The following is a 62,874-nucleotide window of genomic DNA, read 5'->3' as shown; positions in this document are numbered from 1 at the left end:
GGATTTGGGGGTGAATTGGGGGGTTTGGGGGTGAATTTAAGGGATTTGGGGGTGAATCTGAGGGATTTGGGGGTGAATTTAAGGGATTTGGGGGTGAATCCGAGGGATTCTGAGGTGAATTGGGGGAGGTTGGGGTGAATTTAAGGGATTTGGGGGTGAATCTAAGGGATTTTGAGGTGAATTTGGGGGATTTTGGGGTGAATCTGAGGAGGACTGGGGTGAATGTGGGGGCCATTTTGGGGTAAAATTCAGGGATTTGGGGCGCGCCTGGGGGTAAATTTTGGGGATCGTGAGTTAAATTTGGGGCATTTTGGGGTGTCTGGGGTTTTGGGCTGAATTTGGGGGACTTTGGGGTGAATTTGACAGAGCCCAACAGGGCTTGAGAGAGCCCAACAAAGCCCGGCAGGGCCTGACAGAGCTTGGCAGAGCCAAACAAGGCCTAACAAGGCCCAACAAGGCCCGAGAGAGAGCCTGGCAAAGCCCGACAGAGCCTGACAAAGCCCGACAGAACGGGAAAGAGCTCGACAGGGCCTGACAGAGCCCAACACAGACCGACGGAGCCCAACAAAGCCCGACCGGGCCTGACAGAGCCCGACAGAGCCCAACAAGGCCTAACAAGGCCCAACAAGGCTCGAGAGAGAGCCCGGCAAAGCCCGACATGGCCCGACAGAGCCCGACAGAACGGGAAAGAGCTCGACAGGGCCTGACAGAGCCCGACACAGACTGACAGAGCCCGACAGAGCCTGACAAGGCCTGAGAGAGAGCCTGGCAAAGCCCAACACGGCCCGACAGAGCCCGACACAGACCAACAGGGCCCGACAGAACGGGAAAGAGCTCGACAGGGCTTGGCAGAGCCCAACAAGGCCTGACAAGGCCCAACAAGGCCCGAGAGAGAGCCTGACAAAGCCCGACATGGCCCGACAGAGCCCGACAGAACGGGAAAGAGCTCGACAGGACTTGACAGAGCCCAACACAGACCAACAGGGCCTGACAGAGCTTGACAGAGCCGGACAAAGCCCAACAAGGCCTAACAAGGCCCAACAAGGCCCGAGAGAGAGCCTGGCAAAGCCCGACATGGCCCGACAGAGCCCGACAGAGCCCGACAGAGCCCGACAGAACGGGAAAGAGCTCGACAGGGCTTGGCAGAGCCCAACAAGGCCTGACAAGGCCCAACAAGGCCCGAGAGAGAGCCTGACAAAGCCCGACATGGCCCGACAGAGCCCGACAGAACGGGAAAGAGCTCGACAGGGCCCGACAGAGCCCGACAGAACGGGAAAGAGCTCGACAGGGCCCGACAGAGTCCGACAGAACGGGAAAGAGCTCGACAAGACTTGACAGAGCCCGACACAGACCGACAGAGCCCGACATGGCCCGACAGAGCCCGACAGAACGGGAAAGAGCTCGACAAGACTTGACAGAGCCCGACACAGACCGACAGAGCCCGACAGAGCCCGACATGGCCCGATAGAGCCCCACAAAGCCCGACATGGCCCGACAGAGCCCGACAGAACGGGAAAGAGCTCAACAGGGCTTGACAGAGCCCAACACAGACCGACAGAGCCTGACAAATACCGACAGAGCCAGACAGAGCCCGACAAGGCCTGAGAGAGAGCCCAGCAAAGCCCGACAGAGCCCGACAGAGCCCGACAAGGCCTACCAAGGCCCAACAAGGCCCGAGAGAGAGCCTGGCAAAGCCCGACATGGCCCGACAGAGCCCGACAGAACGGGAAAGAGCTCGACAGGGCTTGGCAGAGCCCAACAAGGCCTGACAAGGCCCAACAAGGCCCGAGAGAGAGCCTGACAAAGCCCGACATGGCCCGACAGAGCCCGACAAAGCCTGACAGAGCCCGACAGAACGGGAAAGAGCTCGACAGGACTTGACAGAGCCCGACACAGACCGACAGAGCCCGACGGAGCCTGACATGGCCCGACAGAGCCTGACAAAGCCCGACATGGCCTGACAGAGCCCGACAGAACGGGGAAAGAGCTCGACAGGGCTTGGCAGAGCCCGACAGAGCCCGACAGGGCCCTACAGAGCACGACAGGGCCCGACAAAACCCTGTCCCACTCCGTTCTCTCTGTTGCGCTCGGTCGGGCCCTGTCGGCGATGTTGGGCGCTTTGGGGCCCTGTCGGTCTTTGTCAGGCCCTGTCGGGTTCTCTCGGGCTCTGTCAGGCCCTGTCGGGCTTTGTTGGGCTCTGTCTGGCTTTTCCAGGCCCAGTCGGGCCATTTCAGGCCGGTCGGGCTCTGCCAAGCTCTTTCAGGCCCTGTCAGGCTCTGTCGGGATCCGTCAGGCTCTGTCGTGCCCTGTTGGGCTGTGTCGGGCTTTGTCAGGCCCTCTTGGTCTCTGTCGGGATCTGTCAGGCTCCGTTGGTTCCTGCTGGGCTGCGTCGGGCTTTGTCGTGCCCTGTTGGGCTGTGTCGGGCTTTGTCAGGACTTCTTGGGCTCTATCGTGCCCTGTTGGGCTCTGTCGGGCCCTGTCGGGATCTGTCAGGCCCTGTTGGGCCCTGTCGGGATCTGTCGGGCTCTGTGGGGCCCTGTTGGGATCTGTCAGGCCCTGTTGGGCCCTGTCGGGATCTGTCGGGCTCTGTGGGGCCCTGTTGGGATCTGTCAGGCCCTGTTGGGCCCTGTCGGGATCTGTCGGTCTGTGTCGGGCTTTGTCAGGCCCTGTCGAGCTCTTTCCCGTTCTGTCGGGCTCTGTCGGGCCCTCTTGTGCTCTGTTGGGCTCCGTCGGTCTGTGTCGGGCTCTGTCAGGCCCTGTCGAGCTCTTTCCCGTTCTGTCGGGCTCTGTCGGGCTCTGTCGGGCCATGTCGGGCTTTGCCAGGCTCTGTCGGGCCATGTCGGGCTTTGCCGGGCTCTCTCTCGGGCCTTGTTGGGCCTTGTTAGGCCTTGTTGGGCTCTGTTGGGCCCTGTCGTGCCCTGTCAGGCTCTGTCGTGCTCTGTCGGGCCCTGTCGGGCCCTGTCAGGATCTGTCGGGCTCTGTCAGTCTGTATCGGGCTCTGTCAAGCCCTGTCGAGCTCTTTCCCGTTCTGTCAGGCTCTGTCGGGCCATGTCGGGCTTTGTCAGGCCATGTCGGGCTTTGCCGGGCTCTCTCTCGGGCCTTGTTGGGCCTTGTTAGGCCTTGTTGGGCTCTGTTGTGCCCTGTCGGGCCCTGTCGGGCTCTGTCGGGTCCTGTCAGGATCTGTTGGTCCCTGTCGTGCCCTGTCGTGCCCTGTCGGGCTCTGTAGGACCCTGTCATGCTCTGTCGGGCTCCGTCGGGCCATGTCGGGCTTTGTCAGGCTCTGTCGGGCCATGTCGGGCTTTGCCGGGCTCTCTCTCGGGCCTTGTTGGGCCTTGTTAGGCCTTGTTGGGCTCTGTTGTGCCTTGTCGGGCCCTGTCGTGCTCTGTCGGGCTCCGTCGGTCTGTGTCGGGCTCTGTCAGGCCCTGTCGAGCTCTTTCCCGTTCTGTCGGGCTCTGTCGGGCCATGTCGGGCTTTGCCAGGCTCTCTCTCGGGCCTTGTTGGGCCTTGTTGGGCCTTGTCGGGCTTTGTCGGGCCCTGTCGGGCTGTGTCGTGCCCTGTTGTGCCCCGTCGGGCCCTGTCGTGCTCTGTCGTGCCCCGTCGGGATCTGTTGGTCCCTGTCGGGTTCTCTCGGGCTTTGTTGGTCCCTGTCGGGCTCTGTCGTGATCTCTCAGGCTCTGTCGGGTCCTGTTGGGCTCTTACGGGCCCTGTTGGTGTCTCTAGAAGGTCTCTATAGAGTCTCTATAGGAGTCTCTAGGGTTATAGGGCTCTCTACAGGGATCTCTATAGGCGTTTCTATAGGGGTCTCTATAGGGGTTTTTACAGGGGTCTCTATGGGGTTTCTATAGGGTTCTTTATAGGGCAGGATGGGTCTCTATAGGGGTTTTTACAGGGGTCTCTATGGGGTTTCTATAGGGTTCTCTATAGGGCAGAACAGGTCTCTACAGGGGTTTTTACAGGGATCTCTATATGGTCTCTATAGGGCTCTCTACAGGGTCTCTATAGGGTGTCTATGCGGTCTCTGTAGGGCAGGACGGGTGTCTATGGGGTCTCTATAGGGCAGGAGGGGTCTCTGCAGGGTGTCTATGGGGTCTCTATAGGGCAGGAGGGGTCTCTATGGGGTCTCTATAGGGCAGGAGGGGTGTCTACAGGGTCTCTATGGGGTCCCTATAGGGCAGGAGGGGTCTCTATGGGGTCTCTATAGGGCAGGAGGGGTCTCTGCAGGGTCTCTATGGGGTGTCTATAGGGCAGGAGGGGTCTCTATGTGGTCTCTATAGGGCAGGAGGGGTGTCTACAGGGTCTCTATGGGGTCCCTATAGGGCAGGAGGGGTCTCTATGGGGTCTCTATAGGGCAGGAGGGGTCTCTGCAGGGTCTCTATGGGGTGTCTATAGGGCAGGAGGGGTCTCTATGTGGTCTCTATAGGGCAGGAGGGGTGTCTACAGGGTCTCTATGGGGTCCCTATAGGGCAGGAGGGGTCTCTATGGGGTCTCTATAGGGCAGGAGGGGTCTCTGCAGGGTCTCTATGGGGTGTCTATAGGGCAGGAGGGGGTCTCTATGGGGTCTCTATAGGGCAGGAGGGGTCTCTGCAGGGTCTCTATGGGGTGTCTATAGGGCAGGAGGGGTCTCTGCAGGGTCTCTATGGGGTGTCTATAGGGCAGGAGGGGTCACTACGGGGTCTCTATAGGGCAGGAGGGTTCTCTACAGGGTCTCTATGGGGTGTCTATAGGGCAGGAGGAGTCTCTGTGGGGTCTCTATAGGGCAGGAGGGGTCTCTACAGGGTCTCTATGGGGTGTCTATAGGGCAGGAGGGGTCTCTACGGGGTCCCTATAGGGCAGGAGGGGTCTCTATGGGGTCTCTATAGGGCAGGAGGGGTCTCTATGGGGTCCCTATAGGGCAGGAGGGGTCTCTATGGGGTCCCTATGGGACAGAAGGGGTCTCTATGGGGTCCCTATGGGACAGAAGGGGTCTCTGTGGGGTCCCTATAGGGCAGGAGGGGTCTCTACGGAGTGTCTATAGGGCAGGAGGGGTCTCTATGGGGTGTCTATAGGGTAGGAGGGGTCTCTATGGGGTCTCTGTAGGGCAGGAGGGGGTCTCTACGGGGTCCCTATAGGGCAGGAGAGGTCTCTATGGGGTCCCTATAGGGCAGGAGGGGTCTCTATGGGGTCTCTACGGGGTCCCTATAGGGCAGGAGGGGTCTCTATGGGGTCTCTATGGGGTGTCTATAGGGCAGGAGGGGTCTCTGTAGGGCAGGAGGGGTCTCTATGGGGTCCCTATAGGGCAGGACGGGTCTCTATAGGGTCTCTATGGGGTCCCTATAGGGCAGGAGGGGTCTCTATGGGGTCTCTATAGGGCAGGAGGGGTCTCTACGGGGTCCCTATAGGGCAGGAGGGGTCTCTGCAGGGTCTCTATGGGGTCCCTGTAGGGCAGGAGGGGTCTCTATAGGGTCTCTATGGGGTCTCTATAGGGTAGGAGGGGTCTCTACGGGGTGCCTATAGGGCAGGAGAGGTCTCTGCAGGGTCTCTATGGGGTCTCTATAGGGCAGGAGGGGTCTCTATGGGGTCTCTATGGGGTCTCTATAGGGCAGGAGGGGTCTCTATGGGGTCTCTATGGGGTCCCTATAGGGCAGGAGGGGTCTCTGTGGGGTCTCTATAGGGCAGGAGGGGTCTCTGCAGGGTCTCTATGGGGTCCCTGTAGGGCAGGAGGGGTCTCTATGGGGTCCCTGTAGGGCAGGAGGGGTCTCTATGGGGTCTCTATAGGGCAGGAGGGGTCTCTATGGGGTCTCTATGGGGTCCCTATAGGGCAGGAGGGGTCTCTGTGGGGTCTCTATAGGGCAGGAGGGGTCTCTGCAGGGTCTCTATGGGGTCCCTGTAGGGCAGGAGGGGTCTCTGCAGGGTTTCTATGGGGTCTCTATAGGGCAGGAGGGGTCTCTACGGGGTCCCTATAGGGCAGGAGGGGTCTCTGCAGGGTTTCTATGGGGTCCCTATAGGGCAGGAGGGGTCTCTATAGGGTCCCTATAGGGCAGGAGGGGGTTAAGGCGGCGGCCCCTCCGCGCGCGCTTTAAAAGGGCAACGCGCGGCCCCGCCCCCTGCGGGCCCCACCCGGTCCCGGCGGCGGCGGCGGAGGCGCCGGGGGCAGCCGCTGGGGGGCGCTGCGGGCCCGGGGGGGCCGGGGTGTCCCGGGGGGGCCGGGGTGTCCCCGGCGGGGGGTGTCCCGGGGGGGGGCGTGTCCCGGGGCGCTCCCGGTGTCCCCGGGCTGTCCCGGACTTTTTTCCGGTGTTCCGGGTGCGTCCCGGTGTCCCGGGGGTGTCCCCAGGGGGGCTCCGGTGCCCCCGGTGGGGGGGGGGGGTCGGTAGCAGGGTGTCCCGGGTGGGGGGGCGCCCCTCCCGGCTTTCTCTCGGGGTCTCCTATCCGCGTGTCCCCCCCGTCCCGTTACCGTCCGTTCCGCTCCCCCCCCCCCCGCACTTACCGGCCGCCGCGTCCCCCCGGGGTGGGCGGACGCCGGAGCTTCCCGGTACCACCCGCCCGCGGTCCCCGGCGTCACCGCTCGGTCCCCGGTAGCGCCAGCAGCCGGTGCCCCCCCCACCCCCCCCCCCGCCCCAGGCCCGCGCTGTGTCCGCCCCGCTCGCCGCTCCCCGCCCCTGCCCGGTGGGCGGACGCGGCGGCGGGAGCGGCCCCGGGCCCGGCGATGGCGGCGCCCCCGGGGCGGCGGGAGCGGCTGCGGGCGCTGGCGCTGGGGCGGGGGGCGCTGGGGCTGGAGGCGCTGCTGGATTTACTGGTGGGACTGGTCGGGGGGCTGCGGCCCCGCCTGCTGCTCCGGCCCGGCGGCGCCGGCGACGGGAGCGACGGCGACAAACACGTGCGGGACTTTCTGAGCTGGGGTGAGGGGTGAGCAGCTGGGGGGGCAGCGGGGGGGCGGACAGGGGGACACGGGGTGGGGAGGGGACAGGGGGACATGGGGATGGGAGGGGACAGGGGACACGGGGTGGGGGGGGGACAAGGGGGACAAGGGGACACCGGGATGGGAACGGGACAGGGGGACACCGGGGTGGGGATGGGACAGGGGGACACGGGGATGGGGATGGGACAGGGGGAGACGGGGTGGGGGGGGGACAAGGGGGACAAGGGGACACCGGGATGGGAACGGGACAGGGGGACACCGGGGTAGGATGGGACAGGGGGACACGGGGATGGGGATGGGACAAGGGGACATGGGGATGGAACGGGACAGGGGGACATGGGGATGAGAATGGGGGGGACAAGGGGACACCGGGGTGGGAACGGGACAGGGGGACACCGGGGTGGGGAGGGGACAAGGGAGACAGGGGGATGGGACAAGGGGACAGGGGACACGGGGGTGGGAACGGGACAGGGGGACACCGGGGTAGGGATGGGACAGGGGGACACGGGGATGGGAACGGGACAGGGGGACACCGGGGTGGGGAGGGGACAAGGGAGACAGGGGGATGGGACAGGGGGACAGGGGGACACGGGGTGGGGAGGGGACAGGGGGACACCGGGGTGGGGATGGGACAGGGGGACACGGGGATGCGAATGGGGGGGACAAGGGGACACCGGGGTGGGGGGGGACAGGGGGACAGGGGGAGACCGGGTGGGAACGGGACAGGGGGACACGGGGATGGGAACGGGGGGGACACCGGGGTGGGGAGGGGACAGGGGGACACGGGGGTGGGAACGGGACAGGGGGACATGGGGATGGGAATGGGGGGGACAAGGGGACACCGGGGCGGGGATGGGACAGGGGGACACCGGGATGGGAACGGGACAGGGGGACACGGGGATGGGGACGGGGGGGACAAGGGGACACCGGGGTGGGAACGGGACAGGGGGACACCGGGGTGGGGAGGGGACAGGGGGACAGGGGGACACCGGGGTGGGAATGGGGGGGACAAGGGGACACCGGGGTGGGGACGGGACAGGGGGACAGGGGGACACGGGGATGGGGACGGGGGAGACAGGGGGACACCGGGACCGGGGGGGTTTGAGCGGGGTGTTCGGGACGGGGGTGGGGACCGGGACAGAGAGGGACACGGGGACAGGACCGGGGGGCCGGGATGGGGGAGTCACCGGGACCGGGGGGGTCCGATCCGGGACCGGGGCGGGGGTGATCCCGTACCGGGGGGTCCGATCTGGGACCGGGGCGGGGGGTGATCCGGTACCGGGGGGTCCGATCCGGTACCGGGGGGGGATGATCCGGTACCGGGGGGTCCGATCCGGGACCGGGGGGTCCGATCCGGTACGGGGGGGGGGATGATCCGGTACGGGGGGGTCCGATCCGGTACCCGGGGGGGGGATGATCCGGTACGGGGGGGTCCGATCCGGTACCCGGGGGGGGGATGATCCGGTACCGGGGGGGTCCGATCCGGTACCGGGGCGGGGGTGAGATCCTGTACCGGGGGGTCCGATCCGGTACCGGGGGGGGTCGGACCCCGGGGTGCCGGGGGCTGGGTGGGGGCGGGGGGCCGCGGCTCCGCTCCTTTTCTGGGCACGTCGGGCCCGGCCCCCCCCCGCCGCGGGCGCCGAGCGCTGCGCGGCCATAAATGGGCTGAGGGTGCGCGGCCGCCCCCCCCCGGTACCGAGAGTGTCACCCCCCCCCCCCCCCCGACCCGGGCGGTCACACCCCCGGGCTGTCACCACCACCCCCCACACACTGTCACCCCCCCGGACCCCAACACCCCCATGTCCCCCCCAGACCCCCCAACACCCCCATGTGCCCCCCAGACCCCCCCAACACCCCCATGTCCCCCCCCCAGACCCCCCAACACCCCCATGTGCCCCCACAGACCTCAACACCCCCCATGTCCCCCCCAGACCCCCCCAACCCCCCATGTCCCCCCCAGACCCTCCAACACCCCCATGTGCCCCCCAGACCCCAACACCCCCATCTCCCCCCCAGACCCCCCATGTCCCCCCCAGACCCCCCAACACCCCCATGTGCCCCCCAGACCCCCCAACTCCCCCCATGTGCCCCCACAGACCTCAACATCCCCCATGTCCCCCCCCAGACCCCCCCAACCCCCCCATGTCCCCCCAGACCCCCCAACACCCCCATGTCCCCACCCAGACCCCCCAACCCCCCCCATGTCCCCCCAGACCCCCCAACACCCCCATGTCCCCCCCCAGACCCCCCAACACCCCCATGTCCCCCCAGACCCCCCAACACCCCCATGTCCCCCCCCAGACCCCCCAACTCCCCCATGTGCCCCCCAGACCCCCCCAACACCCCCATGTCCCTACCCAGACCCCCCAACACCCCCCATGTCCCCCCCCAACACCCCCATGTCCCCCCCCAGACCCCCCAACACCCCCATGTCCCCCCCAGACCCCCCAACTCCCCCATGTGCCCCCCAGACCCCCCAACAGCCCCCATGTGTCCCCCCAGGCCCCCCCAACCCCCCCATATCCCCCCCCAGACCCCTCAACACCCCCATGTGCCCCCCGGACCCCCCAACACCCCCACGTCCCCCCCCAGACCCCCCAACCCCCCCATGTCCCCACAGACCCCAACACCCCCCATGTGCCCCCCCAGACCCCCCACTGGGTGCTGCCCCCCCACCCATGGGTGCTGACCCCCCCACCCCGGGTGCTGCCCCCACCCGTGGGTGCTGACCCCCCACCCATCCATGGGTGCTGCCCCCCCCACCCATGGGTGCTGACCCCCCCACCCGTGGGTGCTGACCCCCCACCCATCCATGGGTGCTGCCCCCCCCCCCCCCGGGTGCTGACCCCCCCACCCGTGGGTGCTGCCCCCCCACCTATGGGTGCTGCCCCCCCGCCATGGGTTCTGCCCCCCCACCCATGGGTGCTGCCCCCCCCACCCATGGGTGCTGCCCCCCCACCCATGGGTGTTGCACCCCCCACAATGGGTGCTGACCCCCCCCACCCGTGGGTGCTGACCCCCCACCCATCCATGGGTGCTGACCCCCCCCCCCATGGGTGCTGCCCCCCCACCCATCCATGGGTGCTGACCCCCCCCCCCATGGGTGCTGACCACCCCCCCCCCCGGGTGCTGCCCCCACTCGTGGGTGCTGCCCCCCTCACCCGTGGGTGCTGACCCGCCACCCGTGGGTGCTGCCCCCCCCCCCCATGGGTGCTGCCCCCCCACCCGTGGGTGCTGCCCCCCCCACCTATGGGTGCTGACCCCCCCCCCCCATGGGTGCTGACCCCCCCACCCGTGGGTGCTGACCCCCCCACCCATCCATGGGTGCTGCCCCCCCACCCGTTGGTGCTGACCCCCCACCCATCCATGGGTGCTGCCCCCCCACCCGTGGGTGCTGCCCCCCCACCCATGGGTGCTGACCCCCCCACCCATGGGTGCCCCCCCAGCCGAGCCCGTGGCCTCGCGGGTGCAGGAGCTGCAGCTGCAGCGAAGCGACTTCGAGATCTTGAAGGTGATCGGGCGCGGGGCCTTCAGCGAGGTGAGGGGACACGGGGGGACACGGGGGCGACATCGGGGGTGACATTGCGGGTGACGCCGGGGGTGACGCCGGGGGGGACGCCGCAGGTGGCCGTGGTGCGGATGAAGGAGTCGGGGCAGATTTACGCCATGAAGATCATGAACAAGTGGGACATGCTGCGGCGTGGGGAGGTGAGGGGACCCTGGGGACATTGGGGACACTGGGGACATTGGGGACACTGGGGGCACTGGGGACATTGGGGACATTGGGGTCACTGGGGGCACTGGGGACACTGGGGACACTGGGGACATTGGGGTTCACCGGGGACATTGGGGGACACTGGGGGAGGTGAGGGGACACTGGGGACATTGAGGACACTGGGGACACTGGGGGACATTGGGGGACAGCAGGGGAGGCGAGGGGACACTGGGGGACATTGGGGGACAGCAGGGGAGGCGAGGGGACACTGGGACATTAGGGGACATGGGGGACATCAGGGGACACTGGGGGAGGTGAGGGGACACTGGGGACACTGGGGACACTGGGGGAGGTGAGGGGACATTGGGGACACTGAGGACACTGGGGGAGGTGAGGGGACACTGGGGACCCTGGGGACATTGGAGACACTGGGGGCACTGGGGACAGTGGGGACACTGGGGACATTGGGGTCACTGGGGGCACTGGGGACACCAGGGGCACTGGGGCACATTGGGGTTCACCGGGGACATTGGGGGACACTGGGGGAGGCGAGGGGACACTGCGGACACTGGGGACACTGGGGGAGGTGAGGGGACACTGGGGACATTGAGGACACTGGGGACATTGAGGACACTGGGGACATTGGGGGATACTGGGGGACATTGGGGGACAGCAGGGGAGCCAAGGGGACACTGGGACATTAGGGCGCATGGGGGACATCGGGGGACACTGGGGGAGGTGAGGGGACACTGGGGACACTGGGGGCACTGGGGGCACTGGAGACATTGGGGACATTGGGGACACCGGGGGCACTGGGGGACATTGGGGTTCACCGGGGACATTGGGGTACACTGGGGGAGGCGAGGGGACACTGGGGACACTGGGGGCACTGGGGACATTGGGGACACTGGGGACATTGGGGACATTGGGGTCACTGGGGACATTGGGGACACTGGGGACATTGGGGTCACTGGGGACACTGGGGACATTGGGGTTCACTGGGGACATTGGGGTACACTGGGGGAGGCGAGGGGACACTGGGGACATTGAGGACGCTGGGGACATTGGGGGACACTGGGGGACATTGGGGGACAGCAGGGGAGCCGAGGGGACACTGGGACATTAGGGGACATGGGGGACATCGGGGGACACTGGGGGACGTGAGGGGACACTGGGGACACTGGGGGAGGTGAGGGGACACTGGGGGAGGTGAGGGGACACTGAGGACACTGGGGGCACTGGGGACATTGGGGACACTGGGGACATTGGGGACACCGGGGGCACTGGGGGACATTGGGGTTCACCGGGGACATTGGGGGACACTGGGGGAGGCGAGGGGACACTGGGGACATTGAGGACACTGGGGACATTGGGGGACAGCAGGGGAGGCGAGGGGACACTGGGACATTAGGGGACATGGGGGACATCAGGGGACACTGGGGACATCGGGGGCACTGGGGACACTGGGGGACATTGGGGACACTGGGGACATTGAGGGATACTGGGGGACATTGGGGGACAGCAGGGGAGGTGAGGGGACACTGGGGGCACTAGGGACATTTGGGTCACTGGAGACATTGGGGACACTGGGGACATTGGGGTCACTGGGGGCACTGGGGACACTGGGGACATTGGGGGCACTGGGGACACTGGGGACACTGGGGACATTGGGGACACTGGGGACACTGGGGGCATTGGGGACACTGGGGGAGGTGAGGGGACACTGGGGACATTGGAGGATACTGGGGGACATTGGGGGACACTGGGGGCACTGGGGGACATTGGGGTTCACCGGAGACATCGGGGGACACTGGGGGAGGTGAGGGGACACTGGGGACATCGGGGGACACTGGGGGACATTGGGGGACACTGGGGGACATTGGGGGCACTGGGGACACTGGGGGCATTGGGGACACTGGGGGAGGTGAGGGGACACTGGGGACATTGGGGGGCACTGGGGACACTGGGGGACATTGGGGTTCACTGGGGACATCGGGGGACACTGGGGGAGGTGAGGGGACACTGAGGACACTGGGGACATTGGGGACACTGGGGACATTGGGGTCACTGGGGGCACTGGGGACATTGGGGACATTGGGGGACACTGGGGGAGGTGAGGGGACACTGGGGACACTGGGGACATTGGGGACACTGGGGACACTGGGGACATTGGGGTCACTGGGGGCACTGGGGACATTGGGGACATTGGGGGACACTGGGGAGGTGAGGGGACACTGGGGACATTGGAGGATACTGGGGGACATTGGGGGACACTGGGGGCACTGGGGGACATTGGGGTTCACCGGAGACATCGGGGGACACTGGGGGAGGTGAGGGGACACTGGGGACTCTGGGGGACATTGAGGGACACTGGGGACACTGGGGGACACTCCAGGTGAGCTCAGTGCCGGGGGTGACGCTGGCGGGGGGGGCGGTGACCCCGGTGTCACCCTCGTGCCCGTGTCCCCAGGTGTCCTGTTTTCGGGAGGAGCGGGAGGTGCTGGCGCGGGGGGACCAGCGCTGGATCACCCGCCTGCACTTCGCCTTCCAGGACCCGCAGTGCCTGGTGAGGGGACACCCCCGGGGACACCCCCTTGGGGACATCCCTTCGGGGACACCCCACCCTGGGGGACACCCCGGGGACACCCCTGGGGACACCCCTGGGGACACCCCCTTGGGGACATCCCTTTGGGGACACCCTTGGGGACACCCCTGGGGACACCCCCTTAGGGACATCCCTTTGGGGACACCGCTGGGGACACCCGTGGGGACACCCCCTTGGGGACACCCCCTTGGGGACACCCCTGGGGACACCCCCTTGGAGACACCCCCTTAGGGACATCCCTTTGGGGACACCCCTGGGGACACCCCCTGGGGACATCTCTTTGGGGACACCCCTGGGGACACCCGTGGGGACACCCCCTTGGAGACACCTCCTTGGGGACATCCCTTTGGGGACGCCCCACCCCAGGGGACACCCCTGGGGACACCCCCTTGGAGACACCCCCTTGGGGACATCCCTTTGGGGACACCCCTGGGGATACCCCTGGGGACACCCCCTTGGAGACACGCCCTTGGGGACGTCCCTTTGGGGACACCCCTGGGGACACCCCTGGGGACACCCCCTTGGAGACACCCCCTTGGGGACACCCCTGGGGACACCCTTGGGGACACCCCCTTGGAGACACCCCCTTGGGGACATCCCTTTGGGGACACCCCTGGGGACACCCCTGGGGACACCCCCTTGGAGACACCCCCTTGGGGACACCCCTTTGGGGACATGACACCCCTGGGGACAGCCCTGGGGACACAACCCCTTGGTGAGACCCCCTTGGGGACATCCCTTTGGGGAGACCCCACCCCTGGGGACAGCCCTGGAGCCCCTTGCTGTGCTCATGTCCCCATGTCCCCATGCTGCTCCTGTGTCCCCATCCCTATGTCCCCACGCCACCCCTTTGTCCCCAGCCTGTCTCGATACCATGCCCATGTCCCCATCCCATCCCCGTGTCCCCAGTCATGTCCCCAGCCTGTCCCCATGTCCCCATGCTGCTCCTACGTCCCCATCCCTGCGTCCCCATCCCTGCGTCCCCATCCCTGTGTCCCCATGCCACCCCTGTGTCCCCATCTCTGTGTCCCCATGCCATGCCCATGTCCCCATGCCACCCCCTCTGTCCCCGTCCCATCCCCATGTCCCCAGCCCTGTCCCCAGCCCATGTCCCCATCCCATCCCCTTGTCCCCAGCCGTGTCCCCATCCCATCTCTGTGACACCAGCCACGTCCCCAGCCATCCCTGTCCCCAGGTTGTCCCTGTCCCCAGGCTGTCCCCGTGTCCCCAGGCTGTCCCCATGTCCCCAGCCCATGTCTCCATCCCATCCCCGTGTCCCCAGCCGTGTCCCCAGCCTGTCCCCATGTCCCCAGCCATGTCCCCAGGCTGTCCCCATGTCTCCAGCCATGTCCCTATCCCATCCCTGTGTCCCCAGCCGTGTCCCCAGCCTGTGTCCCCAGCCTGTCCCCATGTCCCCAGCTGTGTCCTCATCCCATCCCCATGTCCCCAGCCCTGTCCCCAGCTCTGTCCCCATCCCATCCCCATGTCCCCAGCCCTGTCCCCAGCCATGTCCCCATCCCATCCCCATGTCCCCAGCCGTATCCCCAGGCTGTCCCCATGTCCCCCAGCCATGTCCCCATCCCATCCCCATGTCCCCAGCCGTGTCCCCATCCCATCCCTGTGACACCAGCCACGTCCCCAGCCATCCCTGTCCCCAGGTTGTCCCCTGTCCCCAGGCTGTCCCCAGCCTTGTCCCCAGCCTGTCCCCATGTTCCCAGCTGTGTCCCCAGCCCTGTCCCCAGCCATGTCCCCTGTCCCCATCCCATGTCCCCACCCATGTCCCCAGCCGTCCCTGTCCCCAGGTTGTCCCCTGTCCCCAGCCACATCCCCATCCCGTCCCCATGTCCCCAGCCATGTCCCCATCCCATCCTCATGTCCCCACCCATGTCCCCAGCTGTCCCTGTCCCCAGGTTGTCCCTTGTCCCCAGCCTGTCCCCAGCCTGTCCCCATGTCCCCAGCCATGTCCCCATCCCATCCCATGTCCCCACCCATGTCCCCAGCCGTCCCTGTCCCCAAGTTGTCCCCTGTCCCCAGCCATGTCCCCATCCCGTCCCCATGTCCCCAGCCATGTCCCCAGCCATGTCCCCATCCCGTCCCCATGTCCCCACCCATGTCCCCAGCTGTCCCTGTCCCCAGGTTGTCCCCTGTCCCCAGCCTGTCCCCAGCCTGTCCCCATGTCCCCAGCCATGTCCCCATCCCATCCCATGTCCCCACCCATGTCCCCAGCCATCCCTGTCCCCAAGTTGTCCCCTGTCCCCAGCCATGTCCCCATCCCGTCCCCATGTCCCCAGCCGTGTCCCCATCCCGTCCCCATGTCCCCAGCCGTGTCCCCAGCTGTCCCTGTCCCCGCAGTACCTGGTCATGGAGTACTACGTGGGGGGGGACCTGCTGACGCTGCTCAGCAAGTTCGGGGACCGGCTGCCGCTGCCCATGGCGCGGTTCTACCTGGCCGAGCTCGTCATGGCCATCGACTCCGTGCACCGCCTGGGCTACGTGCACCGGTGGGACAGGGGACACGGGGGACATGGGGACACAGGGACACGGGGGGACGTGGGGACATGGGAGGACGTGAGGGGACACGGGGAAATGGGGGGAGATGGGGGACATGGGGGGACACGGGGACACATGGGGACACGGGGAAATGGGGGGAGATGGGGACATGGGGGGACATGGGGACACATGGGGACACGGGGAAATGGGGGGAGATGGGGACATGGGGGGACACGGGGACACATGGGGACATGGGAGGACACGGGGACACATGGGGACACGGGGAAATGGGGGGAGATGGGGACATGGGGGGACACGGGGACACATGGGGACACGGGGAAATGGGGGGAGATGGGGACATGGGGGACATGGGGACACATGGGGACATAGGGAAATGGGGGGAGATGGGGACATGGAGGGACACGGGGACACATGGGGACACGGGGAAATGGGGGGAGATGGGGACATGGGGGGACATGGGGACACATGGGGACACAGGGAAATGGGGGGAGATGGGGACATGGGAGGACACGGGGACATGGGGGGACATGGGGACACATGGGGACACGGGGAAATGGGGGGAGATGGGGACATGGGGACATGGGGGGACACGGGGACATGGGGGGACATGGGGGACATGAACTCCGTGCACCACCTGGGCTACGTGCACCGGTGGGACAGGGGACACGAGGGACTTGGGGACACAGGGGGACATGAGGGGACATGGGGACATGGGGGGACATGGGGACACAGGGGGACATGAGGGGACATGGGGGGACATGGGGACACGGGGGACACGTGTGGGACATCAAGTCTGCACCGGTGGGACAGGGACAGGGGGCCGGGGACAGGGACACAGGGCTGGGGACACGGGGGGACATGGTATGGGGTTGGGGACATGCCAGGGGGACACAGGGGACACAGCACCGGGCTGGGGACGCGGGGGCTGGGGACACATGGGGACATGGCGCGGGGCTGGGGACACCCGGGGGGGACACAGGGACAAGGCACGAGGGTGGGGACACACAGAGGGGACAAAGGAGGAATGTGGGGACACAGGAAGGACATGGAGGGACCAGGGGGCACACGGGGGACATGAGGGACATGGGGGGACTCAGGGGGCCTGGGGCCATGGTGGGGGGGACACGAGGTGACAGAGGCCACCCCCCGCCCAGGGACATCAAGCCCGACAACATCCTCCTGGACCGGCAGGGTCACGTCCGCCTTGGGGACTTCGGGTCCTGCCTCAAGCTGGGGCCCGATGGCACCGTGAGTGGGGACAGGGGACAGGGGACAGGGGGACAGGGGCTGGGGGGACACGGGGACAGGGGTGACCTGGAGCTCAACCCGGCTACGAGCACCCAGAGAATCCCCCACACATCCTCGTGTCCCTTGTCTGTCCCTTGTCCCCATGTCTCCGTGTCCCCTGTCCCCATATTCCCCGTCTCCCTGTCCCCCGTCCCACGTCCCTGTCCCCATGTCCCCTGTCCCTGTGTCCCCGTATTCCCCATCCCACATTCCTGTCCCCATGTCCCCCATCTCCATTCCAATGTCCCTCTGTCCCCACGTCCCTGTCCCCATGTCCCCTGTCCCTGTGTCCCCATATTCCCCATCCCACATCCCCGTCCCCATGTCCCCCTGTTCTAATGTCCCTGTGTCCCCCATCCCAGTCCCCATGTCCCCCTGTTCTAATGTCCCTGTGTCCCCCATCCCAGTCCCCATGTCCCCCTGTTCTAATGTCCCTGTGTCCCCCATCCCTGTCCCCATGGCCCCCTGTTCTAATGTCCCTGTGTCCCCCATCCCTGTCCCCATGGCCCCCTGTTCTAATGTCCCTGTGTCCCCCATCCCTGTCCCCATGGCCCCCTGTTCTAATGTCCTTGTGTCCCCCATCCCCATTCCAATGCCCCTCTGTCCCCACGTCCCCGTCCCCATGTCCCTGTCCCTGTGTCCCCTGTCCCCATGTCCCCCATCCCCACTCCAACGCCCCCTCTGTCCCTATGTCCCCTGTTCCAATGTCCCCGTGTCCCCCATCCTCATTCCAATGTCCCTCTGTCCCCATGTCTGTGTGTCCCTCATCCCCATTCGGATGTCCCTCTGTCCCCATGTCCCTGTGTCCCCATGTCCCCTGTTCCAATGTCCCTGTGTCCCCATGTCCCTGTGTCCCCAGGTCCCCTGTTCCAATGTCCCTGTCCCCCTGTCCCTATGTCCCCCATCCCCATTCCAACGCCCCTCTGTCCCCACATCCCCTGTTCCAATGTCCCTCTGTCCCCATGTCTGTGTGTCCCTCATCCCCATTCCAATGTCCCTCCATCCCCATGTCCGTGTCCCCATGTCCCCACGTCCCCTGTTCCAATGTCTCTCTGTCCCCATGTCTCTGTGTCCCTCATCCCCATTCCGATGTCCCTCTGTCCCCATGTCTCTGTGTCCCCAGGTCCCCTGTTCCAATGTCCCTCTGTCCCCATGTCCCTGTGTCCCCAGGTCCCCTGTTCCAATGTCCCTGTCCCTATGTCCCCCATCCCCATTCCAACGCCCCTCTGTCCCCATGTCCCCTGTTCCAATGTCCCCATGTCCCCCATCCCAACGTGCCCCCGTCCCCATCCCCGTGATGTCCCCGTGTCCCCTGTTCCAATGCCCCCGTGTCCCCAGGTGCGCTCGGCGGTGGCCGTGGGGACCCCCGACTACCTGTCCCCCGAGATGCTGCTGGCGGTCGAGGACCCGTCGCGCTCGTACGGCCCCGAGTGCGACTGGTGGGCGCTGGGGGTCCTGGCGTTCGAGATGTTCTTCGGGCACCCGCCCTTCTTCGCCGAGAGCCTCCCCGAGACCTACGCCAAGATCCTGCACTTCCAGGTGGGAACTGGGAGCACTGGGGGGCACTGGGAGGGAGTTGGGGGGCACTGGGGGGCACTGGGAGGGAGTTGGGGGACACTGGGGGGCACTGGGAGGGCACTGGGAGGGAGTTGGGGGGCACTGGGGGGCACTGGGAGGGCACTGGGAGGGAGTTGGGGGGCACTGGGGGGCACTGGGAGGGAGTTGGGGGGCACTGGGGGGCACTGGGAGGGCACTGGGAGGGAGTTGGGGGGCACTGGGGGGCACTGGGAGGGCACTGGGAGGGAGTTGGGGGACACTGGGGGGCACTGGGGGGCACTGGGAGGGAGTTGGGGGGCACTGGGGGGCACTGGGAGGGAGTTGGGGGGCACTGGGGGGCACTGGGGGGCACTGGGAGGGAGTTGGGGGGCACTGGGGGGCACTGGGGGGCACTGGGAGGGAGCTGGGGGTCACTGGGAGGGCACTGGGAGGGAGTTGGGGGACACTGGGGGGCACTGGGGGGCACTGGGAGGGAGTTGGGGGGCACTGGGGGGCACTGGGAGGGAGTTGGGGGACACTGGGGGGCACTGGGAGGGCACTGGGAGGGAGTTGGGAGGTGCTGGGAGGGCACTGAGGGACACCGGGGGATGCTGGAGGGCACTGGGAAGTGCTGGGGGGGCACTGGGAGGTACTGGGAGGAAGGTGGGAGGCACTGGGAGGGCACTGGGAGGTGCTGGGGGGGCACTGGGAGGCACTGGGGGGCACTGGGGGCACTGGGAGGTGCTGGGGGGCACTGGGCGTGCACTGGGGGCACCGGGAAGTGCTGGGGGAGCACTGGGAGGCACTGGGAGGTGCTGGGGGGGCACTGGGGGCACTGGGAGGGCACTGGGAGGCACTGGGAAGTGTTGGGGGGGCACTGGGAGGGCACTGGGAGGCACTGGGAAGTGCTGGGGGGGCACTGGGAGGCACTGGGAAGTGCTGGGGGGGGCACTGGGGGCACTGGGAGGGCACTGGGAAGTGCTGGGGGGGCACTGGGGGCACTGGGAGGTGCTGGGAGGTGCTGGAGGGCACTGGGCGTTCCTGGCCGTTCCTGGGCGCTCCTCGGCGCTACTGGGCCGCCCGCCCCCAGGACCACCTGCACCTCCCGGAGGAAACGGAAGCGGAAGCGGCGGGCGGGGGCGTGGCCAGCGGCGGGGGCGTGGCCCAGGCGGAGGAAGGGGCGTGGCCGCGGGTGCCGGCGGAGGCGCGCGAGCTGGTGCGCGGGCTGCTGTGCGCGCGGGAGGCGCGGCTGGGGCGGGGCGGCGCGCGCGACTTCCGGCGGCTGCCGCTGTTCGCGGGGCTGCGCTGGGCCCGGCTCCGCCGCTCCGCGCCGCCCTTCGCCCCCGCCGCCGCCGGAGCCGCCGACACCTCCAACTTCGACGTGCTGGACGACTGCCTCAGCCAGCCGGTGCGGGACGGACCCCCGGGACCCGCCCCCCGCCCCGGGACCCCATCCCGGGAACCCCCTGAGGACCCCATGCCCGAAACCCCATCCCGGGACCCCCCTGAGGACCCCATCCCCGAAACCCCATCCCGGGACCCCCCCTGGGGACCCCAGCCCGGGATCCCCCCGTGGGAACCCCACCCGGGGACCCCGTCCCGGAGACTCCATCCCGGGAACCCCCTGAGAACCCCATGCCGGGACCCCCCCCTGGGGACCCCATCCCCGAAACCCCATCCCGGGATCCCCATGCCCAAAACCCCATCCCGGGACTCCCCCCTGGGGACCCCATCCCGGGATCCCCATCCCGGGAACCCCCTGAGGACCCCATGCCCGAAACCCCATCCCGGGACGCCCCCCTGGGGACCCCACCCCGGAGACCCCATCCCTGAAACCCCATCCCGGGATCCTCCCGTGGGACCCCCGCCCCGGGACCCCGCCCCGGGAAACCCCCCTGGGGATCCCATCCCGGGATCCTCATCCCCGAAATCCCATCCCGGGACCCCCCCCTGGGGACCCCATCGCAGGATCCCCATCCCGGGAACCCTCCGGGACCCCCCCTCTCATGGAACCCCATCCCGGGATCCCCCCGTGGGACCCCCCACCCGGGGACCCCACCCCGGGATCTCCAGTCACTGACCCCCTCCGGGACCCCCCCTCTCACGGAACCCCATCCCGGGACCCCCCAGGGTCCCCCCTGGCCACCGCGGGGACCCCCAAACCCTCAGCCCCTCCCTGGGACCCCCCCACCCTCAGGACCCCTTTGGGACCCGCTTACTCCCCTTGGAACTCCATCATGGGACCCCGCCCCCCCCCGCCCCGGGACCCCCCTCATGGGACTCACCTAGGACCCCCAAATTCACCGCCCGTGTCTAATGCTGCCCCCCCCTCCAGGAGCCGCTGGGGGAGCCCTGGGACACCCCCGAGCTGGGGCTGCACCTCCCGTTTGTGGGGTACTCGTACACCCGCGGAGACTCCCAGTGAGTGGGGGGGGCCTTGGGGTTGGGGAACTGGGGGCACTGGGGAGATGTGGTGGGGGGGGGGCCCACAGGTGTCCCTTGGTGACCCCCCCCCACCTTGTGTGTGTCCCCCCCACCAGGGAGGAAGAGCCTGAAGAGGAAGATGAGGACGAGGAGTGGGACCAGGACATGGCCATGGAGCTGGAGGGGGACTGGGGGACCCCCCCGGAAATGGGGACCCCCCCGGTCATAGGGACCCCCCCGTACAGGGGGACTCCTCCACCCACGGGGCCCCCCCCATGGTCAGGGACACCCCTACCCATGGGGGCTCCCCCCCAGCAAGCCCCTCCCCAACCTACAGAGACCCCCCCAGCTAGGGGAGCGCCCCCCCAGACTGGGCCCCCCCCATCCCAAGTGACCCCCAATCCCCAGAAAGGGTCCCCCACATCCCAGGGCAACCCCCCAGCCAAGGGGGCTCCCCCGCGGACGCCACCCCCCGGCTGTGCAGCCACCCCGGGCACGGGCCCCCCCCGGGCACCCCCTGAGGTATGTGGGAGGAGGGGGGGGTGGTTTGGGGGGGGTCGGTGCTGGGGAGGGTTCCGGGGGGTTGTCCGGGGTCCCCGTGTCCCAGTCCCGGGGTGGGGATCCCGGTGTCCCAGGGGGGTTTGGTGGGTTCATGGGGAGGGTCCCAGGGGGGGTCCCGGGGGGGTGTCCAGGTCCCCAGGGGTCCCGGTTCCCCGGGGTGGGGGTCCCGGGGTTGTCCAGGTTCCCAGGGGGTGTCCAGGGGTCCCGGTTCCCGGGGGGGTCGCGGGGGGGAGTCCAAGTTTCCAGGGGTCCCACTTCTCGGGGGGATGTCCAGGTCCCCAGGGGTCCCAGTTCCCGGGGGGGTCCCGGGGGGGTGTCCAGGTCCCCGGGGGTCCAGGTCCCTGGGGGGGTGTCCAGGTCCCCAGGGGTCCCCGTTCCTGGGGGGGTCATGGGGGGGTGTCCAGGTCTCCAGGGGTCCCGGTTCTCAGGGGGGTGTCCAGGTCCGCAGGGGTCCCAGGGGGATGTCCAGGTCCCCGGGGGTCCCGCTTCCCCCGTGTCCCGGTGCCCCGGGGGGGTCTCCACGCAGACCCGGTTCCCGCAGGTGCGACCGGCGGCTGCGGATCCCCCGGCGGGGGCGGGGCCTGTGCCCGAGGGGGCGGGGCCTGTGCCCGAGGGGGCGGGGCTGCGCGCGGCCCTGGAGGCGGAGCGACGCGGGCGCGAGGCGCTGGAGCACGAGCTGGGGCTGCTGCGCGCGGCCGGGCAGGGGCTGGCCCGGTACGGGGGGGGGGGGCACCGGGAACGGGGGGGGCACCGGGAAATGGGGGGGGCACCGGGAAACCGGGGGGGACACCGGGAACCGGGGGATCATTTGGAACTGGGAGGGGGTTGCACCGGGAACCAGGGGGGGTCATTGGGAATCAGGGGGGTGGCACCGGGAAACCGGGGGGGGGGCACCGGGAACCAGGGGGGGTCACTGGGAACCGGGAGGGGTCACCGGGGACATGGGGGGGGTCCCCACCTGACTCGTGTCCCCCCCTCCCCCAAAAGGCGCCTGCAGGAGGTCGAGAGCCGCAACCTGGAACTGGAAGCGAAGCTGCGGCGGCTGCAGAGCCCCCCCCCGGGGCCTGGGCCCCCCCCGCATGAAGGCAAGAACCCCCGGGCCCCCCCCAAACCCTCCCCCGGATGGGGGGGAATGGGGCTTCACCCCCTCCCTGAAATGGGAGACACCCCAAAGAAAGGGTGTTTTTGGGGGTGTCCAGCCCTGACCCCCCCCCCTCCCCATTTCCCTTGCAGGAGGCGCGGGGGCCCCCCCCGCCATCACAGCCCCCCCAGAGCCCCGGCCGGACGTAAGGGGGGGTTTGGGTCTGGGGGTGTCGGGTTTTGGGGCGCGGGGGCCGCTGACGCTCTGTGCTCTCTCCGCAGCCCGGCCGCGGGGGCCCCCCCCGGCTTTTCCGCTCCCCCCTGGGGGTGCCCCTGTCCCGGCACCTGCTGCTCTGGGCCCGGGTACGTGCTGGTGCTGTCACCGTCACTGTCACCGTCACCCCCCCGCCGGGCATGGCTGTCCCCACTGCCACCCCCCCGGGCTGGGACACCCCCCCCAGGGCACGGCCACCAGCCCCGGAGGGGACAGTGACAGCTGGGACACCCCTGTACCTGCCACCACCCCCCCCCCGGTGCCACTGTCACACCCCCATGGCTGTGCCACCACTCTGGGAAGTGCCACCGCGCTGTCAGCCCCGCTGGCCCCCCCAGGCTGTCACCTCTGCCACCCCCCAGCTGTGCCGCCCCACATTGTCACCCAAGGCCACATGGAGCCGTGTCCCCCCAACTCCAGGGGGGTGTCCCCAAGGAGGGAGGGACCGCAGGGGGGCTGTGGGGGGCGGGGGGTGACGGTGCCACCGCGCTGACCCCCTCCCTGTCCCCAGGTCCCCCGTCCCGGTGCCACCAAGGACTGTCTGCTGCTCTGCGCCGCCCCCCCCGCCCCCTCGGGGACCCCCCCTTGAGAGGGACCCCCCCCCGCAGAGGGGACCCAGGCGTCCGGGTTCACCAGCACCCCCTGTTCTTGCACTTGAACCCCCCCTTCCCCACCGCGGGGCGGGGGGGGTGACACCCCCACTGTACATAGACCCCCCCCCCCCAGAACCACTAGACACGGGGTGGGGGACCCAGGCATCTGGGCCCCCCCCAGAAACGGGGGGGCTGGGGTGTCACCCTGTCACCCCCATGACCCGCAACGAGGGGCGGCGGGACCCAAACCCCCCCCCCCCCGAAATGGGTGCCCCCCCGGGGCCCCCCCACTAGTAATTTATTTGTAGGGACGCCCCACGTTTGCACTAAGCCCCCCCTTATTTATACCGGCCCCCCCCCCCCCCCCGCCTCCAGCTTCTTGTCCCCCCCCCCGGTTTGTTGTGTGCCCCCCCCCCGGGGAATTGATGACAATAAAGTTGTGTTTCTGCATCGGCCTCTGCACTAGGCGGGGGGGGAAATGGGGACACCCCAAAATGGCCCCGGGTTGGGGGGTGTTGTGTGTCACCCCCCCAACAAGGCCCAGGGAACATGGGGAAGTGTCACCCCTTGTGTCCCCATTGTGTCCCCCCCTGGCGTGTCCCCAACCTGACCCCCCCAGCACCCCATGTGTCCCCCCGTGTCCCCAACCTGTCCCACAGTGTGTCCCCAACCTGACCCCCCCAGCACCCACTGTTCCCCCAGTGTCCTCAACCTGACCCCCCCAGTCCCCCAGCGTGTCCCCCGGTGTCCCCAACCTGTCCCCAGACACATCCGGGCCCCCCCAAAGTGCCAAAAGAGTCTCTTTAGTATAAATAAGGGGCAGCGCCCGGTGGCCCCGCAGGGACATAAAGTGACAAAGGCACAGGTGCCGCCGCCCCCCCCGGGGCCAGGGGACAGCGGGTGGCCGTGGGGACAGCGGGGTGCCCGCGCGGGGGGGCGGGGGGTCAGTAGTACATGGGTGGCACCCGCGGGGTACGTACGGGTGACGGTGACACCGAGGGTGACGCCGGTGACGCTCACACCACGGTGCCGCTGGGGGAGCCGCCGTTCTGCGAGGACAGTCCCTGCGCGGGGGGACATCGGTCAGCGGGGGGGACACACGGACACATCGAGGACAACGGGACCCCTTGAGTCCCCCCGAAACCCCTTCTTGACCCTCCAGGCTGCTGCTGGGACCTCTCGTGTCCCCCCTAACCCCCGTGACCCCCAAACCCCCATACCCCTGTGTGACACCCCCAAGCCCCCCTGTGACACCCCCAAACCCCCCCAGTGACCCCCTCAAGCCCCTCTGTGACCCCCTCAAACCCCCCTGTGACCCCCCTAACCCCCATGACCCCCAACCCCCCGTGTGACACCCCCAAACCCCTGTGACCCCCAAATCCCCTCTGTGACCCCCAAACCCCTCTGCGACCCTCAAACCCCTGTGTGACCCCCCCAAACCCCTGTGACCCCCCCAAACCCCCTCTGTGACCCCCAAACCCCTGTGTGACCCCCCCAAATCCCCGTGTGACCCTCAAACCCCCGTGTGACACCCCCAAACCCCTGTGACCCCCAAACCCCCTCTGTGACCCCCCTAACCCCTGTGACCCCAAACCCCTGTGTGACCCCCCCAAAACCCCCCTGTGACCCCCTCAAACCCCCCCAGTGACCCCCTCAAGCCCCCCTGTGACCCCCAAACCCCCGTGTGACACCCCCAAACCCCTGTGACCCCCAAACCCCCGTGTGACCCCCAAACCCCCGTGTGACACCCCAAAACCCCTGTGACCCCCAAACCCCCTCTGTGACCCCCAAACCCCCGTGTGACCCTCCCAAATCCCCGTGTGACCCCCCTAACCCCTGTGACCCCCAAACCCCCGTGACACCCCCAAACCCCCCCGTGACCCCCTCAAGCCCCTCTGTGACCCCTCAAACCCCCCTGTGACCCCCAAACCCCCCTGTGACACCCCCAAACCCCCTCTGTGACCCCCCTAACCCCTGTGACCCCCAAACCCCTCTGCGACCCTCCCAAACCCCTGTGTGACCCCCAAACCCTCGTGTGTTCCCCCCAAACCCCCCTGTGACACTCTCAAACCCCCGCAGTGATCCCCTCAAACCCCTCTGTGACCCCCTCAAACCCCCGTGTGACCCCCTCAAACCCCTCTGTGACCCCCTCAAACCCCCCTGTGACCCCCCCGTGACTCACGGGGGTCCCTGGCCGTGCCCAGGTGCAGATGAGCCCCTCCTGACACACCGTGACGATACAGGACCCTCAGCCTCCCCAAACCCCCTCTGTGACCCCCAAGCACCCCCGTGATCCCCCAAACCCTCTCCGTGACCCCCCCGTGACTCACGGGGGTCCCCGGCCGTGCCCAGGTGCAGATGAGCCCCTCCTGACACGCCGTGACGATACAATCCTCCAGGAACAGCAGCACCGTCAGCCGCTCGTGCGCGATCTTCTTGCAGACCAGCGGCTCCAGCAGCGGCACCTCGTGCAGCCGGGGACAAAGCGCCGTCCCCAACACCTTGGCCGTGTCCAGGCGGCCCCGTCCCCCGCCGGGGGGTTTGTCCCCGCTGCGGCTGATGTTCCCCAAGCTGTGGTAGCGTTTGTGCTCTTTCTCGGCGCCGCCGGATGGTCCCTTGCGCTCCTGCAAGGTCAAGGTGGCGAAGCGGCCGACGCTCGGGGCCGGGGGCACGTCGGGCGCGGGGCCACGGGCCGAGCTCGTCCCCGCCGGCTGCGGGAGGCTGTTGGAGCGGGACAGCGAGCGCGGTAACCCCGGCGCGGCGGGGACGCCGGCGTCCGCCGAGCCGGTGAGGGTCCGGGCGCGGGAGAGCGGCGGGCGGGGGTACAGAACGTCCTCGGTCAGGTCCCACAGGCAGAACTGGGTGTCCTGCCCGGCCGAGCCGAAGCGGTAGGTGACGGGAGGCGAGCGGCGCGCCAGGGGGTCGCTGGGCTCGTCGTCCCCGTCTTCCTCGCCCCCGCCCAGCTCGGGGGGCTGCGGGCTCTGCGCCGCGCCGGTGAACGGGTCGAAGGCCACGGCGTTGACCCACGACTTGTGCCCGTGGCCCCGCGCCACCACCCGCCCCTCGGCGAACGACCAAACCGTCACCAAGTCGTCCTCGCCCCCCGTCACCACGTAACGGCCGTCGGGGCTCCAGCAGACGCAGAGCAGCCCCCCGAAATAGCTCTTCATCATCCCCTGGAGCAGCATGGAGTCGAAGTGGAAGACGCGCAGACACCCGTCCTGGCTGACGCAGGCGAGCGAGCGCCCGTCCGGCGAGAAGGCGAATTCGTTGAGGGGCCCCTCGCCCACCGCCCACTTGAGCAGGGGGTTGCGGGGGGTCTTGCTCTTGCAGGAGAAGACGCTGAAGCCTTCGCCCTGAGTCAGGAGGGTGTACTGGGGGGGGGCGGCCCCGCAGGGCTGCTCCGCGTCGTACAGGTAGAGGTGGCCGCTGGCGTGGGACGCCAGGAACAGCCGCTCGGTCCCCGGGAGCCACTTGACGAAGGTCACCTTGGTTTTGTCGATCAGGCGCTGCGGGAGGAGGGGGAAAACGGGGTTAAACGGGGAGAAAAAGGGCGTTTCGGGGGGGGAAAGGGGGAGAAAAGGGGGGAAGAGGAGTTAAGGGGGAGGAAAAGAGGGGTTGGGGGTGGAAAGGGGGAGTTAAGGGGGAGCAAAAGGAGGGGGAGCAAAAGGGGGTTGGAGGGGAAATGGGGGTAAATGGGGAGAAAAAGGGGGTTGGCGGTGCAAAGGGGGAGTTAGTTGAAAAGGGGGAGTCAGTTGAAAAAGGGGGAGGCAGTTGAAAAAGGGGGAGGCAGTTGAAAAAGGGGGAGGCAGTTGAAAAAGGGGCTTGGGGGGAAAAGGGAGAGTTAAGGGGGAGAAAAAGGGGGTTTTGGGGGAAATGGAGGATGGAACGGGCCCCCAGCTGCATTTGGGGACACAGAGCAGCAGCCCCAGGGTGTCACCGAGGGGAAAAAGCCAAAAAAGAGGCATTTGGGGCCACAAATCCGCATCCCGGCGCCGCCCCGGGGTGTCGCTGAGGGCAGAGTCCAAAGCGATGCGTTTGGGGACAGAAACGGGCACGTTTGGGGACGGGAGCGGGGGCTGTAGCGCCACCCCTGCGAGGGCACCGAGGACAAAGGGCGGTTTTGGGGCCATTCCCCAGCGAAGGAGACTCCACAGCCTCCCTGGGCAGCCTGGGCCCGGCTCTGGCACCCTCACCGCGAACAAGTTTCTTCTCCTGTTCAAGCGGAACCTCCTGTGTTCCAGTTTGCACCCACTGCCCCTTGGCCTGTCACTGGTTGTCACCCAGAAGAGCCTGGCTCCATCCTCCTGGCACTGCCCCTTGCCATATTGATCCCCATTATGAGTCAGCCCTCAGTCTCCTCTCCTCCAGCTCAGAGCCCCAGCTCCTCAGCCGTTCCCCACACGGGAGCTGCTCCACTCCCTCCAGCATCTTCGTGGCTGCGCTGGGCTCCCAGCAGTTCCCTGTCCTTGCACTGAGGGGCCAGAACTGGACACAATATTCCAGATGCGGCCTCACCAGGGCAGAGCAGAGGGGAGGAGAACAAGGGAGAGACCCCCAAACTGCCTCAGAATGGCAAAAAAATCACCTCAGGGCCCAAAATGGCGCCAGAATCACCTCAGGGCCCAAAATGGCACAAAAATCACCTCAGGGCTCCAAATGGCGCCAGAATCACCTCAGGGTCAAAATGGGACCAGAATCACCTCAGGGCTCAAAGTGGCACCAGAATCATCTCAGGGTCAAAATGGCCCCAAAAATCACCTCAGGGCTCAAAGTGGCACCAAAATCACCTCAGGGTCAAAATGGCCCCAAAAATCACCTCAGGGCTCCAAATGGCGCCAGAATCACCTCAGGGTCAAAATGGCCCCAAAATCACCTCAGGGCCCAAAGTGGCACCAGAATCACCTCAAGGATCAAAACGTCACTAAAATCTCCTCAGGGCCAAAATGTCAGTAAAATCACCTCAGGGCCCAAAATGGCACCAGAATCACCTCAGGGCCCAAAATGTCACTAAAATCACCTCAGGGCCCAAAATGTCACTAAAATCTCCTCAGGGCCAAAATGTCAGTAAAATCACCTCAGGGCTCCAAATGGCGCCAGAATCACCTCAGGGCTCAAAATGTCACTAAAATCACCTCAGGGCCCAAAATGGCCCCAAAATCACCTCAGGGCTCAACATGGCACCAGAATCTCCTCAGGGCCAAAATGTCACTAAAATCACCTCAGGGTCAAGACGGTGCCAGAATCACCTCAGGGTCAAAATGGCCCCGGGGGCACCGAGATGGCCTCAAGTTGTGCCAGGGGAGGTTGAGGTTGGAAATTTGGGGCGATTTCTTCACAAAAAGGGCTGTCGGGTGTTGGAACAGGCTGCCCGGGGCAGCGGGGGAGTCGCCATTGCTGGAGGGGTTTAAAAGGCGTTGAGACGAGGTTTAGGGACGTGGGTTAGTGCTGGAGTTGGGTTACGGTTGGACTCAACGATCCTGAGGGTCTCTCCCAATTGAAACGATTCTAAGATCAGCTCAAAGTGGCGCCAGAGTCACCTCAGGGTCAAAATGGCGCCAGAATCACCTCAGGGTCAAAATGTCACTAAAATCACCTCAGGGCCCAAAATGGCCCCAAAATCACCTCAGGGTCAAAATGGCGCCAGAATCACTTCAGGGTGAAAATGGCGCCAGAGTCACCTCAGGGTCAAAATGTCACTAAAATCACTTAAAGGATCAAAATGGCCCTAGAATAACCTCAGGGCTCAAAGTGGCACCAGAATCACCTCAGGGTCAAAATGGCCCAAAAATCACCTCAGGGCTCAAAATGTCACTAAAATCACCTCAGGGCACAAAATGGCCCCAAAATCACCTCAGGGTCAAAATGGCGCCAGAATCACCTCAGGGCTTAAAATGGCAGCACTAGAATCACCTCAGAGCTCCAAATGTCACTAAAATCTCCTCAGGGCCAAAATGTCACTAAAATCTCCTCAGGGTCAAAATGTCGCTAAAATCACCTCAGGGCCCAAAATGGCGCCAGAATCACCTCAGGGCTCAACATGGCGGCCCCAGGGGAACCAATTTTGGGTTTTTTGGCCTCGATGCAAGACTGTACACTCGCCCTTGTTCTATTCCATGGAGTTTCTCCCCGCCCAACCCTCCAGCCTGCCCAGGTCTCCGGATGGCAGCGCAGCCTCCGGTGTCAGCTGCTCCTCCCAGTCCGGTGTCACCAGCAAACGGGGTGAGTGTCACTCTATCCCCTCACCCAAGTCGTTGATGAATATATTGCACAGCGCTGCTCCCAGCACCGACCCCGAGGGACCCGCTGCACACAGACCTCCTCGTTGAAGAGCTTGCTGGCGTCCTTCCTGACGAGGTCGAGCCGCTGGACCTGCCCGGCCGAGAAGCCCACGAGCAGCGGGATGGTGGCGGCGCCGGCCGAGAACTGGTTGAAGTCGTGACACGTGGGCTGCGTCCCCTTGTAGATGCGCTTGTCGATGGGCTTGTGCAGGTCCAGGGACTGTGGGGACACGGGGACGTCACCCGGGGACACACAGACACACACGCGGGAGCTCCTGGGGGCTCTGGGGTCACCGTTACTGTCCCCAGTGTCACCATGAGCTCCTGGGGGCTCTGGGGTCACTCTTATTGTCCCCAGTGTCACCATCACCGCTGTCCCCATTAGTGATGGATCCTGGGGGCTCTGGAGTCACTGTCCCTGTCCCCAGTGTCACCATGAGCTCCTAGGGGCTCTGGGTCATCATCCCTGTCCCTGTTGTCACTGTCGCCACTGTCCCCGTTAGTGACAGATCCTGGGGGCTCTGGGGTCCCCGTTTCCAGCCCCGGTGTCCCCGCCGCCCCCCCCGCCCGTTCCCGGTTCCCCCGTTACCCGTCGGTTCCCGCGAGCACCGGAACCGGCCCCGCCGTAGAAATAAAGCTCCCGGCCCAGGTTGAAGCAGACGCGGCTGCGCTCCGCCGGGCCCCCCGGTTCCTCGGCGGGCGGCAGCGCCAACCGCACCATGGACAAGCGCACCGGCGGCAGCGCGGCCGGGCCCGGGGCGGCGGCGGCGGCGGAGCCCGGGCCGGCGGCGGGTGGGGAGGGCCCGGGGGCGGCGGCGGGGCCGGCGCGGGGCCGCGGCTCGGGGCCCAGCAGCCGGTAGGAGCCCTCGCGGGTGCGGAACTGGCTCTTGAGCTCCAGCGGCTGCACCGGGAGCGACGCGGGACCCTCGGCCGGTGCCGGGCCCGCCGCCGCCGCCGCCATCTTCCCGCCGGAAGGGCGTCACCGCCCGCCGGAAGCGTCCCGGCGGCCGCCGCCGCTGCCATGGCAACGCGCTGAGTCACGCGTGGCCACGCCCCCTCGGCAGCACTCCATGGAGACCACGCCCATTAGGCCACGCCCCTCGCCAACACCCCACCGAGCCCACGCCCCCGCACCAGCCCGAGGCCACGCCCCCACCCACTGAGGCCACGCCCCCACCCCTTTGAGGCCGCGCCCCACCCCTTGAGGCCACACCCCATCACTTGAGCCCACGCCCCCTTGAGACCACGCCCCCACCCCTTTGAGGCCACACCCCATCACTTCAGCCCACGCCCCCTTGAGACCACGCCCCCACCCCTTTGAGGCCACACCCCCATCACTGGAGGACACGCCCCCACCCACTGAGGCCACGCCCCCCCGCGCCCCCTGCAGGGCGCCCCGACCCCCCCCACCCTGATGGCGGGGCCCCCCCAAAGCAGCCAGGGCCCCAGAGCTGCTCCAACGCCTTTATTGAGCACGCCACCCCGGGGGGGGCACCCACCGCCCCCCCCCCACCCCGCCAGCACCCCAGGGTGTGGGGGGCACCCACCGGCCCCCTCAGCCATCCACCGGCCCTGGGGGGGCATCGGGGACCCCCGCCGGGGGCACCTCGGGGCTTTGGGTGCCGGGGGGGGGCGGCTCTGAGGAGGGGGGGCTGCTGGGGGCTGCGTCGGCTGGGGGGGGCCCCGCTTGGGCGGGCTCCGTGCTGGTGGGGGGGTCCTGGAGACAGAAAGGGGGGGGGGGGGTTACAAATGCCTTCCCCCCCACCAAAAAAAAACCAGGGCGCAAGGGGGGGGTTCATACCTTGGGGGGGGCAGCGGGGGGGTCCAGGGTGGCATCGGGGGGGGACCCGGTCCCCCCTGAGCTCTCCTCATCCTCGGGGACGCTGATGAAGATGGGGGGCGGCTCGAGGTCGGGGGGTGTCTCGGAAGCGGGGGGGCCCGTGCTGGGACCGCCCCCCGGCACTGGGGGTGTCCCCCCCTTCCCCTTCGCCTCCTCCTCGCTCGGCCGCTTCGGGGGCTTCTCCTGGGGGACACGGGGGTGAGGGGGGGACGGACACGGGGGGGACATTGGGGATGTGGGGTTGGGGGGACATAAGGGACATTGGGGGCAGGGGGTTTTGGGGACATTGGGGACATTGCGGGACATTGGGGACGGGGGGGGACACTGCGGGGGGGGCATTGGAGACACAAGGGGGATGCTGGGGACATGGGGGGCCTTGGGCACACGGGGGGGACATTGGGGACATGGGGTGGGGGGGACATGGGGTTGGGGGTACATTGGGGGACTCTGGGGACATGGGGGGACACTGTGGCCATGGTGACCCCCCCAAAACCCCCTGGGGTGGACACCGGGGACATGGGGGGACACTGTGGACACAGTGACCCCCCCAGAGCCCCCTGGGGTGGACACTGGGGACATTGGGGGACACTGTGGCCATGGTGACCCCCCCAAAACCACCTGGGGTGGACACTGGGGACATGGGGACACTGTGGACACGGTGACCCCCCCAAAACCCCCTGGGATGGACACTGGGGACATTGGGGGACACTGTGGACATGGGGTGACACTATGGACAAAGTGACCCCCCCAAAAGCCCCTGGGGTGGACACTGGGGACATTGGGGGACAGTGTGGCCATGATGACCCCCCCAAAACCCCCTGGGGTGGACACTGTGGACATGGGGGGACACTGTGGACATAGTGACCCCCCCAAAGCCCCCTGGGGTGGACACTGGGGACATGGGGAGACACTGTGGACATGGGGTGACACTATGGACAAAGTGACCCCCCCAAAAGCCCCTGGGGTGGACACTGTGGACATGGGGGGACACTGTGGACACAGTGACCCCCCCAAAACCACCTGGGGTGGACATTGGGGACATGGGGACACTGTGGCCATGGTGAGCCCCCAAAACCCCCTGGGGTGGACAATGGGGACATGGGAGGACACTGTGGACACGGTGACCCCCCCAAAACCCCCTGGGGTGGACACTGGGGACATGGGAGGACACTGTGGACACGGTGACCCCCCCAAAGCCCCCTGGGGTGGACAATGGGGACATGGGAGGACACTGTGGACAAGGTGACCCCCCCAAAACCCCCTGGGGTGGACAATGGGGACATGGGAGGACACTGTGGCCATGGTGACCCCCCCAAAAGCCCCTGTACCTCTGTGGGGGGGCCCTCACGGGCGCTGGGCTCATGGCGCACGGTGGCCTCCAGGATGGCCATGGTGGAGAGCGGGATGTGCGCTTGCTGGGGGGGGGGACACCCATGGCGTCACGGGGGGGGGGTCTGGGGGTGCCACATCCCCCCCGCCCCCAGCCGGGGTTTTATTTTGGGGGGGTGGTCACCTGGTGGGGGGTGAGGGCGCGGACGTGGTTGAGAAGCGGCTCCCGCAGCTCCGGGCACTTGTCGAACACGGCGGCGAGTTGCGGGGGGGGCAACTGCAGGACCACCGGGAACGACTGGGGTTTGGTGCGCTGGCAACACTTGATGAAGCCCTCCCACACCTTGGGGTACTTCCACACCTGGGGGGGGCACGGGGGGGTCAGACAGACAGACACAGGGACAGACGGACCCCCCTGGGGACAGACGCCCCCCCCCGCCCAGGGACAGCACTTGATGGACCCCCCCCCCCCCCAAAGCTTGGGGTACATCCACATCTTGGTGGGGGGCACAGGGGGGGTCCCCAGGAATTGGGGGACACCCCGCTGGGGACAGACAGACACAGGGACAGACAGACCCCCCTGGGGACAGACACCGCCCTGGGGACAGCACCGGCAGCACTTGATGGAGCCCCCCCGCCCCAAACCTTGGGGTACATCCACATCTTGGGGGGGGGGCACAGGGGGGGTCCCCAGGAATTGGGGGACACCCCGCTGGGGACAGACAGACACAGACAGACCCCCCTGGGGACAGACACCGCCCTGGGGACAGCACCGGCAGCACTTGATGGAGCCCCCCCCAAAAACCTTGGGGTACATCCACATCTTGGGGGGGGGCACAGGGGGGGTCCCCAGGAATGCGGGGACACCCCGCTGGAGACAGACAGACAGACACAGGGACCACCATGGGGACAGACAGCCAGCGATGGGGACAGCACTGGGGCTTGGTGCGCTGGCAGCGCTTGATGGAGCCCCCCCCCAAACCTTGGGGTACTTCCACATCTAGGGGGGTACAGGGGGGGTCAGACAGAGGGACAGACAGAGGGACAGACAGGCCCCCCTGGGGACAGACAGACACGCGGATGGACAGCCAGCCAGACCTGTTTCACGTTGAGGCGCTGCAGGATGTTGGTGACGAAGCCACCCAGGCGTGGGTACAACGAGGGTCTGTGACCCCCAGAGACACCAAACCCAAACCCACCAAGCGACCAAGGGACGGATGGATGCACAGACAGACAGACAAAGGGATGGACAGACAGACGGACCTGTTTCACGCTGAGGCGCTGCAGGATGTTGGTGACGAAGCCACCCAGGCGTGGGTACAACGAGGGTCTGTGACCCCCTGGAGACACCAAACCCAAACCCAAGGGACAGACAGACACACAGCCAGCCAGCCAGCCATCCCAACAGACCCCCGGACAGACAGACGGACCTGTTTCATGATGAGGCGCTGCAGGATGTTGGTGACGAAGCCGCCCAGGCGCGGGTACATGGCCAGCGCCTGGATGACCGTGCGCATGAGCAGCACGGGGAGCGGGCTCAGCTCCATCAGCTGCTGCAGCACCACCGCCAGCACCTCCGACGTGTACACGTTCCGCTCCGCGAAGCACAGGTTGGTGGCTGCGGGGACAGCGCTGTCACCTCCCCGTCGTCACCCCGGTGGCGCTCGGGGTGTCCGCCGTCCCCTCCCCGGTCACCCACCTTTGATGATGGATTTCATGTCGCACTTGGAGGAGTCGATGTTGTGCAGCGCGACCAGCAGCTCGCCCGGGCTCAGCGGGGACACGGCCGAGGAGCCGTCACCTGCCGGGGGACAGCGGGACGGGGTGGCCTTGGGGACAGGTCCTTGTCCCAGGTCGAGGGGAGGGGTGGCCCTGGGGGGACCCTGGGGACTTGCAGCCACTTCACAGGGAGGTGCCATGGCCCGTGTCACACCCCAGGATGGCCCCGTGTCCCCGCAGTGGTCACTGGGACTGTCCCAAGCAATGTCACCCCCCAGGATGGCCCCGTGTCCCCGCAGGGGTCACTGGGACTGTCCCCAGCAATGTCACACCCCAGGATGGCCCCGTGTCCCCGCAGTGGTCACTGGGACTGTCCCAAGCAATGTCACCCCCCAGGATGGCCCCGTGTCCCCGCAGGGGTCACTGGGACTGTCCCCAGCAATGTCACACCCCAGGATGTCCCCACAGTGGTCACTCGGACTGTCCCCAGCAATGTCCCACCCCAGGATGGCCCCGCAGTGGTCACTGGGACTGTCCCCAGCAATGTCCCACCCCAGGATGGCCCCATGGTGGTCACTGGGACTGTCCCCAGCAATGTCACACCCCAGGATGGCCCTGCAGTGGTCACTGGGACTGTCCCCAGCGATATCACACCCCAGGATGGCCCCGTGTCCCCACGGTGGTCACTGGGACTGTCCCCAGCAATGTCCCACCCCAGGATGGCACCACAGGGGTCACTGGGACTGTCCCCAGCAATGTCCCACCCCAGGATGTCCCCACAGGGGTCACTGGGACTGTCTCCAGCAATGTCCCACCCCAGGATGGCCCCGCGGTGGTCACCGGGACTGTCCCCAGCAATGTCCCACCCCAGGATGGCCCCGCGGTGGTCACTGGGACTGTCCCCAGCAATGTCACACCCCAGGATGTCCCCACAGTGGTCACTGGGACTGTCCCCAGCAATGTCCCACCCCAGGATGTCCCCACGGTGGTCACTGGGACTGTCCCCAGCAATGTCCCACCCCAGGATGTCCCCACAGGGGTCACTGGGACTGTCCCCAGCAATGTCCCACCCCAGGATGGCCCCGCAGTGGTCACAATGTCCCCCCCTCAGGCTGCCACACGTCCCCAGGCTGTCCCCGTCCCCTACCGTGCTGCGTCCCCAGCAGGCGGTTGAAAACCTCCTTGACCACGATGGGGTTGAGTTTGATGAGTTTGGGCAGCGCCTGAATCACCTCTTTCTGCAGCCAAAACAGCGGCGCTCAGCGCGGGGGACACGACGGGGCGGGGGACACAAGGGGAGGGGACACGGGGACACGAGCGGAGGGGACACTGACCTTCTCCAGCCCGTTGAGGACGGGGATGAGGAACCTCACGTCCGGCAGCCGTTTGTGATAAAGGTCCCGGACCCTTTTCACCAGCTCGGGCGAGGGTGGCACTGCCAGGATGGGGGTGACACGTCACCGCGGGCCACCATCGCCCCGCCGCGTCCCCCGTGTCCCCGTGTCCCTTACCTTTGTCCGTCAGGCTGTGCAGACAACGCGTCACCAGCGTCTCGGCTCCCTTGGGACAATTCTCCACCAGCAGCAGCAGCTCCGGCGAGTTCATCCCCATCCCGCGGATCTACGGTGGAGCCGCCACCGTCACCGGGGCCGCCGCGTCCCCCTCCACGTCCCCCCGCGTGTCCCCCCGCCGCGGGTCTCACCGGCTGCTCGATGACGCGCAGGACGGTGCGTTTGATGTCGGCGATGGCCTCGGTGTACACGGACGCCAGCTCGTGGATGAGCTTGTGGTTGAGCGGCAGCAGCGCCAGGTACAGGTACAGACACTGCTTGATGGTCTCCTCGGTCCACGGCGCCGCCACCTCTGCCACAAAGCGTCACCGCGGCCCCTCGGGGACACCCCCGGGGGCGTCACCCCGCCCCGTCCCCGCGACTCACCCGTGTCCTTGTCCGCCCCGAAAAGCACGGAGGGCGGGTTGGGGTGCACCAGGAGCTGCAGGTAGTTGAAGGCGAACTTCTCCACGTACTCGCGCAGCTGGTCCCGCTCGTACATGCGCTTGATGAACTGCAGGGCTTGCTGGCGGACCTGGGGACGGCGCGTGTCAGGGGCGCGGGGACGGCGGCGTCGCCGAGGGCGCCGGTGCCATCCCCGCACCTTCTCCTTCTCGTGGGAGCTGAGGTCCAGCAGCACGTGCAGGTACTGGAACTGCCGCGACGGCCGCTTGAAGATCAGGTCGCAGAGCGTGGACATGCCCAGGTACGTTCGGCTCTGCGGGGGGGACGGGGACAGTGAGGGACACGGCGCTGGATCCAGCGGGTCCCTCGGGGTCGGTGCTGGGAGCAGCGCTGTGCAATATATCCATCAACGACTTGGCGAAGGGACAGAGCGACCGTCACCCCGTTTGCTGGTGACACCGGAGGCTGCGCTGCCATCCGGAGACCTGGGCAGGCTGGAGGGTTGGGCGGGGAGAAACTCCATGGAATAGAACAAGGGCGAGTGTACAGTCTTGCATCGAGGCCAAAAAACCCAAAATTGGTTCCCCTGGGGCCGCCATGTTGAGCCCTGAGGTGATTCTGGCGCCATTTGAGCCCTGAGGTGATTTTAGTGACATTTTGAGCCCTGAGGTGATTCTGGCGCCATTTTGACCCTGAGGTGATTTAGGGGCCATTTGGAGCCCTGAGGTGATTTTGGGGCCACTTTGGGCCCTGAGGTGATTTTGGGGCCATTTGGAGCCCTGAGGTGACTTTTGGGGCCATTTTGGGCCCTGAGGTGATTTTGGGGCCATTTGGAGCCCTGAGGTGATTTTGGCGCCACTTTGGGCCCTGAGGTGATTTTAGTGACATTTTGAGCCCTGAGGTGATTTTTGTGCCATTTTCACCCTGAGGTGATTTTGGGGCCATTTTGAGCCCTGAGGTGATTCTGGTGCCACTTTGAGCCCTGAGGTTATTCTAGGGCCATTTTGATCCTTTAAGTGATTTTAGTGACATTTTGACCCTGAGGTGATTCTGGCGCCATTTTGACCCTGAGGTGACTCTGGCGCCACTTTGAGCTGATCTTAGAATCGTTTCAATTGGGAGAGACCCTCAGGATCATTGAGTCCAACCGTAACCCAACTCCAGCACTAACCCACGTCCCTAAACCTCGTCTCAACGCCTTTTAAACCCCTCCAGCAATGGCGACTCCCCCGCTGCCCTGGGCAGCCTGTTCCAACACCCGACAGCCCTTTTTGTGAAGAAATCGCCCCAAATTTCCAACCTCAACCTCCCCTGGCGCAACCTGAGGCCATCTCGGTGCCCCCGGGGCCATTTTGGCCCTGAGGTGATTCTGGTGCCGTTTTGGGCCCTGAGGTGATTTTAGTGACATTTGGAGCCCTGAGGTGATTCTGGGGCCGTTTTGAGCCTGAGGAGATTTTAGTGACATTTTGGCCCTGAGGAGATTCTGGCACCATTTTGACCCTGAGGTGATTTTGGGGCCATTTTGAGCCCTGAGGTGATTCTGACGCCATTTTGGGCCCTGAGGTGATTCTGGCGCCATTTTGACCCTGAGGTGATTTTTGTGCCATTCTGAGGCAGTTTGGGGGTCTCTCCCTTGTTCTCCTCCCCTCTCCTCTGCCCTGGTGAGGCCGCATCTGGAATATTGTGTCCAGTTCTGGCCCCTCAGTGCAAGGACAGGGAACTGTTGGGAGCCCAGCGCAGCCACGAAGATGCTGGAGGGAGTGGAGCAGCTCCCGTGTGGGGAACGGCTGAGGAGCTGGGGCTCTGAGCTGGAGGAGAGGAGACTGAGGGCTGACTCATAGTGGGGATCAATATGGCAAGGGGCAGTGCCAGGAGGATGGAGCCAGGCTCTTCTGGGTGACAACCAGTGACAGGCCAAGGGGCAGTGGGTGCAAACTGGAACACAGGAGGTTCCGCTTGAACAGGAGAAGAAACTTGTTCGCGGTGAGGGTGCCAGAGCCGGGCCCAGGCTGCCCAGGGAGGCTGTGGAGTCTCCTTCTCTGCAGACATTCCAGCCCGCCTGGTTCTGTGTAACCTCATCTGGCTGTTCCTGCTCCGGAACAGATGAGCTTTCGAGGTCCCTCCCGACCCCTGACATTCTGTGTCTGTTTCTGGCTTGTCCCCATGTCCCCAGGAACCGCGTGTGTCCCCACCTCGTCCTCGCAGTACTTGCGGATGACCTCCAGCGCGCTCTCGGTGATCAGCGGCGCCTCCAGCACCACCTTGGTGAAGATCCTGCGGGAAAGGGACGTCACCATGTGGGGATGTCACCGGGGTGGGGACACACACGGGGCAGCCCTGGGGACCATCTGGAGGGACATTCATGGCCCGAGAACACAAAGCTTCTCCAGAGCCTTGTAAAGTGGCTGGTGTCCCCATCCCGTCCCTGGTGTCCCCATCCCATCCCTGGTGTCCCCATCACATCCCTGGTGTCCCCATCCCGTCCCTGGTGTCCCCATCCCATCCCTAGTGTCCCCATCACATCCCTGGTGTCCCCATCCCGTCCCGGGTGGCACTGTCCCCTCCTCAGTGGCCCTGTCCCCACCCTGGGGACCATCTGGAGGGACATTCATGGCCCGAGAACACAAAGCTTCTCCAGAGCCTTGTAAAGTGGCTGGTGTCCCCATCCCGTCCCTGGTGTCCCCATCCCATCCCTGGTGTCCCCATCACATCCCTGGTGTCCCCATACCGTCCCTGGTGTCCCCATCCCATCCCTGGTGTCCCCATCACATCCCTGGTGTCCCCATCCCGTCCCTGGTGTCCCCATCCTGTCCATGGTGGCCCCGTCCTGTCCATGGTGGCCCCGTCCCCTCCCCGGTGGCCCCGTCCCCTCCCCGGTGGCCCTGTCCCCTCCCTGGGGACCATCTGTAGAGATGTTCATGACCCAAGAACGCAAAGCTTCTCCAGAGCCTGGTGAAGCGGTCGGTGTCCCCGTCCCCTCCCCAGCGTCGCCGTCCCCTCCCGGCGTCCCCCGTGTCCCCACCCGTCCTTCTGGTCGGGTTTCTCGTGCAGCCCCCCCAGCAGCCCCACGAGGCACTGGTCGTAGCGGTGCAGGTCGCCGGCGGCGCCGCGCGCCAGGTGCCGGTTGTACTCCTGGAACAGCCAGGCCAGCGCCAGGTCCAGGCGCGCGCGCGCGTCCTCCAGCACGAACGCCAGCACCTCGGCCTTGGCGGGGACGTCGAACTGCGTCACCAGGGACGCCAGGATCTTCACGCGGGCCTGGGGGGACATGGGGGACGGTGTGTGGGGGGGACGGCCCCGCCGGGGGGGCTGGTGGCGCCTGGAGGTGCCCACGGTGACAACGGCGCTGGTGGCGCCGGTGTCCCCCTTGCTGACTGCCCCAGAGCTTCCCAGTGCCTCCCACTGCCTACCAGTACCTCCCAGTGTCCCCCCCAGTGCCTCCCAGTGTCCCCAGTAGCACCAGTGCTGACCGCCCCGGCACTTCCCAGTACAGCAGCTGCCACACTGCGGGGACACCGGGGACACCAGTGCCTCCCAGTACCCGCCCCAGTGCCTCCCAGCATCCTCCCCACTGTCCCCAGTAGCACCTCACTGACCACCCCAGTGTCCCCAGTACAGCAGCTGCCACACTGTGGGGACATCAGGGCTCTCAGGGCCTCCCAGTACCCGCCCCAGTGCCTCCCAGCATCCCCCCCAGTGCCCCCCTGTATCCCCCAGTGTCCCCAGTAGCACCTCACTGACCGTCCCAGTGCTTCCCAGTACAGCAGCTGCCACACTGTGGGGACACCGGGGACACCAGTGCCTCCCAGTACCCGCCCCAGTGCCTCCCAGCATCCCCCCCAGTGCCCCCCTGTATCCCCCAGTGTCCCCAGTAGCACCTCACTGACCGTCCCAGTGCTTCCCAGTACAGCAGCTGCCACACTGTGGGGACACCGGGGACACCAGTGCCTCCCAGTACCCGCCCCAGTGCCTCCCAGCATCCTCCCCACTGTCCCCAGTAGCACCTCACTGACCATCCCAGTGCTTCCCAGTACAGTAGCTGCCACACTGCGGGGACACCAGTGCCTCCCAGTATCCACCCCAGTGCCTCCCAGTGTCCCTCCAGTGCTCCCCAGTGCCTCTCAGACTCCCCTCAGCTTCCACTTGAGTCCCTCCAGTGCTCTCAGAGCCCTCCCAGTGCTTCCCACTGCCTCCCAGTATCTTCCCTGGTGTCCCCAGTGGTACCAGTGCTGACCGCCCCAGCACCTCCCAGTACAGCAGCTCCCACACTGTGGGAACACCAGGGCTCCCAGTGCCTCCCAGCATCCTCCCCAGTGCCTCCCAGAATCCCCCCTGTTGCTTCCCAGTATCCACCCCAGTGCCTCCCAGTACCCCCCAGTACCTCCCAGTGTCCCCCCCAGTGCCTCCCAGTGTCCCCAGTAGCACCAGTGCTGACCGCCCCTGCACTTCCCAGTACAGCAGCTGCCACACTGCGGAGACACCAGGGCTCCCAGTGCCTCCCAGTGTCTCCCAGTGCCCCGGGGTTACCTGCGCGGCCCCGCTGGCGGCCACGGCGCGCTCGGCGCGGAGGATGCGCTTGACGGCGCCAAGTTTGAGCTTCTCAATCTGCACGTCGCTCAGCGGCTTCAGCGCGTCGCTCAGGCGGAAAACCTTCTTACGGCCCCCGGCGCCCGCCAGCCTGGGGGGGACACGGAAAGGGACCCTCAGCACCCGCACAGTCATCAACTCACCCGCCCCCCCCCACCTAATCAACCCCCTTGATTTAATTAACAGCCCACAATGACTCCAAACCCCCCCCATTGACTCCAAAACCCCCCCATTGACTCCGAATCCCCCATTGACTCCAAACCCCCATTGACTCCAAAACCCCCCAATGACTCCAAAACCCCCCAATGACTCCAAACCCCCCCCAATGACTCCAAATCCCCCCCATTGACTCCAAATTCCCCATTGACTCCGAATCCCCATTGACTCCGAATCCCCCATTGACTCCGAATCCCCCATTGACTCCAAACCCCACATTGACTCCAAACCCCCATTGACTCCGAATCCCCCATTGACTCCGAATCCCCCATTGACTCCAAACCCCACATTGACTCCAAACCCCACATTGACTCCAAACCCCCATTGACTCCAAATCCCCCATTGACTCCAAATCCCCCATTGACTCCGAATCCCCATTGACTCCGAATCCCCCATTGACTCCAAATCCCCCATTGACTCCAAAACCCCCCATTGACTCCAAACCCCCCATTGACTCCGAATCCCCATTGACTCCGAATCCCCCATTGACTCCAAAACCCCCCAATGACTCCAAACCCCCCCCAATGACTCCAAATCCCCCCCATTGACTCCAAATTCCCCATTGACTCCAAATCCCCATTGACTCCAAATCCCCCATTGACTCCAAATCCCCCATTGACTCCAAATCCCCCATTGACTCCAAACCTGGCACTGTGGGGATACTGGGAAGCACTGGGGAGATAGTGGGAGGCACTGGGGGGATACTGGGAAGCACTGGGAGGCACTGGGGGGATACTAGGAGGCACTGGAGGGATTCTGGGAGGCACTGGGGGGATACTGGGAAGCACTGGGAGGCACTGGGGGGATACTAGGAGGCACTGGAGGGATACTGGGAGGCACTGGGGGGATACTGGGAAGCACTGGGAGGCACTGGGGGGATACTGGGAGGCACTGGGAGGCACTGGCAGGATACTGGGAGGCACTGGCAGGATACTGGGAGGCACTGGGTTGGAGCCTAGAGCCCACCCAATTAGTTGAGTCTCGTTTTAACACAGATCTTGAGACTGTTGAATAAAATTATTAATGAACGTTGGTCATTAATATGTTAAAATAATTATCTGACCAATGTGCAAAAGTGGAACCGACGCACAACTGAGGAACCAACACACAAATATGGAACCAACTGGCTCTTCAGGGCTTGGATTTAGGGATAAGATTTTATATAAAATGCCTGTTTTACTCCTCTTTCCAGCCCGCTGGCTTAACTCCAGCACCCAGACCTGCACAACTCCTTAATCCCGGGTCTAAAATACACCTTAATTACACGCTACGTGACAGAACGAATTGGCTTTTCAGGGCATGAATTTAGCGGTAAGATTCTGTATAAAATCCCTGTTTCACTCCTCTTTCCAACCTGCTTGACTCCAGCACCCAGACCTGTGCAACACCTTAATCCCGGGTCTAAAACTTGCCTTAATCACAGCCCGTGTGACAGAACCAATTGGCTTTTCAGGGTATGAATTTAGCGATAAGATTCTGTATAAAACCCGTTTCACTCCTCTTTCCAGCCCGCTGGCTTAACTCCAGCACCCAGACCTCCACGACTCCTTAATCCCAGGTCTAAAATATACCTTAATTACACACTATGTGACAGAACCAATCAGCTTTTCAGCGTATGAATTTAGTGATAAGATTCTGCATAAAATCCCTGTTTCACTCCTCTTTCCAGCCCGCTGGTTTAACTCCAGCACCCAGACCTGCACAACTCCTTAATCCCGGGTCTAAAATACACCTTAATTACACGCTAGGTTACAGAACCAATTGGCTTTTCAGGGTATGAATTTGGTGATCAGGTTCTGTATAATATGCCTGCTTTAATCCTCTCTCCAACCCGCTGGCTTAACTCCAGCATCTAGACCTGCGCAACTCCTTAATCCCAGGTCTAAAATACACCTTAATTACACGCTACGTGACAGAACCAATTGGCTTTTCAGGGCATGAATTTAGCGATAAGATTCTGTATAAAATCCCTGTTTCACTCCTTTTTCCAGCCTGCTTGACTCCAGCACCCAGACCTGTGCAACACCTTAATCCCGGGTCTAAAACTTGCCTTAATCACAGCCCATGTGACAGAACCAATTGGCTTTTCAGGGTATGAATTTAGCGATAAGATTCTGCATAAAACCCCTGTTTCACTCCTCTTTCCAGCCCGCTGGCTTAACTCCAGCACCCAGACCTGCACAACTCCTTAATCCCAGGTCTAAGATATACCTTAATCACAGCCCGTGTGAGAGCGCGGTTTGGGGACACCCCCCGGGGGGACGCGGGGACTCACCGGGGCTGCGTGGCCGGGATGATGGGCTCGGGGCGGCGCTTGGCCTGGGGGGCCTCCTCCTCGGGGTGGGGGGAGGCCGAAGCCTGGGCCCCCAGCACAGAGATGGCCTGGCCCTGGGCCAGGGCCGACAGGCGCCGCCGGATCAGGACGCTCTCCGGCTTCGCGGCCTTCCCCTCGCGGGCCTCTTCCTTCAGCTGCTTTGTCTGCTCCACGCCTGGGAAAGCGAGGGGGTTTGAGTCAACGTTGGGGGGGTTTTGGGTCAACGTTGGGGAGTTTTGGGTCAATGTTGGGGTTCAGGTCAATGGGGAGAGGTTTGGGGTCAATGTTGGGGGATTTTGGGTCAATGAGGGGTGGGTTTGGGTCAATGGGGAGGGGTTTGAGTCAACGTTGGGGGGGTTTTGGGTCAATGTTGGGGGGGTTTTGGGTCAACGTTGGGGAGTTTTGGGTCAACATTGGGGTTTGGGTCAATGGGGAGAGGTTTGGGGTCAACGTTGGGGGGTTTTGGGTCAATGGGGGGTGGGTTTGGGTCAATGGGGAGGGGTTTGGGGTCAACGTTGCAGGGTTTGAGTCAACGCTGGGGGGGTTTTGGGTCAAGGTTGGGGGGGTTTTGGGTCAACGTTGGAGAGTTTTGGGTCAACGTTGGGGTTTGGGTCAATGGGGAGAGGTTTGGGGTCAACGTTGGGGGGTTTTGGGTCAATGGGGGGTGGGTTTGGGTCAATGGGGAGGGGTTTGAGTCAACGTTGGGGGGGTTTTGGGTCAATGTTGGGGGGGTTTTGGGTCAACATTGGAGAGTTTTGGGTCAACGTTGGGGTTTGTGTCAATGGGGAGAGGTTTGGGGTCAACGTTGGGGGGTTTTGGGTCAATGGGGGGTGGGTTTGGGTCAACGGGGAGGGGTTTGGGGTCAACGTTGGGGGGTTTTGGGTCAATGGGGGTTGGTCTTGGGTCAATGGGGAGGGGTTTGGGGTCAACGTTGGGGGGTCTGAGTCAACGTGGGGGGGTTCTGTGTCAACAGGGAGGGGTTTGGGGTCAACGTTGGGGGGTTTTGGGTCAACATTGGGGGGTTTGAGTCAACGTGGGGGGGTTCTGTGTCAACAGGGAGGGGTTCGGGGTCAACATTGGGGGGTTTTGGGTCAACGTGGTGGGGTTCTGTGTCAATGGGGAGGGGTTCGGGGTCAATGTTGGGGGGTTTTGGGTCAAAGTGGGGGGGTTCTGTGTCAATGGGGAGGGGTTCGGGGTCAACGTTGGGGGGTTTTGGGTCAACATTGGGGGGATTTGGGTCAACGTGGGGGGGGTTTTGGGTCAATGGGGAGGGGTTTGGGGTCAACGTTGGGGGGTTTTGGGTCAACGTTGGGGGGTTTGAGTCAACGTGGGGGGGTTCTGTGTCAATGGGGAGGGGTTTGGGGTCAACATTGGGGGGTTTTGGGTCAATGGGGGTTGGTCTTGGGTCAATGGGGAGGGGTTTGGGGTCAACGTTGGGGGGTTTGAGTCAATGTGGGGTGTTCTGTGTCAACGGGGAGGGGTTTGGGGTCAACGTTGGGGGGTTTGGGGTCAACGTTGGGGCGTTTTGGGTCAATGTTGGGGCGTTTTGGGTCAATGGGGAGGGGTTTGGGTCAATGTTCGGGGCCTTGGGGTCAACGCTGGGGGGTTTGGGATCAACGTTGGGGGGTCTGGGTCAATGGGGAGGGGTTGGGGTCAATGGGGAGGGGTCGGCGTCAGCGCGGGGTGGGGACAGGGGACAAACGGACCCGGTCCCAGCCCGGCCGCCGTCATCTGGGTGGCCATGAGGCGGGCGAGGTGCTTGATCTGCGCGGCCGTGCCGGCCGACTCCACCGGCGTGTAGGTGGCCTGGAAGGAGGCGGGCATGGCCTCGGGGAGGTACACCATGCTGATCAGAACCTGCATGGGGACACGTCATCCCCGGTGTCACATCATCCCCGGTGTCACATCAACCCCAGTGTCACATCAACCCCCGAGTGTCACATCCCCCCGCGGGCATGGCCTCGGGGAGGGACACCATGCTGATCAGAACCTGCACGGGGACACGTCATCCCCGGTGTCACATCATCCCCGGTGTCACATCATCCCCGGTGTCACATCAACCCCCGAGTGTCACATCAACCCCCAGAGTGTCACGTCATCCCCAAGTGTCACATCAACCCCAGTGTCACATCATCCCCCAAAGTGTCACATCATCCCCGGTGTCACATCAACCCCAGTGTCACATCAACCCCAGAGTGTCACATCATCCCCCAAAGTGTCACATCATCCCCAAAGTGTCACGTCATCCCCCAAAGTGTCACATCATCCCCAAAGTGTCACATCATCCCCCAAAATGTCACATCAACCCCAGAGTGTCACATCATCCCCAAGTGTCACATCATCCCCCAAAGTGTCACATCATCCCCCAAAATGTCACATCAACCCCAGATGTCACATCAACCCCAGAGTGTCACATCATCCCCCAGTGTCACATCATCCCCCAAAGTGTCACATCAACCCCAGTGTCACATCAACCCCCCAAGTGTCACATCATCCCCAAAGTGTCACATCATCCCCAAGTGTCACATCAACCCCAGTGTCACATCATCCCAAAGTGTCACATCATCCCCCAAAGTGTCACGTCAACCCGAGTGTCACATCATCCCCCAAAATGTCACATCATGCCCAAGTGTCACATCATCCCCCAAAGTGTCACATCAACCCTAAAGTGTCACATCAACCCCAGTGTCACATCAACCCCAGATGTCACATCAACCCCCGAGTGTCACATCATCCCCCAGTGTCACATCATCCCCAAGTGTCACATCATCCCCAAGTGTCACGTCATCCCCCAATGTGTCACATCATCCCCCAAAATGTCACATCAACCCCAGATGTCACATCAACCCCAGAGTGTCACATCATCCCCCAGTGTCACATCATCCCCAAGTGTCACATCATCCCCCAAAGTGTCACATCATCCCCCAAAGTGTCACATCAACCACAGATGTCACATCAACCCCAGATGTTACATCATCCCCCAAAGTGTCACATCATCCAAAAGTGTCACATCATCCCCCAAAATGTCACATCATCCCCAGATGTCACATCATCCCCCAAAATGTCACATCAACCCCAAAGTGTCACATCATCCCCCAAAATGTCACATCATCCCCAGATGTCACATTATCCCCCAAAGTGTCACATCAACCCCAAAGTGTCACATCATCCCCCAAAATGTCACATCATCCCCAGATGTCACATCATCCCCAGAGTGTCACATCATCCCCCAGTGTCACATCAACCCCAGTGTCACCTCATCCCCAAAGTGTCACATCATCCCCAAAGTGTCACATCATCCCCAGATGTGACATCATCCCAAAGTGTCACATCATCCCCAGATGTCACATCATCCCGAGATGTCACGTCATCCCCCCAAATGTCACATCCCGCCCCCAGGAGTGTCACGACCCGTCCCCGCTGTCCCCCCGCCATGTCCCCAGCTCTGACCAGGTTGGCGACGTTCTCGGGCGTCAGCAGCGGCTGCAGGAACTCGGCCGTGATGTCGGTGTCCGAGGGCGCGCTGGCCTGGCCCCCCGCCTTGGCCGCCGTCACCGGTGTCACCTCCAGGTCCTTGTCCTCGTCGTCCTCGCCCAGGGGGGGCTCTGACACAAATGGGGTGGGCGAACAGGGTCCCCCCCTGTTAATGTCACCACCCGGCCCAGTGTCCCCAGGAGAGACTGGGAGGACCTGAGGGGCATTGAATGCCACCACCTGTCCCCAGTGTCCCCAGGAGGACCCTGATGGGCACCAGAGGGACCTGAGGGGCATTTAGTGCCACCACCTGTCCCCAGTGTCCCCAGGAGGACCCTGATGGGCACCAGAGGGACCTTAGGGACATTTAATGCCACCACCTGTCCCCAGTGTCCCCAGGAAGGACTGGGAGGACCTTAGGGACACCGAGAGGACCTTAGGGACATTTAATGCCACCACCTGTCCCCAATGTCCCCAGGAGAGACTGGGAGGACCTGAGGGACATTTAGTGCCACCACCCGTCCCAGTGTCCCCAGGAGGGACTGGGAGGACTTTAGGGACACTGGGAGGACCTTAGGGACATTTAGTGCCACCACCTGTCCCCAGTGTCCCCAGGAGAGACTGGGAGGACATTAGGGACACCGAGAGGATCTTAGGGACACTTAATGCCACCACCTGTCCCCAGCGTCCCCAGGAGGACCCTGATGGGCACCAGAAGGACCTGAGGGACAATTAATGCCACCGCCGGTCCCCAGTGTCCCCAGGAGAGACTGGGAGAACATTAGGGACACCGAGAGGACCTTAGGGACACTTAATGCCACCACCTGTCCCCAGCATCCCCAGGAGAGACTGGGAGGACCTGAGGGACACCGAGAGGACCTTACGGACATTTAATGCCACCGCCTGTCCCCAGTGTCCCCAGGAGAGACTGGGAGGACCTTAGGGACACTGGGAGGACCTGAGGGACATTTAGTGCCACCACCTGTCCCCAGTGTCCCCAGGAGGGACTGGGAGGACATCAGGGACACTGGGAGAACCTTAGGGACATTTAGTGCCACCACCTGTCCCAATGTCCCCAGGAGAGACTGGGAGGACCTGAGGGGCATTTAGTGCCACCACCTGTCCCCAGCGTCCCCAGGAGAGACTGGGAGGACCTGAGGGACACTGGGAGGACCTTAGGGACACTGGGAGGACCTGAGGAACAATTAGTGCCACCACCTGTCCCCAGCGTCCCCAGGAAAGCACTGGGAGGACCCTGAAGGGACACTTAATGCCACCACCCGTCCCCAACGTCCCCAAGAAGCCCCAGCGGAGCCCGGAGAAGGCGACACCGGCGTCACCGCCCCCGGCGCCCTCACCGATCTTCATCTTCTTGAGCGCGGCGTCGGGCTCGTCGCGCGGGCGCTTGCGGGCGTCGCGCGGGCTGGGCAGGCTGCGCGCGATCTCGCTCTGCTGGGTGCCCAGGTCCACCAGCAGCGTGGTGATCTGCGCCTGGAAGTCGCCCGAGGCCGGGTGGCGCAGGACGCTCAGCAGATGCAGCTTGAGGTTCTTGCGGACGCTGCTCACCTGCGACTTGGCCAGCGTGGGCGGCAGGTTGGCTGCGAAGGGAAGGGACTGCGTTAGGGACGTTTGGGGACGGCTGGAGACCGTCGTTTGGGCGGCATCGGAGGCGGCTTCCAGGTTCTTAGGGACGCTGCTCGCCTGAGACTTGGGCAGGTTGGCCAAAAATATTGATGGGACAGTGCTAGGGACACCTGGGGACACTTGTATGGACACCTGGGGACACTTTTATGGACACCTGGGGACGTCTGGGGACAAGGGACACTGTGGTCTGGGTGATGGAGAATCCCCAGGAGATGCAGCTTCAGGTTCTTATGGATGGTGCTCACCTGAGACTTGGGCAGGTTGGCCAAAAATGTTGATGGGACAGTGCTAGGGACACCTGGGGACACTTTTAGGGACACCAGGGGACAAGGGACGCTGTGGTTTGGGTGATGCAGGACACTCAGGAGATGCAGCTTCAGGTTCTCATGGATGGCGCTCACCTGAGACTTGGGCAGGTTGGCCAAAAATATTGATGGGACAGTGCTAGGGACACCTGGGGACACTTTTAGGGACACCAGGGGACAAGGGACGCTGTGGTTTGGGTGATGGGGACAAGGGACACGGTGGTTTGGGTGATGGAAAATCCCCAGAAGATGCAGCTTCAGGTTCTTATGGACACTGCTCACCTGAGACTTGGGCAGGTTGGCCAAAAACATTGATGGGACAGTGCTAGGGACACCTGGGGACACTTGTATGGACACCTGGGGACACTTGTATGGACACCTGGAGATGTTGGGGGACGCCAGGGGACAAGGGACACTGTGGTTTGGGTGATGGAGAATCCTCAGGAGATGCAGCTTCAGGTTCTTATGGATGGTGCTCACCTGAGACTTGGGCAGGTTGGCCAAAAATGTTGATGGGACAGTGCTAGGGACACCTGGGGACACTTGTATGGACACCTGGGGACGTCTGGGGACATGGGAAGCTGTGGTTTGGGTGATGCAGGATGCTCAGGAGATGCAGCTTCAGGTTCTTATGGATGGTGCTCACCTGAGACTTGGGCAGGTTGCCCAAAAACGTTGTGGGGACAGTGTTAGGGACACCTGGGGACACTTTTATGGACACCTGGGGACAAGGGACACTGTGGTCTGGGTGATGGAGAATCCCCAGGAGATGCAGCTCCAGGTTCTCATGGATGGCGCTCACCTGAGACCTGGGCAGGTTGGGGAGGGACCCTTTTATGGCCATCTGGGGCCACCTGGGGACGTCTGGGGACATTTGGGGCCACCTGGGGACGTCTGGGGCCACCGGACACCGCGTTCTGGGCAGCGCCGGCGTCGGCCGCCCCCCGCCAAGGAACTTAATGCCACCACGGAACCGCAGCCGCTCCGTTCCCACGGGTGACGGGGCCACCGGGGGGTGACGGGGCCACCGCGGGGGTGACGGGGCCACTCACCGTGCAGCGTCTCGTAGGCCTGGATGACCTCGGCCATGAACATGGGGCGCTGGCGGGCGATGGAGGCCAGCGAGCCCAGCGCGGCCGTCAGGTTGATGCTGGAGATGGCCGGGTGGACCATGAACTTGAGCAGCTGCTCCAGCGCCGCCTTCCCCTCCTCCCACAGCACGTCTGGGGCCGCGGGGACAGCGTGGGGACACGGGGGGACACGGGGGGACACGGGGGTGACGGGGGGGGATGGGGGGGGGCACGGGGGGGGAATGGGGGGGACACATGGGGGGACATAGAGGGGACACGTGGGGGGACATGGGGGGACACATGGGGGGCACAAAGGGGACACAGAGGGGACATGGGGGGACACAAGGGGGACACAGAGGGGACATGTGGGGGAAATGGGGGGACACATGGGGGGACACAGAAGGGACACGTGGGGGAAATGGGGGGACACGGGGGGACATGGGGGGAAATGGGGGGACACATGGGGGGACATGGGGGGACACAGAGGGGACATGTGGGGGAAATGGGGGGACACATGGGGGGACATGGGGGGGACACAGAGGGGACACGTGGGGGAAATGAAGGGACACATGGGGGGACATGGGGGACACATGGGGGGACATGGGGGACACAGAGGGGACACAGAGGGGACACGTGGGGGGACATTGGGGGGGCACAGAGGGGACACGTGGGGGAAATGGGGGGGACACATGGGGACACATGGGGACACACGTGGGGGAAATGGGGGGACATGTGGGGGGACATGGGGGGACACAGGGGGAGACAGGGGGGACACATGGGGGGACATGGGGGGACACAGAGGGGACACGTGGGGTAAATGGGGGGACACATGGGGGGACATGGGGGGGACACAGAGGGGACACGGGGGGGAAATAGGGGGACACATGGGGACACATGGGGACACATGGGGGACACATGAGGGGACACAGAGGGGACATGTGGGGGAAATGGGGGGACATGGGGGGACATGGGGGGACACGTGGGGTAAATGGGGGGACACATGGGGGGACAAAGAGGGGACACATGGGGGAAATGGGGGGACATGGGGGGACACAGAGGGGACACGTGGGGGAAATGGGGGGGGACATGGGGGGACATGGGGGGACACATGGGGGAAATGGGGGGACACGGGGGGAGACAGGGGGAATGGGGGGGGACATGGGGGGACACGTGGGGACACAGAGGGGACACGTGGGGGAAACGGGGGGACACATGGGGGGACACGTGGGAGAAATGGGGGGTACATGGGGGGACACATGGGGGGACACATGGGGGGACACAGAGGGGACACGTGGGGGGACGTGGGGGGGCACAGAGGGGACACGTGGGGGAAATGGGGGGACATGGGGGGACATGTGGGGGGACATGGGGGGACATGGGGGGACATGTGGGGACACGGGGGGAGACAGGGGGGACACATGGGGAAATGGGGGGACACATGGGGGGACATGGGGGGACACAGAGGGGACACGTGGGGGAAATGGGGGGACACATGGGGGGACATGGGGGACACAGAGGGGACACAGAGGGGACACGTGGGGGAAATGGGGGGGACACATGGGGACACATGGGGACACACGTGGGGGAAATGGGGGGACATGGGGGGGGACATGGGGGGATATGGGGGGAGACAGGGGGGACACATGGGGGAAATGGGGGGACACATGGGGGACATGGGGGGACACAGAGGGGACACGTGGGGTAAATGGGGGGACACATGGGGGGACATGGGGGACACAGAGGGGACACGTGGGGTAAATGGGGGGACACATGGGGGGACATGGGGGACACATTGGGGACACATGAGGGGACACAGAGGGGACATGTGGGGGACATGGGGGGACACGTGGGGTAAATGGGGGGACACATGGGGGGACACAGAGGGGACATGTCGGGGAAATGGGGGGACACATGGGGGGACACAGAGGGGACATGGGGGGACATGGGGGGACACATGGGGGACACAGAGGGGACACGTGGGGGGACACATGGGGGAAATGGGGGGACACGGGGGGAGACGGGAAATGGGGGGCATGTGGGGTAAATGGGGGGACACAGAGGGGACACATGGGGGGACATGGGGGGGACACAGAGGGGACACGTAGGGGAAATGGGGGGACACACGGGGGGAATAGGGGGACATGGGGGGACACAGAGCAGACACATGGGGGGGACAGAGAAAGGACACATGGCGGGGACAGAAGGGACACAGGGGGAGTGTGGGGGCAACACGGGGGGGTGCTCAGGCGGGTGGCACCCCCTCTCGGAGGGGACCCCGGCCCCCCCAGCCTCACAGGGCCCCCCCCAATGTCAGAGGGACCCCCCAATCCCAGAGGTGACGCCCCAGTCCCCGATGGAGCCCCGAATCCCAAAGGTGACCCCCAATCCCAGACAGACCCCCCAATCCCAGAGGTGACCCCCCAACCGCAGAGGGACCCCCCAATCCCACAGGTGACCCCCCAATCCCACAGGTGACCCCCCAACCCCAGAGGGACCCCCCAATCCCAGAGGTGACCCTCCAATCCCAGAGGGACCCCCCCATTCCCAGAGGTGACCCCCAATCCCACAGGTGACCCCCCAACCCAGAGGGACCCCCCAATCCCAGAGGGACCCCCCAATCCCACAGGTGACCCCCCAATCCCATAGGGACCCCCCAATCCCAGGGGTGACCCCCCATCCCAGAGGGAACCCCCCAATCCCACAGGTGACCCCCAATCCCACAGGTGACCCCCCAATCTCACAGGTGACCCCCCAATCCCACAGGGACCCCCCCATTCCCAGAGGTGACCCCCAATCCCACAGGTGACCCCCCAACCCAGAGGGACCCCCCATTCCCAGAGGTGACCCCCAATCCCACAGGTGACCCCCCAACCCAGAGGGACCCCCCAATCCCACAGGTGACCCCCCAATCTCACAGGTGACCCCCGAATCCCAGAGGGACCCCCCAATCCCACAGGTGACTCCCCAATCTCACAGGGACCCCCCCATTCCCAGAGGTGACCCCCAATCCCACAGGTGACCCCCCAATCCCAGGGGTGACCCCCCAACCCCACAGGTGACCCCCCATCCCACAGGGACCCCCCCAATCCCACAGGTGACCCCCAATCCCACAGGTGACCCCCCAACCCCACAGGGACCCCCCAACCCCAGAGGCCCCCCCCCAATCCCAAGCTCCCCCCGCTCACTGTATTTGATGTAGGGATGGTCCTTGGGGATGCGCTCCAGGCTGATGTCCCCCTCGTGGCGCTTGGGGACGTCGGAGTCGGGGACGCGGGGGGACAGGGTGACGATGAGCCCCTCCACGAACTTGATGGCGTGGGTGCGCACGCCGTCGTTGTCCGAGTCCAGCAGCAGGATGATGTCGTTGGCCATGGCCGTCACCAGCTCCCAGCACGCCTCCTGCAGCTCGCTGATCACCTTGGACTTCACCATCCACTGCGGGGGGCCAGGGGCTAAAACTCACCCAGCACCCATGGGTGACACCCCCAGCACCCATGGGTGACACCAGCACCCAAGGGTGACACCCCCAGCACGCCTCCTGCAGCTCGCTGATCACCTTGGACTTCACCATCCACTGCGGGGGGCCAGGGGCTAAAACTCACCCAGCACCCATGGGTGACACCCGCAGCACCCATGGGTGACGGCCCCAGAACCCCCAGCACGCCTCCTTCAGCTCGCAATCACCTTGGACTTCACCATCCACTGCGGGGATCCTGACCCAGCACCCACGGGTGGCACCCCCAGCACCCAAAGGTGACGCCCCCAGAACCCCCAGCACGCCTCCTGCAGCTCGTGATCACCTTGGACTTCACCATCCACTGTGGGGGGCCAGGGGCTAAAACTCACCCAGCACCCATGGGTGACACCCCCGGCACCCAAGGGTGACACCCCCAGCACCCAAGGGTGACACCAGCACCCATGGGTGACACCCCCAGAACCCCCAACACGCCTCCTGCAGCTCGCTGATCACCTTGGACTTCACCATCCACTGCGGGGGGCCAGGGGCTAAAACTCACCCAGCACCCATGGGTGACACCCCCGGCACCCAAGGGTGACACCAGCACCCAAGGGTGACACCCCCACCCATGGGTGACACCCCCAACACGCCTCCTGCAGCTCGCTGATCACCTTGGACTTCACCATCCACTGCAGGGATCCTGACCCAGCACCCATGGGTGACACCCCCAGAACCCAAGGGTGACAGCCCCAGCACCCATGGGTGACACCCCCACCCATGGGTGACACCCCCAGCACCCAAGCATGACACCAACACCCATGGGTGACAGCCCCAGCACGCCTCCTGCAGCTCGCTGATCACCTTGGACTTCACCATCCACTGCGGGGGGCCAGGGGCTAAAACTCACCCAGCACCCATGGGTGACACCCCCGGCACCCAAGGGTGTCACCAGCACCCAAGGGTGACACCCCCAGCACGCCTCCTGCAGCTCGCGATCACCTTGGACTTGACCATCCACTGCGGGGATCCTGACCCAGCACCCATGGGTGACACCCCCAGCACCCATGGGTGACACCCCCAGCACCCAAGGGTGACACCAGCACCCATGGGTGACACCCCCAGCACGCCTCCTGCAGCTCACTGATCACCTTGGACTTCACCATCCACTGCGGGGATCCTGACCCAGCACCCACGGGTGGCACCCCCAGCACCCATGGGTGACACCCCCAGCACCCAAGGGTGACACCAGCACCCATGGGTGACACCCTCAGAACTCCCAGCACACCTCCTGCAGCTCGTGATCACCTTGGACTTCACCATCCACTGCGGGGGGCCAGGGGCTAAAACTCACCCAGCACCCAAGGGTGACACCCCCAGCACCCAAGCGTGACACCAACACCCAAGGGTGACACCCCCAGCACCCAAGGGTGACAGCCCCAGCACGCCTCCTGCAGCTCGCGATCACCTTGGACTTCACCATCCACTGTGGGGATCCTGACCCAGCACCCATGGGTGACACCCCCAGCACCCAAGGGTGACAGCCCCAGCACCCATGGGTGACACCCCCAGCACCCAAGGGTGACACCAGCACCCATGGGTGACACCCTCAGAACTCCCAGCACGCCTCCTGCAGCTCGTGATCACCTTGGACTTCACCATCCACTGCGGGGGGCCAGGGGCTAAAACTCACCCAGCACCCAAGGGTGACACCCCCAGCACCCAAGCGTGACACCAACACCCAAGGGTGACACCCCCAGCACCCAAGGGTGACACCCCCAGCACGCCTCCTGCAGCTCGCGATCACCTTGGACTTGACCATCCACTGCGGGGATCCTGACCCAGCACCCACGGGTGACACCCCCAGGACCCATGGGTGACGCCCCCAGCACCCAAGGGTGACACCAGCACCCATGGGTGCCCCCCCTCACCTGCAGAGCCACCTTGTAGAGCTGGGTCATGGTCAGAATCGCCTTCTTGACCACGTTGACGTTCTCGTCCTTGAGCAGCATGTTGAGGTTGGCGATGAGCTTGAGCAGCAGCTCGATGTCCCGTTTGCTGGGGGGGGGAGCACCCATGGGTGGGGGGGGTCACAAACACGCTCCCCCCCCCAGCTCCCCAGGGCAGGGGATGCTCAGCACCCACATCTCCACCCCGCAATGGGGCGACATCCGTCCCCTTGGGACACACCGGGGGGGGGTGCTCGGCGCCCGCCCCCCGCTCAGAACAGCACCCCAGGGTGCTGCCCCCCCCACCCATGGGTGCCCCCCCCTCACCAGGCCTCCTCGATGAAGCCGACCACGAACTTGCGCACTTCGATGGACTTGTCGGCCTGGAAGGCGATGATCTCCTGGGGGGGGGACGCACATACACGGGGGGGGTCGGCACCAGGGAGAGCCAGCGCGGGCCCCCCAAATCCATCCCAGCCCCCCCAGATATATCCCAGCCCCCCCAAATCCATCCCAGCCCTCCTAGTTCCATCTCAGCCCCCCAAATCCATCCCAGCCCCCCTAGGTCCATCCCAGCCCCCCCAGATCCATCCCACCCCCCCAGATCCATCCTGCACCCCCAAATCCATCCCACCCCCCCAGGTCCATCCCAGCCCCCCCAAATCCATCCCAGCCCCCCCAGATCCATCCTGCACCCCCAATCCATCCTGCACCCCCAAATTCATCCCAGCCCCCCCAGTTCCATCCCAGCTGCCCCCCAGATCCATCCCACCCCCCCAGTTCCATCCTGCACCCCCAATCCATCCCACCCCCCCAGGTCCATCCCACCCCCCCAGATCCATCTCAGCCCCCCCAAATCCATCCTGCACCCCCAGATCCATCCCACCCCCCCAGTTCCATCCTGCACCCCCAATCCATCCCACCCCCCCAGGTCCATCCCACCCCCCCAGATCCATCTCAGCCCCCCCAAATCCATCCTGCACCCCCAGATCCATCCCACCCCCCCAGTTCCATCCTGCACCCCCAATCCATCCCAGTCCCCCAAATCCATCCCAGCCCCCCTGGAGCCGTGCCCCCCCCCTCACATCCAAGAAGTTGTCCAGCAGCGTGGGGTCCTTGTTGATGATCAGCTCCTGCACCTGGGGACAGACACACGGACCCGCTGGGGACGGGGGGACAGACAGCGGGACCCGCTGCCGACGGGGGGGGGACGGTGTCGCCCCCCCCCACCCAGCCCTCGCTGCGCCCCCCCCGACCTGCTTGAGGAGGCTGATCTTGGTGTCGGTGCCGATCAGCGCCGCCTGGTTCAGCAGCTCCACCACCTGCGGGGACACGGCGGGTCCCCAGAGCGTCCCCCCCCACCCTCGCCAAAGCCACCGCGGCCCCTGGGCGGGGGGGGGGTCACCAGATCCCGGGGGGCTGCATCCTGCCCCCCATCTCAGTGATCCTGCCTCCCCATGCTGGGGACCCAGCCCCTCTCCCCATCTCGGATCCCCCCAGCAGATCCCAGTCCCCAGCGCCCCCCAGTAGATCCCGATTCCCCCAGCAGATCCCACCCCCCCACACCTGATCCCAGTTCCCCCAGCAGATCCCCCCCCAACCTGATCCCAGTTCCCCCAGCAGATCCCGGGTCCCCCAGCAGATCTCCTCCCTGCAGTGGATCCACCCCCAAGCAGATTCCCGACCCCCCCCCCGACCTGATCCCAGTTCCCCCAGCAGATCCCACCCCCCCCGACCTGATCCTGGTTCCCCCAGCAGATCCCCCCTCCCAGCAGATCCCGGTTCCTCCAGCCCATCTCCCCCCCTCAGTGGATCCCACCCAGCAGCAGATCCCCCCCCAGCAGATCCTGGTTCCCCCAGCACATCTCCTCCCCGCAGTGGATCCCCCCCCAGCAGATCCCACCTCCCCCGCCCCCGATTCCCCCAGCAGATCCCCTCCCCACCCCCATGAGATCCCCCCCCGACCTGATCCCGGTTCCCCCAGCAGATCCCCCCCATCCCACCCCCCCCCCCCCCCGATCCCACCCCCCATCAGATCCACCCCCGTGGATCCCCCCATCAGATCTGCCCCCCCCCGACCTGATCCCAGTTCTCCCAGCAGATCCCCCTCATCCCACCCCCCCATCAGATCCCACCCCCTGCAGCAGATCCCTCCCCTAGTGGATCCCTCTCCCTCGCAGATCCCCCCCCAGTGGATCCCCCCCAGCAGACACCCCCCCCCCAGCGGATCCCCCACCCCCCCACCCCCCCCCCGTGGACCCCTCCCCAGTGGATCCCCGCAGCAGATCCCTCCATCAGCGGATCCCTCCCCAGTGGATCCCCCCCAGCAGATCCCTCCCCCAGCGGATCCCCCCAGCAGATCCCTCCCCTGGTGGACCCCCCCCCCCCCCCATCCCTCCCCAGCGGATCCCCCCCAGCGGATCCCCCCCAGCGGATCCCTCCCTTGGTGGACCCCCCCCCCCATCCCTCCCCAGCGGATCCCCCCCAGCGGATCCCGTCCCACCCTCTCCGAGGTGCTCAGCCCGTCTCCGGCCTCGTCCTCGCTGAAGAACTGCGAGGCCACGCTCATGCGGGGGGTGGCGCCCTCGGCCCCGCCCGGCCCCGCCATGGCCGCCTGCGGGGGGACAGCCGGCATGGGGGGCAGCGCCCCACACGGGCCCCACGCTTGGGGGGCCCCAGTGCCCCATACGGCCCCTGGACAGTCTATGGGGGCCTGGGCTGCCCCTATATGGCCCCTGGATGCTCTATAGGGGCCTGGGCTGCCCCCAATGCCCCATACGGCCCCTGGATGCTCTAGAGGGTCCTGGGCTGCCCTGAATGCCCCATACGGCCCCTGGACGCTCTATAGGGCTCCCGCCTCCTACAGAGCCCCATTTCCCACCCAGCTCTGGGCCCTACAACCCTTCCCACCCCCACACGCTGCCCAGAGCCCTATAGGGCCCTTCGCGTTCCCCCCTCCAAGACTCACCCATAGGCGCCTACACCCCCACAGGGCCGCCACCCCCTATAGAGCCCCTTTGCCCCGGGCCCCGCCGGGCCCTACACACGGGCCGGGGCCCTACAGAGCCCCCGGGGCCCTGTGAAACCCCTTCGTGCCCCGCAGGCCCCCCCGGAACCCCCCAATTCCCCTATAGATCCCCCCTCACCGCCTCCCGCGCGGCCCCGGCGCGCCCTTTGCGCACGCGCGGCCCCGCCACGCCGTGACGTCACCCACGGCGCCGCGCGCCGAGGGGGCGTGGCTTCCTCTTGGCCCCGCCCACCCGCCAAGCCCCGCCTCCTCGGGCCGGGATCGGAGGGGCGGGGCCTCGGGGTGGCGGGAAATCGCGCGATTTGGCGCGCCCGCGGGGTCACAGAATCCCAGAATGTCAGGGGTTGGAAGGAACCCCGAAAGCTCATCTGTTCCGGAGCAGGAACAGCCAGGTGAGCTTACACAGAACCAGGCGGGCTGGAATGTCTGCAGAGAAGGAGACTCCACAGCCTCCCTGGGCAGCCTGGGCCCGGCTCTGGCACCCTCACCGCGAACAAGTTTCTTCTCCTGTTCAAGCGGAACCTCCTGTGTTCCAGTTTGCACCCACTGCCCCTTGGCCTGTCACTGGTTGTCACCCAGAAGAGCCTGGCTCCATCCTCCTGGCACTGCCCCTTGCCATATTGATCCCCATTATGAGTCAGCCCTCAGTCTCCTCTCCTCCAGCTCAGAGCCCCAGCTCCTCAGCCGTTCCCCACACGGGAGCTGCTCCACTCCCTCCAGCATCTTCGTGGCTGCGCTGGGCTCCCAACAGTTCCCTGTCCTTGCACTGAGGGGCCAGAACTGGACACAATATTCCAGATGTGGCCTCACCAGGGCAGAGCAGAGGGGCAGGAGAACCTCTCTGACCTACTGACCACCCCCTTCTAATCCCCCCAGGTCCCACTGGCCTTCCTGGCCACAAGGGCCCAGTGCTGGCTCAGCCCACAGCACCCCGTGTTCCCAGCTGGTCTCCCATCCAAGCACTAACCGGGGCTGACCCTGCTTAGCTTCCCAGACTGGGCATTCTCAGGGTGCCATAGTTGTATATATTATAAATATACATATATGTTCCCCAAATACATCCTAATAGTATCTGAACAAAACCCTTTTTTCAAGGGCAGAGTGGAGAGCAGGAGAACGTCTCTGACCTACTGACCACCTCCCTTCTAATCCCCCCAGGTACCACTGGCCTTCCTGGCCACGAGGGCCCAGTGCTGGCTCATGCTCATGGGTCGCTGCCTGCGCGGGGAGAGGGGACGGGACCCCCAAGACCCCACCCCTTAAAGAACCAGCCAAGCAACCACTTAACCAAACCCTCCAAAATTTATTGACCAACCCCCCCCACCAAAAAACAACAGAGCTTTGGTAGACCCCCCCCAACCCTCTAAGACCCCCCCCCACCAGGGGACAGGCACTTGTCACCCCCCTCCCCAGGGTGGGTGGGTTATGGTAGGACCTCCCAGAATAACATCTGGGGGGGGAAACTGAGGCACAGGGCAGGGATGTGTTGGGGGGGTCCCTCAGGGGTCTCGCTCCCTCTTGACGCACACGTCCCCGGCCAGGATGGCCGCGATCTCCCCCTGCATGAAGGCCCAGGGGAGGCCGGAGCTGGCGAGGGGACATCGGCCCCCGCTGGGACAGTTCACCTCCCTCCCGCGCCCGCCCCGCGCCCGGATGGCCCGGCGGGAGCAGGGGAAGCAGAACCGGTGCGCCGGCACCGCGGGGCACTGCACGAAGTGCGTGTCCTCCAGCCGCCGGCGGCACAGCCCGCAGCACAACGCCGAACCCTCCGCCGGGCGCTCGCCGGCGCTGGGCGGCTCCTCAGCAAACGCTTCCCCCGGCGGCGGTGGGGGAACCCGCTGCGGCGGCGGCTCGTCCGGCTCCGGCGACGCTTTGCGCCGGCGGCGCGGCGGCGGGTGCTGCTGCGGCAAAGCGTCGGGCGCCGGCGGGTGGCGGAAGAACCGGACGGCTTCGGTGAAGAGTTCGCCCAGCAGACGCCAATCGCCGCTGCCCCGGCACTTCTCGTACTCCAGGTACTTGTATCCGGAGGAAATGGCTTTGCCGGGCGCGCGCAGGCAGTCCTGGAACATCTGCTTGGCCAGGCCCAGCACGCCGGCGTAGACGCTGCCGGAGCCGCAGGGGTATTCGGCGAAAAGCTTCAGCTCGAACTCGAAGCCCGGCCGGGGCGCGGCGTCGAAGGCGAAGACCCGTCCCACCAGCGCGTGGTCCTTGCGGAACCGCACGTTGAAGGGAGCGCAGCCGGCGAGGGCGGCCAGGCGCTCCCGCACCGCCGGCGGCTTCCCCGGCCAGGCCTCGGCGCGGCCGCGCATGGCGGCGCTCAGCTCCGCCAGGCACTCGGCGCGGCACGGCAGCGGCGCCGGGGGACCGCGGCGCTCCGGGGGCAGCTCCTCGGGGCGGCTGGGGCACGCGGGCAGCGGGACGGTGCAGTGCCGGCTCTCGCCGTGGCTGTGCCAGGTCTCACCGTGACCGTGCCGGCTCTCGCCGTGGCCGTGCCAGGTCTCACCGTGGCGATGCTGGTTCTCACCGTGGCCGTGCCGGCTCTCACCATGGTCGTGCCGGCTCTCGCCGTGGCCGTGCCAGGTCTCACCATGGCTGTGTCGGCTCTCACCATGGCCGTGCCAGGTCTCACCATGGTCGTGCCGGCTCTCGCCGTGGCCGTGCCAGGCCTCACCGTGGCGATGCCGGTTCTCACCGTGGCCGTGCCAGGTCTCACCGTGGTGATTCTGGGTCTCACCGTGGTGATGCTGGTTCTCACCGTGGCTGTGCCAGGCCTCACCATGGCCATACCGGCTCTCACCGTGGCCATACCGGTTCCCACCGTGGCCATACCGGTTCCCACCGTGGCCGTGCCAGGTCTCACCGTGGTGATTCTGGTTCTCACCGTGGCTGTGCCAGGTCTCACCGTGGCCATACCGGTTCTCACCGTGGCCATACCGGCTCTCGCCGTGGCCACGCCGGCTCTCGCCGTGGCGGTGCCGCAGGTGCCGGGCGGCCTCCAGCAGCGGCTCGATGCGGTGGGTGCCCTCGAAGTTGACGCAGCCCCGGCACACGGCCTCGCTGAAGTCCCACACCACGGCCCACGGCGTCTTGGGCAGGTCGCACAGGTAGCACCACTGCCGCCGCCACGCCATGCAGGCCACACCGGCCACCGGGGCCACCGGGGCCACCGGGCGGAGCAACGGACCCCTCGGAGGGTCCCCTCACAGGCTGTCCCTACAGCCCAGCACCCCCGGAAGGGGCTCCCGGAGGGTTCCCCCCGAGCGCAGCCCCTCACCGGGGGATCCCGCCGCTCACGGAGCCGCCGGGCCGGGCCGGGCCGGGAGAGGCCGCGGAGGGAGCGCAGTGCGCATGCGCGGGGCGGTCACTGCGCCTGCGCCGCCGCATGCCCCGCCCCTCCGAGCCTTGAGCTCCGCCCCCTTGGAGCAGGCCCCGCCCCGGCGTGAATGGAGCGGGGTCTCAATGGGAGGGGGCGTGGCCACGCGGGGACCAATGGCAGGGGCGGGATTCGCGGCTGCCTCCCAGGAGAGGGCGCCACAGGCGCGCGCCGCTCCTCCCCTTCTGATGACTGACAGCAGCAGCAACCAATGGCTCTGCGGGGGCGGGATGAGGGCTCCGCCCGGCAGCCAATAGCAGCGGGAGGCCGGCGCGGCTGCGCGGGGCGGCTCAACGGCCGGCGGGGGAGAGAGGCGGGGCGCGAGGTGATAGGCGGTGGAGAGAGCCAATGAGGCGGCGGGGCGGGGAGCGGCCGGCCAATGGCGTTGCGGAGGGGCGGGGCTGCGGCCGAGGCCGTGGCGGAGCGCGGTGAGTGAGCGGGTCCCCCCGGTTGTTCCCGCCACCCCCCGGCCCGGTGACCGTCCGGAGGGGCCCCCCGGCCCCCATCAGTGCTCCCCGGGGCCCCTCAGAGCAGCCCCCAAGGCCCTGTGTCCCCCCAAAGCCCTGGGCCCCCCTGCCCCCCAAACACCCCCCCCCAAAGCCTTGTGTCCCCCCCCCCAAGCCCTGTGTACCCCCAAATCCTTGGGCCCCCCCTACCCCCCAAACACCCCCCCCTCAAAGCCTTGTGTCCCCCCCAAAGCCCTGGGCACCCCTGCCCCCCAAAGACCCCCCCAAAGGCCCTGTGTCCCCCCAAATCCTTGGGCCCCTCCCGCCCCCCAAAGCCTTGTGTCCCCTCCCCAAGCCCTGTGTACCCCCACATCCTTGGGCCCCCCAAACACCCCCCCCTCAAAGCCTT

General features: G+C 65.6%; 4 protein-coding genes across 9 annotated transcripts in view; 2 read left to right on the top strand and 2 right to left on the bottom strand.

Annotated features, from left to right (window-relative positions):
• The first annotated feature begins 6,588 nt into the window (after window positions 1–6,588).
• Window positions 6,589–23,931, top strand: DMPK (DM1 protein kinase). The gene is made up of 15 exons (XM_065655250.1): window positions 6,589–6,875; window positions 10,342–10,433; window positions 10,520–10,603; window positions 13,081–13,176; window positions 15,568–15,716; window positions 16,881–16,974; window positions 18,352–18,552; window positions 19,640–19,957; window positions 20,885–20,970; window positions 21,090–21,495; window positions 22,076–22,248; window positions 22,522–22,619; window positions 22,768–22,820; window positions 22,897–22,977; window positions 23,400–23,931. Exons 1-15 carry the CDS (start codon window positions 6,683–6,685, stop codon window positions 23,475–23,477), a joined length of 2,202 nt encoding a protein of 733 aa, XP_065511322.1. The 5' UTR covers window positions 6,589–6,682; the 3' UTR covers window positions 23,478–23,931.
• Window positions 23,932–24,416: 485 nt separating this feature from the next.
• DMWD (DM1 locus, WD repeat containing) lies at window positions 24,417–30,744 on the bottom strand. The gene is made up of 4 exons (XM_065655131.1): window positions 30,352–30,744; window positions 29,800–29,982; window positions 25,812–26,990; window positions 24,417–24,545 (listed from the first exon to the last, which is right to left on the bottom strand). The coding sequence occupies exons 1-4, from the start codon at window positions 30,721–30,723 to the stop codon at window positions 24,498–24,500; spliced, it is 1,782 nt and encodes a 593-aa protein (XP_065511203.1). The 5' UTR covers window positions 30,724–30,744; the 3' UTR covers window positions 24,417–24,497.
• Window positions 30,745–31,217: 473 nt separating this feature from the next.
• Window positions 31,218–58,790, bottom strand: SYMPK (symplekin scaffold protein). Of its 2 annotated transcripts, XM_065655135.1 has the most exons (27): window positions 58,765–58,790; window positions 58,122–58,232; window positions 56,875–56,940; window positions 56,704–56,757; window positions 55,946–56,019; window positions 55,601–55,727; window positions 53,401–53,650; window positions 50,198–50,368; window positions 48,555–48,794; window positions 47,173–47,327; window positions 45,429–45,579; window positions 43,684–43,897; window positions 41,133–41,283; window positions 39,628–39,863; window positions 38,798–38,879; window positions 36,805–36,918; window positions 36,588–36,735; window positions 36,353–36,513; window positions 36,162–36,270; window positions 35,985–36,085; window positions 35,798–35,888; window positions 34,631–34,732; window positions 34,362–34,549; window positions 33,116–33,292; window positions 32,931–33,017; window positions 31,564–31,785; window positions 31,218–31,479 (listed from the first exon to the last, which is right to left on the bottom strand). In XM_065655135.1, the coding sequence occupies exons 2-27, from the start codon at window positions 58,224–58,226 to the stop codon at window positions 31,318–31,320; spliced, it is 3,738 nt and encodes a 1,245-aa protein (XP_065511207.1). In that variant the 5' UTR covers window positions 58,227–58,232; window positions 58,765–58,790; the 3' UTR covers window positions 31,218–31,317. The 2 variants fall into 2 exon arrangements, with proteins under 2 accessions (XP_065511207.1, XP_065511208.1); XM_065655136.1 differs by lacking the exon at window positions 58,765–58,790 and having other exon boundaries at window positions 56,875–56,942; window positions 58,125–58,202.
• Window positions 58,791–62,412: 3,622 nt separating this feature from the next.
• The window catches only part of CCDC61 (coiled-coil domain containing 61), an 8,166-nt gene continuing 7,704 nt past the window's right edge, over window positions 62,413–62,874 (top strand). For all 5 annotated transcript variants that reach the window (XM_065655127.1, XM_065655126.1, XM_065655125.1 and 2 more), the window contains exon 1: window positions 62,413–62,447. The gene's annotated coding sequence lies outside the window, so the exon portion shown is untranslated. The remainder of the gene's footprint in view (window positions 62,448–62,874) is intronic.

The sequence above is a fragment of the Caloenas nicobarica genome, chromosome 37, assembly GCF_036013445.1.
Source record: "Caloenas nicobarica isolate bCalNic1 chromosome 37, bCalNic1.hap1, whole genome shotgun sequence".
Lineage (NCBI taxonomy): Eukaryota > Metazoa > Chordata > Aves > Columbiformes > Columbidae > Caloenas > Caloenas nicobarica.
Note: the sequence above shows the minus strand (reverse complement) of the source record. Positions and strands in the feature narration are given on the sequence as shown.

Coding starts and splice junctions, on each gene's coding strand:
- DMWD (XM_065655131.1), bottom strand. CDS start 30,723: ATGGCGGCGGCGGCGGCGGGCCCGGCACCGGCCGAGGGTCCCGCGTCG. Junction 29,983..30,351: donor GTGCTCGCGGGAACCGACGG/GTAACGGGGGAA, acceptor GTGTCCCCACAG/TCCCTGGACCTGCACAAGCC. Junction 26,991..29,799: donor GCAAGCTCTTCAACGAGGAG/GTCTGTGTGCAG, acceptor CTCCTCCCGCAG/CGCCTGATCGACAAAACCAA.
- SYMPK (XM_065655135.1), bottom strand. CDS start 58,226: ATGGCGGGGCCGGGCGGGGCCGAGGGCGCCACCCCCCGCATGAGCGTG. Junction 56,941..58,121: donor GGCTGAGCACCTCGGAGAGG/GTGGGACGGGAT, acceptor GTGTCCCCGCAG/GTGGTGGAGCTGCTGAACCA. Junction 39,864..41,132: donor CCGCCAGCGGGGCCGCGCAG/GTAACCCCGGGG, acceptor ATGTCCCCCCAG/GCCCGCGTGAAGATCCTGGC.
- DMPK (XM_065655250.1), top strand. CDS start 6,683: ATGGCGGCGCCCCCGGGGCGGCGGGAGCGGCTGCGGGCGCTGGCGCTG. Junction 20,971..21,089: donor TACACCCGCGGAGACTCCCA/GTGAGTGGGGGG, acceptor CCCCCCCACCAG/GGAGGAAGAGCCTGAAGAGG. Junction 21,496..22,075: donor CCCCCCGGGCACCCCCTGAG/GTATGTGGGAGG, acceptor CGGTTCCCGCAG/GTGCGACCGGCGGCTGCGGA.